The sequence below is a fragment of the Delphinus delphis genome, chromosome 5 (genome assembly GCF_949987515.2).
Source record: "Delphinus delphis chromosome 5, mDelDel1.2, whole genome shotgun sequence".
NCBI classification, from domain to species: Eukaryota; Metazoa; Chordata; class Mammalia; order Artiodactyla; family Delphinidae; genus Delphinus; species Delphinus delphis.
The window spans coordinates 103,511,989-103,572,893 of record NC_082687.1 but is presented as its reverse complement, the minus strand read 5'-3'; the positions used below and the strand labels follow the sequence as shown (position 1 = coordinate 103,572,893).

Genomic DNA, 60,905 nt, shown 5'->3' with positions numbered 1-60,905 from the left:
TCTTCTCTAGGCCAGGCTCATCAGCTTATTGGTCATTGGGAGTAAAATAAATGTCTTAAAAAATATATAGAGAGAGTGACAAGAAAAAAGGGCAGAAGGCAGAATCCCAAGGAACCTCAACATTTAAGGGACAGATAAAGGAAAAGAAGCTTGTAAAGAAGGCCAAGGATAGACAGCTAGAGAGGGAGAAGGAAGGTAGAGCAAGTGACAGAATGATGTGAGAATTCAAAAGGGAAGATGACTTCCAGTTTTGGGTATACCTTGCAGGAAGCTTTTCCTGGAATACCCTTAAGCAACAGCTATAATTTGCAAAGAAGAGATGCAGTGGGAAGGTATTCCAAGCAAATAAGAGAAAACAAATAATGCATAGGAGAGCAGTTAACAGTTTAATTTGACTGAAATACAGGGTCAAGAGAGATACAGAGGAAGCTGACAAGATGGTTTGATGCCATGTTGTGGAAAACCTTGGATTCTGGACAAGTTGTTAGTAACTATTCTATGGGTGAGAAAAGCCATTGTGTTTGGTACTAAGAAAAAGACAAGAATATAAAACATGCTCTGAATCGTGGAATACCTTACCATTTTATTGTGGAAACAAAATCTAGGCACCTGAAAAGAATAAAAATTCAATTTTTATTAATGAGATTAATGAGAACAAATACTAAATACTATAATAATTTTAATAGTGGCAGAGTCCATTTGAATTGGAGTAGTAGTGTCCAGATTTGTATTGTCCTAATTAAATAGTAATGTCAGCTAGTCATTGTCTTAAAAAAAAAAAAATGGGGCTTCCCTGGTGGCGCAGTGGTTGAGAGTTCGCCTGCCGAGGCAGGGGACACGGGTTCGTGCCCCGGTCCGGGAAGATCCCACATGCCGCGGAGCGGCTGGGCCCGTGAGCCGTGGCTGCTGAGCCTGCGCGTCCGGAGCCTGTGCTCCGCAACGGGAGAGGCCACAACAGTGAAAGGCCCGCGTACCGCAAAAAAAAAAAAAAAAAAAAAGTACAGTATCTGAAATAAAACATTCACTGGATGGACTCAATAGCAGAATGGAAATGAACTAGGAAAGAATCAATGAACTTGATGATAGGTAAATAGAAATCATTCTCACTGAAAAACAGAGTGAAAAAAAGACTGAAAACTAAAATGCACAGAGCCTCAAGGACCTGTGGGACACTATTATGGAGTCTACAGCCTAATGAGACAAACACAGTGAACAGTCACTCTAATCAATACATGACTACAAACTGAGATAACTTCTCTGAAAAAAGTGATCAACATTCTATAAGAACATAAAAAACTGGACCTTAGTCTATGGGCAGTGGTGGTGTCATAAATATTTCTCTGAGGTCCTTGAGCTGAGGGATTAAAAAGGAGTTAGCCAAATGAAGGGGAGGTTGGTGGAGAGTATTTCAGTTGGAGGGAAAAGCAAGTATTAAGGCTCTGCAGAAGGAATCTAGCAATTTCAAGGACCTGTAAGAACATCAGAGTGGCTAGGAATGGAAAAAATGAATGGGGAATGGTATGAAATTAGGCTTGAGAGAGACCCATGGACTACATTGTGCAGAATCCTGTAGGATTATCATTGCAATTAACTGGATGTTTATTCATATGTTGATATCTTAATCCCCAAAATGATGGTATTAGGAGGTGGGACCTTTGGAAGATAATTAGGTCATGATGGTAGAGTCCTTATAAAAGGGATTAGTACCCTTATAAAAGGGACTCCAGAGAGCTCTCTAGCTGTCTCTTTGTCATATGAGGATACAATGAGAAGTCAGCAGTCTGCAACCCAAAAGAGGGCCTTCACCAACCATGCTGGGATGCTGATCTTGGGACATCCAGTTTCCAGAACTGTGAGGAATAAATTTCTGTTGTTTATAAGCCACCCAGTATTTGGTACTTTGTTGTAGTAGTTTGAACACAGCCATGTTAAATATTTTTGTCTTTATCCTAAAGCCAGTAAGGAGTATTGGGGCACTGAACCAGTGAACTGAAGTGAGGATTGAGGGCAGAACCTTCCTTACCCCCAACTTTTAGCAGTTGATGAGAGAAAATGAGTCTGCAAAGAAGACAGGAAAGGAATAAGAAGAAAGATGGGGGGTGGGGTAAGAGAGTGGTTTAATAAGAGTGAAAAGAATGTTTCATCATGTCATATGTTCACTTGTGGATTATTTATGACCTTAAGTAGAATTACTTTGTGGAGTGAAAGGAGTAGAACCTCAAGTGGTAAATATTGCTGAGTGAGTGGTTTGTGAGGAAAAGAAGACTGTGGTGAGAACCACCAACTCTGCAAAAAGTTTACTAGTAAAGGGAAGGAGCAGCTGAATGGGGATGTGGGTTTCTAGGAAACTTTTATTAAGATGAACTCATTTAAACGTCATTGGGAAGGATCTAGTTGAAAGGAAGTGGGAGAGGAGGAATAGTTGATAACAGGCAGAGAAGGATCATTGATGATATAAAATTCTTGAGAATACAAGAAGGAATATAATCCAAAGTACAAGTGCTCTGCTTGCCTTAGGAGGAAGGACACTTCCTTTAATGTAAGAGGGAGAGAAAGATTTGTAATGGAAGTTGGAGGTAAGGTTATCTACTGAGAATGAGGGGTTATATGTGGAGCCACGGTAGTAAATGCATTACCCAAGTGTATGTTTAAGACTCAGAAGGATTACAAACTTGGGAGTCAACTGTTCATGTCTTTGGTGAATAATGGAAAGGAACCGAGATAAGGTCAGTAAATAACAGTGACTGGAAGAGGGAGAAAGCGGTATTGCCAAACTATACAAGCTTCAAAGAGGCAAGGTTTTTAAAAAGTAATGTATATAAATAGCAGTTGTCAGAAGGAAGTAAGCAAATAAACAGCTATTATGAAAGAGGACTGTAGGGGAAGTAGTATGCTTAAGGGAAGGGCTTGGTAAACAGCTATTATGAAAGAGGACTGTAGGGGAAGTAGTATGCTTAAGGGAAGGGCTTGGTTTCAGATAAGACACAGAATTTGAGAGAATGCTCTGAAGAGGTTGAGAGTTTGATAATTCTAGCAGAAGTTCCAGAGTGCTCAGTGAAAGGGGTTGGAGGGTAAGAGGCCCGTAGAGGGATCTTAACACCTTTATAATTGATTTCCAATGAGCTATTTCTAAATAATCGTAGCCTTCTCTGACTTATTCATTATTTACACCCTATTTTCAAGTTTTTCCTAAGGCCCTTATTTTTAATACTTTCTTTTCTAAAATAGACAAACCAAAAAGTTAGATAGATACTTGATAGATTTTCTCTTCTTTTTTTTAAAACAGATTTAAGTTATAATGGCCATTTTCTAAACGTTAGCATCTAAACCCTGTGAGAGCTTTGTCTATGTCTGACATAGTGTCTGATATATTATAAGCACTTTAGTTTTAAGAGTGTGGGCTCTGGAGCCAAACTGCCTGATTTGGGCCCCAGCTCCTTTATTTATACCTTTGTGACCTCGGAAAAAGCACAGACAGTGGGAGTGAACCAAGGGGAAATAATGTATCTCTGACCTGGGAAAAATGAGTGAGGTTATCGTAATTTGTCGGGGGCATCATCTAAGGCAAAATTCCTAGAGAACTATTCCCTAGGAACCAGAACAAATTGAGATAAAACTGAGTGTTACAAATCTACCTCAACTGAGCTCAGTCTCTGATTTCCTTAAAGTGATTAGCACTCCCCCCCACCACACATTTCTTTCTGGAAGAAGATAACATTTGGAGACTGTATCATTTCTTATACATGTCAAGTTTTCAATAAAATTATTAGCCATGCTAGCTTTTAGACAATACTTTATGACCACACACCAAGACAGAAAATTGAAAATAGAAACATGTTCAAAGATGACCCAGATTTTTGAGTTAGGAGACGAAGATGTTAAGATGACTATGATTGTAAGACCTCAAACTATAAAAGTCTTTGAAGAAAAAATAGGGGGAAAGCTTCATGACTTTGGATTTGGCAATGATTTCTTGAATGTTACACCCAAAGTACAGGCAAAAAGAAAAACTAGATGAATTGGACAACATCAAAATTAAAAACTTTTGCACATGGAAGGACACTATCAACAGAGTGGAAAGGCAGCCCACAGAATGAAAGAAAGTATTTGCAAACAGATAAGTGATTAATAGCCCTAGTATTTAAAGAACCCCTACAACTCAACAACAAAAAACAATCTAGTTTTTAAATGGGCAAAGGACTTGAATTGGCATTTCTCCAAAGGAGATATATGAATGGCCAATAAACACATGAAAAGATTCTCAACATCACTAATCATTAGGGAAATGCAAATCAAAACACCACATTGAGATACCGTTTCATACCCATTAAGATGACTATTAACAAAAAACCAAAATAACAGGTGTCAACAAGTGTGTGGGGAAATTGGAACCCTTGCGCATGGCTGGTGTGAATATAAAATGGTATAGTCACTGTGGAAAACAGTATGGCAGGTCCTCAAAAAATTAAACGTAGAATTACCGTATGATCTAGCAGTTCTCCTTTGTACATATGCATGAGAATTGAAAGCAGACTTTGAACAGTTATTTGTACATCCATGTTTACAGCAGCATTATTCACAATAGCCCCAAAGGTGAAAACAACCCAAATGTCCATCAACAAACAAAGGGATTAAATTCATAGCTTTTGCCCAGTCCTAAGGTAGAATTCCATGATTCCATTGCATTCTGGTACTTGGATGTGACCAGTGGCTTCAAACTCATCATCTTCCCCTGCCACTGAGCAGTCCTGGCTTCATCTCTCTCTAGTTGTATGACCCTGGGAAAGCCACTGACCCTCCAGTCCTCAGAGTCCTCATCTGTTCAATGGGGGGAGGTGGGTGGTGATATGAGGAAAGCAGACACATACCACGTATGTAGTACCTATCTTGGGGTCTGGTACATTGTAAGCACTAAATATATGATTGTACTTATTCATTCAGCATCTGTTCATTCATCAGCACTGGTTTTAATTAATTCCACAATAGGAAGCATGGATGTAGTCCTAACCCACTACTTGCAGGAGAATTTTCCAGGAAAACGATCATCTCCCACTAAATCGAGTAAATAAGATGCTACAGTATGGCGGTTTCCTTTGCATTTTATGTTGGTGTATTGCCATCTAGTGGACAATGCACAAGTTACAAGCAAAAGAGGAAAAGGGCGCACAGAGAAAGGCGATAATCCTAAAAGAAATGTTTACCGTGCAGATCGCTCCAGAGCATTGTTGGATTTCAACAACTATCTGAAAAACATAAATAACAAGATGTGTTCTGAATAGAAAATAAATTGTAAATGAACACTATAGTATGTTACCAGCTTATAATCTTACAATCTCTAACTTGTTCTAAGCAAAATAAAAAATAAAAGAATCAGCATTCTTTCCTGCAACTGACCACTTTTCTCCATTTGAATTCTCCATGCCACATATTGGATGGGAATCTAAATCATAAGGAAGCCACTCAACCAGGGGTTAGACCTCCTGACTTCTCTACCTTTAACTAGCTAAGCAACTCTGTTTTCCTTTCTGAGTATGTTACCATTATGGAGTGCTTACCATATGCTTGGGACTATGCTGAATATTTTATTTGGATTATCTCACTTAATCATTAAATTATTAATAGTGAACCACTAAAAAAAAGAGACAGATGAAGGGGGTAAACAAAATATGGTATATACATCAATGGAATATTATTCAGCCTTAAAAAGGAAGGAAATTCTGATACATGTTACAAAATGGATGAATTTTGGAGACATTATACTAAGTGAAATAGGCCAGATGCAAAAGGACAAATATTGTATGATTCCATTTATATGAGGTACCTGGGGTAGTCAAATCATAGAGACAGAAGGTAGAATGGTGGTTACCAGGGGGTTTCAGGAGGGGAGAATAGAGAGTTATTGTTTAATGGATACAGAGTTTCAGTTTGGGATGATGAAAAAGTTCTGGAGATGGGCGGTGGTGATGGTAGCTTAACAATGTGAATGCACTTAATACCACTGAAATGCACACTTTAAAGTGGTGAATTTTATGTCATGCATATTTTATCAAAAGAAAATTTTTTTAGTAACTATAATATCAGTCAAAGAGAGGGAAAATATATTATCTTCGAAGGAGTCATGGTAAGAATGATAATTAAATTCTTAACAGAAATTATGGGAGCCAGAATGCAATGGAACATTTTTTAAATGCTTACAGAAAATAACTTCTAGACTAGAATTCTGTATCCAGTGAGAATACCCTTCAAAAGTGAAGGTGAAATTAGCACATTTCAGACAAATAAATAATGAAAGGGTTTATTGTCAACAGATCTATAGTAAAAGAAATACTGAAAATGGACAATACCGAGGTCATCAAGGATATTGAGCAACTATAAAGACAGGTTACAACCAGTGCAGTAAAGAAAGAAAAGGAGATTAAATGCATAAATAAAACTTGTATACTTACTTGTATACTTAGAAAATCCAAAAGAATCTACAGACTATTAGAATAAAGTGAACTTATTAAGGCCTGCATATAAAATAAATAAACAAAAATTACTTGTATTTCTGTATATCAGCAAAAACAAATAATGAATTTTTTAAATGATACTATTTTGGTAACATCCAGAAAAGCATCAATGCCTAGAAATAAGCCTACCTAGAAATAAGCCTAATGAAAGATGTGCAATACCTCTAAATTCAGTTTAGAGTTTTACAAAACGTTATTAAAATAAAGAAAATCTAAATAAGTGGAAGGATATACAGTGTTCAAGGACTGACATACTATTAAGATATCACGTTCTCCCCAAACTGATCTGTAGATTCAGTACAATTTCAGACAAAATTCCAGCAGGTTTTATGTGTGTGTGTGTATGTGTGTGTGTGTGTGTGTGTGTGTGTGTGTATATTTGTGAATTGACAACTTGATTCTAAAATTCACATGGAAATACAAAAAGCCAAAGAGTCAGTCCAACTCTATCAACACCTATTATATAAGCACTAATGTAGTGTTGGCATAAGGATAGAAAAATAGGCCAGTGAACCAGAACAGAATCCAAAAATAAATTCACATATATATGGTCACCTTATTTACAACAAAGGTGACCCTGAAGTGCAATGGGTAAAGGATGGTCTTTTTAAATTAATGGTGCTGAGTCAATTAGATATCATATGGGAAAAAAATCAATTTTTATCTTTTTCTCACACTATACATAAAAATCAATTCCAGATGGATCATAGACTTAAATGTAAAAGGCAAAACACTAATGCTTCCAGAAGAATATGTAAAGAGATATCTTTATGATCTCAAGGTTGGCAAAGATTTCTAAAACAATAAAAACTCCAGCCATAAAGGAAGAAGAGAACAAATTGGACTAAATTAAAGTAAAACCTTCTGTTCATTCAAAGACATCATCAGAGTGAAAATGCAAGCCACAGAGTAGGAGATGATATTGGCTATTTATATATTCAAGAAAAGATCCATTCTAGAATAGATAAAGAACTCCCAACCAATCAATTAGAACAATACAGGCAATACATTTTTTTAATGGGCAAGAGAGTTAAACAGATACTTTACTAAAAAAGCTATTTAAATGGCCAATAAATATATGAAATATATTAGTCATCAAGAAAATGCAACTTAAATCCATAATGCAGTATCGCCAGAATAACTAAAAGGAAAAAGACAGATGATGCCAAGGTTAATAAGAATTTGAATAATACTAAAGAGTATTTGGTTCAAATTCCAACTATGCTACTTGCCAGCTGTGTGACTTTGGGAAAATTACTTAAAATTCCTGGGTCTCAGCTTCAACATCTGTAAAATAAGGATAATAATAGTAAATAATTCGTAGAGTTGTGAGAATCGAATGAGATAATTCCTGTTAAGTGTTTAACAGTCCAAGTTGTGTCAGCTGTTATTATATCATTTAATCCTCACAATAACCAATAAATTAAGCAATATTATATCATTATTTTACAGATAAGGAAATCGAGGCCTAGGGAAATAAATCACTTCTATCTCGGCTTCAAAGTTCTTGCTTTTAGTTACTATGCTAATTGGTAGTTACCACCTACCAATTCCACTTTTGGAAAATATGTAAAGAGAGTTTTGAGTAATTGCCAGGCACAAATATTGCTTGACACAGTATCAAGCTTCTCTTATAGCTCCTAACCTATTAAATTTATTATTCAGACCCCTTATCTAGGTTTTCAAGCTCTAATGCACTGTTTGCTCCCCTGTATCCCAAGTCCTGCCATCCTAATCATGACATAGTTGCAGATCTTAAAATAAGCTGCCTGGTTTCTTGATATCTCTCCTTGTATGATTCTTTTTTTTTTTTTTGCGGTACACGGGCCCCTCACTGTTGTGGCCTCTCCCGTTGCGAAGCACAAGCTCCGGACGCGCAGGCTCAGCGGCCATGGCTCACGGGCCCAGCCGCTCCGCGGCATGTGGGATCTTCCCGGACCGGGGCACGAACCCGTGTCCCCTGCATCGGCAGGCGGACTCCCAACCACTGTGCCACCAGGGAAGCCCCTTGTATGATTCTTGATGTTATGTTTGCATGCCCCTAGTCTATCTGCCTAGTTATGACTCACAATTTGTCCTCATTCAAGTCACAGTTGAAATGTCCCCTTGACCACTGTGACATGCTGGTTTATTTTCTTCAGTATTTAATTGCAGTCTGAAAATATTGTTTATTGTCTTTCCCTTCCCCCCTACAAGAATATAAGCTCCATGAGAGTAGAAACCTATATTCCCATTTTGTTTTGCTGCTTTTATCTTCAGAGTCCAGAAGAGTAGGCATTCAGAACTTACTGAGTGGGTGAACTTTGTGCCCTGACTCTTGTGTACTGGAGTTCAGATTTTTTAATGGTGCTAACCCTCAGCCTGTCCCTTGAGAACCTGAAACAACTTACGTGATTCACCCACATTCCTCGTTCATAGGGCTTACTAACACTTAGCTACTGGTCTAACAGCTAACAGGTAGTCATTCTAATAATTCTGATATTCCCTTTAACTAACATGGAGTTTTACTTTAAAAGGACTTAGAGATCTCATTTTTTCATCAAATTTTAAAAAACAACTGTTATTTTCTGTTTTAATATCATAAATTCAGTTATGATTCCTTATAGGATTTTACACAGTAATATTTTACTTCGTAAAGTGAGACAATATATGTAAGCACCCAGCATATGGTAGGTACTCAGATGTTAATGTACCTTTTCATTAAAAACTTTCATTATTAAAATTGCTTGCCTTTAAAATATATATATAGATACTTGAAGCACATTATTATCAAGTACTTAAAAATTAAAACTTGAAATCTTTTTGTCTTCAAGAGTAACTCAAGAATTGAAAGATATTTTTAAGGCAAAGATACTCTCCCTCTACTCAAAGGCAGCAAAGATCACAGAGAAGGTAGAAACAACAGATATTTTAAAATAAATGTTTCCAGAACTAATTCTCCTCTTGATATGGTTCTAGTTCACTGTTTTTTCCTAGTTCATTCTTATTCAAAATAAAACCTATTTTATTTTGCTTAATGTTGAACCCACAGACCTTTCTAATGGACCATGTATAAAGACAGCATGCTTATAAGATGTAGGTTTTAATGTAGTTGATCACATTTCATTTAAAATTTTTTTGGAGTCTCTTATTCAGGAGTTGACTGACTAGAGTAAATCAATGATGGAAATTAGCTCAAACATATTATTTCAGTGCATGAAATAAAGAACTAAGTTTTCTGATATATGCTTTTAATATACGGCCCAGGATTATGAACTACTGAGAAGTATTAAATTGTTTTGTGATAATGATTTTTAAAATTTATGCACATGACTTTGGTTAATAACTTTAAAATGAATATTTGGACTATTTTTACTATAAAGATATCTGACTTGACTGTGGTGAAACTTTATGCTAAAAAATTATTTAAAAATTAATCCCACTTAACCGTGTTTGTTTTCAGATGGATTTATAGTCCTTCTTTCTTTTTTTCTTTCAAATTACTTTTAAACATTAGCATGTACTCCACAGATCCAAAAAATGAACATTTGGAGGATAAAAACATCCAATCATCTACAACTCCTCAGGTAAAAAATTAAAACTATATTGTAACATATGACATGAAAACAATCTGATGTTAAAATTTATTTTTGAAGTTTACTTAATAGGTTTTTATATATGTTTGGTTTAAAAGTGAGAAGTGGTCATTTTATACTATGAAACCATAGAAAATGAATTCATAGCCCTATACTTATTGAATGTGAAAGATATCCATGACATATTGTTAAGTAAAAAAGCAGATTATGGAACACTAGTATATTTACATTTTTATTAATAAATAACACACATACTCTCTCTCCCTTTCTCAGTCTCCCTCTCTCTTTTACATACATGCACACATTTCTAGATAAATATATATCAATATGTTAGCAATGGTTAACTCTGAATAGTGGGATTTGGAATGACTTTATTTTTTTCTGCTTATCTATATTTTTTGTTTTTCTAGCATGATCATGTGTTACCTGGGTATTTAAAAAATAAATGATTCAGGCTAAAAAAAAAAAAAAAAGTGGTCATTTTAAAATAGCTAATTTTAATATGTCCCAAGAATGGGCAAAAGGAATGAAAACATGGAAGGGGTGACTATAGATTATTTTGGAACCAAAGAGGCAGATTTTAGGAATAATGAAAATTTGGCTTACTATTTCTTGCCATGTCCAGAATAAAGTTAGTAGTTTAGAGTAAAAGAGGTAAAGAAAAATCTAAATTAATTAAAATGTGCTGTACATTCGAAGGAGACCCAGGTTTTTATTTTTGCAAGTATGTAGAGTAAGTCATTAGACCTTTTGTTGACCTAGTTTTACTAAATATTAATTGCTCATAATTAGAATTATAAATTGTTTATTTTTATTATTTTTTCTCTTTTTCTTTGCGGTACACGGGCCTCCCAATGCCGTGGCCTCTCCCGCTGCGGAGCACAGGCTCTGGACAAGCAGGCCCAGCGGCCACGGCTCACGGGCCCAGCCGCTCTGCGGCATGCGGGATCCTCCCGGACCCGGGTACGAACCCGCACCTCCTGCATCGGTAGACGGACTCCCAACCACTGTGCCACCAGGGAGGCCCCTAAATTGTTTATTTTTTAAATAGAGGTTTCTACAGTTCTTAAGGGCCAAAAAAGTCCTTCTTAAAAAATGTTTAAAATATTCACCATTGATCCTAATTACTTTATCTGTAAAGACTTCATCTTACTCTATGTAAATTTATTATAAATTCTGAAATAATAAAACTTAAAATAATATGGTTTTATTGTATATGACCTTTCACCCACCCTAATCAAAACTCACCTTTGTGTCTTTACCCTGAACCTTTTGTATAGTGACAGACTTTCCAGAAAAAGGTCTCTATATCAGAACTCCAACAGATTAATCATGATCCGGTTTAAAGAACTTTGATTTTAAAGAGCTACATAATTTGTTTACACCAGCTTCTATGGTGCCTCTGTCTCCCTAGTCATTAAATACTTCCTCTTCCTTTCCTTATTCTGTCCAAGCTCTCTAGCCTTTGTTACCATTTCTTGTGACAATGTGATGTTCTCTCTCCACTGCACTCAAAAATATTATCAATACACTCAAAGCATTGGCCTGCATGTCCACACACGTACATGCATACGCACACACACATGCATCATGATAACAGCAAGGATGTTTGAATATCGCTATTCCATGGTTAACTATTCTGTTCTGTTTCTTTTTAATCTTTTGTTTTGGTTTGGTTTTTACCTTGGGAGAAGCCTTTCAATATTCTCACAAACTAAAGGTGTCTTTTTCCCTCCTAAATCAGCAGTTTCATTATTCGACTAATTACCATTAAATACTGGAAGATTGAGGTATACCCATAAACCATCTAAATATGTTATCTATAAATAGTAGTGGAAAAAGCATGAACATTGAATTTCTGAAAGCTTGATCTGTTTTCTTTTCATTTTTCTTTGTTATATAATTTTTCAAATGAAATGAATCCAAGTTAAATTATATTTCACCTCCTTTCCAATTCAGTTGCATTTTAATTCTACAAAAGTTTTGCTGAATGATGTTTGGGAGTTAGACTAAGTAGGGACAGTTTTAATTATTCTGCCTGCACTATAGGCGTATTTATTCAGTATACATAAATCACAAATGAATATGGCAGGGAGGCAGGTCTACAAAAGGCTAAATCAAGGTGCCCTACAAAATACACTGTTGTTACCTCCCCAAATACCTATTGATATAGAGCATGAATATTATTTTGTATGTATAATTCTCCATGTTCACAGTAATAATATGAATTTAATTATGAAATTTGGTTGTCTCTTACATTCATAAAATTGTACAAGTATATTTCTTAAAAGACTTTCTTGTTTTTACTTCAGATCCTCAAAGCTAGTGATACTAATGAACATGAAGAAACTAAGGAAACTGTCTTGTCAAAAACAGAGGAAACAAAACCACGGATGGAAAAGAAGTGTTCTTGTCCTCCACAAGGAACACTGAATGAAACTATTACAAATGGTATGTGAAATAAGATATGTAAATGGATAGAAAATGAGAAATATATTTGATAAGTATTAAAATACAAGCCAACAAAGACACTGCTTAATCTATACACTCCAGATCAGATGAGCAGCCCTGTTTACAAGCAATATGTGGACAAAGAAGAAATAGTTCCTTAAATCTGTCAAAAATAATAATTGCTTAACAGATTTATATTTTAATGTTTTTCATGACTTTTTATGTTAAATTTTGGAAATTAGAAACAGAAGTGATAGAAAGATTTTTATTTAAAACCTACTTTTGACATTTAGTTTTAAGTAGCTAGAAGGAACATTATATTTCTGCCAATATTAAGGTTCTTATTTAAATTAAGCCCCAAATTTTATGCTGTCTTAAAGAGTTGTGTAGAACTTGCTTTCCCACTAAAATTTTAAAGCATCTCATTGTCACCAAATATTTATAGAAGGTTTTTTTCCCTAGATTTCTATATGATTAAACTTGAGAGAGAGCGAGAGAGCGTTTGACCTCTAGAAGTACAGATCTCACAGAAAACAAAAATTAGATTAAAATATGATGAAGGATTAGTATTTGAAGTTTACATGTTTTTCTTTGCTGCTTGCTAACTTTAAACTGAAAATTTTATTAATTGATGTAGTAAATTCATTTAGGAAAAGTTGCTTTTTAATTAAAATCAGTATTCTTAAGGCCCTGAATCTAAAGTAAACTTGAACATCTGCCAATGTAAGTGACTGGACTCCTTTCTGCACATAGGTCTCACATACACATCCCCATGACTTTATTTAGGGGGCAGTTTCTATACAGCAGTTGTTAGAAGTAGGGCCGGTGCATGTGGAAGAGAGGGAAATGTATTGGTCACCAAAGATTATCCATTGAGGTTGAGGACTGTGGTTTGCTCAGGAACTAGTTGAGGAGTTTTATAACAACAAACTTTGATACTTATAACTGGTTTCCCCCTTTGTTTTCCTTCATTTTTGATTTTGCAAATTTAGAGAAATTCATAGGAAAAAGGAGCTTCATGTTTCTATCTTTGGGGTCTATATTCTTGTACTCTCTTTTTCAATCTGTCTCTCTCTCTCCCTCTCACATACACACCCTATTTTCAAACTAAACAAACTCTTAAAAGAGTGTATACTCTGGATAATAGAAAGAAATAGAGCTGCGGTTTGTCAACAAGTCATGTTTAATTCAGCAATCCTGCAGTGCACACAGGTTAAATTAAATAAGAAATCTAAACTTTCAACCACATGTAGAAATCAGTCTCATCACTTTTAATCACACTGTTTATATCTTACTTGGAGGTTGGCTTCCCTAATCACAAAGAAATGGATACTCTAGGGCAATAAGTTTAGGTTTTAGGCTATTGCTCCTTTTTGTTTCTTTTTAGTTTACTTTGAATAAAGGTACTAACTTATTTCCATTATTTTTCCTTTAAATAAATGAAAGGGTAGCTTTATTATACATCCAACTATGATTTTCAAATAATCTTCGAACCAAATTTCTCCATTAAAATCTTACCACTAGTTTCATAAAGTAAGCAGTCTTGGTAGTTTAGAGCTCAAAAATAATATCCCAGACAATTCCAGTTTCTGATCCAGCATCATCACTCCATCCTTGCAACAAATAAAGAGCTGAACAAACTGAAAAATCATCAACTCTTCTTAGTTCCGTCAAAGAAGTGAGGTCACAGGGCAAATTACTGCCCCCCAAATTAGAGACAGGTTGATACAGAGAATCATAAGTTAGAGCAGAAACCTCTGCGGGAACCAATAGTGAGGGTAGGAAATTTGTCAATTAGCTGGAAGCTCAGTGTGGGCAAGTCTGAGAGTTAAAAACTATAGTAGGAGCCCAGTCATGGTGTTGGGGGACATCCTTTTGTGAATTGTACCTCCAAGAGCCATCTGTCAGGGAGAGAGAAACGGTAACCACTGTGAAATACAACAGAGATCCTGTTCTTAATAAAACCTGCCTTTAAGAGAAACTGTAATATCAGAGTATAACCTGTGGGGACTTTATTAGCCTAACCAACTAAGGAGAAGAGAAATACCCAACTCCAGCCCTCTCTAGCCATACCATACAACCTAAGGGGGTGAAAAAAGAAAAAAAACCCTGAAAAGAACTTGTGAAATTTACATACAGGCTCACTAAAAGACTGAGGCCTAATCATAGGACTATAGAACTCTTCTTCTTCCCCTACAACTTACCTTCACATTACCATAGGTCCTTTTACCAGCACATCATGTTCCCCTTTAAACAAAAATATATAAAATGTATTAAAAGGCACAAAACACGTTTTGAAGAGACAGAGAAAGCATCAGAACCAGACCCAGATATGGCAAGGGAGTTGGAATTATGAGACCATGAATTTAAAACAGCTCTAATATACTAAAGACTCCAGTGGAAAGGTAGACAACATGTAAGAACAGATGGGTAATGTAAACAGAGAGATGGAAATTCTAGAAATCAAAAACACTGTAACAGAAATGAATGCCTTCAATGGGTTCATTAGGAGACTATGCACTGAGGAAAGAATCTGAGCTTGGGGATTTGTCAACATAAACTTTCAGACCACAATGGACTTAAAAGTATGATTTATTAACAGAAAGGCAGCTAGAAAATCCCAGAATACTTGGAGATTAAACAATATACTTGTAAATACACATGGGTCAAAAAAGAAACCTCAAGAGACATTTTTAAATATTTTGAATCAAATGAAAATACAAGCTATCAAAGTTTGTGAGATGCACTGAAAGCAGCACTTAGAGGGAAAATTATAGCATTGAATGCATATATTAGAAAAGAAGAAAGGTATAAAGTCAGTTATCCAAGCTTCCACCTTAGGAAACTAGAAAAAGAAGCAAAATAAATTCAAAGTAAGCAAAGGAAAAGAAATAATAAAAATTAGAGCAGATATCAATAAAATTGAAAACAAGAAATAGAGAAAATCAATGAAACCAAAGGCTTGTTCTTTGAAAAGGTCAGTAAAATTGATTGCCTCCAGCTAGGCTAACTAAGAAAAAAGAAAACATAAATCACATATCAGAAATGAGAGCGGGAACATCACTACAGATTCCATGGGCATTAAAATGATAATAAAGGAACATCATAAACAACTCTATGTCCACAAATCTGATAGTTTAGAAGAAGTGGACCAATTCCTTGAAAGACCCAATCTACCAAAATGCACACAAGAAGAAATAGATAACCTGAATAAGACTATACCAGTAAAAGAAATTGAATCAACCATTAATAACCTCCCAAAACAGAAAGTATCAGACTCAGATGATTTGTGAATTCTTGTGACTATTCTTGTGAATTCTTGTGACTATTCTTGTGAATTCTACTAACTATTTAAGAAAGAAATTATACCAATTTTCTACAATCTCTTCCAGAAGATAGAAGCAGAGAGAAGCCTGCCAACTCATTTTATGAGTCTAGTATTACTTTCATACCAAAACTAAAGACATTAGAAGGGGAAAACGAACCAATATCTCTGATGAACATAGATGCAGAAATTCTCAATTTGTTGTAATTCTCTATATTAGCAAATAGAACTCAACAACATATAAAAAGAAGTATACTTTACAACCTTGTGGGATTTATCCTTGATATGCAAGGTTGGCTCACATTTGAAAATGAATTAATGTATTCCATCACATCAACAAACTAAAGAAGAAAAATCACATGATTATATCAACAGATGCAGGAAAACCATTTGACAAAATCCAATACTCATTCATGATAAAAACTTCAGCAAATTACAAGTTCTTTGTCAACTTGACAAAGAACATCAATTAAAAATCTATAGCTGCCATCATACTTAATTGTGAGGGAATAGCTTTCCCAGTAAGATCAGGGACAAGAACATGATGCCCTCTCTCGCCGCTCCTTTTCAATATTGTACTGGAAGTCCTAGCTAATATAGTAAGACAAGAAAAGGGTATAAAAGGCATACAGACCGGGAAAGAAGATATAAAACTGCCTTTATTCACACATGACATGATTGTCTATGTAGAAAATCTAAAGAATCTAGGGGAAAAAATCTCCTGCAACAACTAAAAAGTGAGTATAATAAGGTTGCAGGATACAAGGTTAGTATACAAAAGTCAGGGTTTTTTCTCCTATTTACCAACAATGAACAAATGGAATTTGAAATGAAAAACGTATCACCATTTACACTAGTACTCCCCAAATGAAATACCTTCATATAAATCTAACAAAATATGTACAATATCTACATGAGGAAAACTGCAAAATTCTGAAGAAAGAAATTTAAAAACTAAATAAGTGTATAGATTTTACACATTCATGGAAGACTCAATATTGTCAAGAAATTAGTTCATCTCAACTCGATCTATAGATTCAATGCAACTCCAATTAAAATCCCCACATGTTGTTTCATGGTGTCGACAAATTCATTCTAAAGTTTATATAGATATTGCAAAGACCAAGAATAACTAACACAATATTGAAGGAGAAAAATTCAAAATTGAAGAACTGACACTACTCCCGTACAAGACTTACTATAAACCTACAATAATCAAGAGAGTATAATTTGGTGAACAGGATGTAAATATATTAATGGAACAGAATAGAGAGCTCAGAAATAGATAAACATAGTCAGCTGAGCTTTGACAAAGGAGCAAAGGCAACCCAATGGAAGAAAGGTAGTCTGGTGCTAGATCTACTGGATATACACATGCAAAACAAATTAATCTAGATCAGACCTTATGCCCTTCATAAAAATTAACTCAAAGTGGAACATAGACCTAAGTGTAAAATGCAAAACTGTGAAACTCATAGAAGTTAACATAGGAGAAAATCTAGATGACCTTAGTTATGGTGATTACTTAAAAACAAAACAAAACAGGGAAGGCACAATCCATGAAAGAAATAATTGATTAGCTGAACTTATTTAACATTAAAAACTTCCACTCTGTGAAAGACAATGTCAAGAGAATGAGCACACAAGCCACAAACTGGGAGAAACTTTTACAAAACACACAACTGATAAAGAACTATCCAAAATATACCAAGAACTTTTAGAACTCAACAATAAGAAAACAGACAACCTGATTAAAAATGGGCAAAAGACCTTAAAAGGCACTTCACTGAAGAAAATATACAGATGGCAAATAAGCATATAAAAATGTTCTCAACATCATATGTCATTAGGGAATTGCAAATTAAAACAACAAAGTACCACTGCATATCCATTAGAATGGCCAGAAGTCCCAAACACTGACACCAGATGCTGGTGAAGATTTGGAGCAACAGGAACTCTCATTCATTGCTGCTAAGAATACAAAATAGTACAGCCAATTTGGAAGACAGTTTGGCAGTTTCTTACAAAACTAAATATACTCTAACCATATGATTCAGTAGTCACTCTCCTTGATATTATTTACACAAATGGGCTAAAAATTTATGCCCACAAAAACCTGCACACAAATGTTTATAGCAGCTTTGTCCATAACTGCCAAAATTGGGGGGCGGGGGGTGCTTACAATGTTGGTTGTATCATACTCCTGTTTTTTTCCCAAACTCTCCATCATCTCCTAAAATTTTTGTTGTTAATAGTACTTTATTGAATTATAGTCAACATACCACAAAGTACAAAGATCTTAAGTGTACACAGCTCAATGAATGTAGACAAATGTATACATTTGTCGAAAACCATTGCTCACATCAAGATAACATAGAAAGGTCTTGCAACAGTATGACTTTCTTTATCCCTCTTCTGCCCTTGTGCTAGATTTATCATATATTTTACTTCTACATTCTTATTATTTTTGCTTTAAAAAAACAAAAGTCTTTGTTTTAAGTTTTAAAAAAATTCCCTTATATTTGTTCACATGTTTACATTCTCTAGTTCTCTACATTTCTTTCTGGCAATCTGGGCTTCCATGTGGGATTCTTTCCCTTCAGCCTAAAAAACTTCCTTTAATGTTTCTTGTTGTGTAATTGTGCTAGTAATTAATTCTCTCAGCTTTTATTTGTCTGAAAATGTCTAATTTGGCCTTTTTAAAAATTGAAGTACATTTGACATATAACAGTTTCAGGTGCATAACATAATGATTCGATATTTGTAAATATTGCAAAATGATCACCACAATAAGTCAATCATTCATGGTTAAAAATTTTTTGTGTGATGAGAGCTTTTAAGATCTACTCTTAGCAACTTTCAAATATACAATACAGTGTTCCTAACTATAGTCACCATGCTGTACATTACTTCCTCATGACTTATTTTGTAACTGCAAGTTTGAACCTTTTGACCCCTTCACCCATTTACCCACCCTCTTACCCTCTGCCTCTGGCAACCGTCAGTCTGTTCTGTACATCCATGAACTTGATTTTTTTTTTAATTCCACATATAAGAGAGATTATATGGTATTTGTCTTTCTCTGTCTGACTTATTTCTCTTAGCATAGTGCCCTCAAGGTCAGTCCATCTATGTTGTAGCAAATGTCAAGATTTTCCTCCTTTTTTGTGGCTGAATAGTATTTCATTATATATACATATATATATATATATAGTACTATATATATATGTATATGTATCTACCATTTTTAATCCATTTATTCATTGATGAACATTTAAGGTGTTTCCATATCTTGGCTGTTGTAAATAATGTTGCTATGGACAGGGAGATGCTTACATCTTTTTGAATTAGTGTTTTCTTTGGAAAAATACCCAGAAGTAGAATTACTGGATCATATGGTAGTTCTAGTTTTAATTTTCAAGGAACCTCCATTCTGTTTTCCATAGTGGCTACATCAATATACATTCCCACTGACAGTGCATGAGGGTTCCTTTTTCTCCACATCCTTGCTAACATTTATTACTTGTGGTCTTTTTGACTATAGCCTTTCTAACAGGTGTGAGGTGTTATCTCATTGGGTTTTTTTTTTTTTTTTTTTTTTTTTTTTTTTTTTTTGCGGTCCGTGGGCCTCTCACTCTTGTGGCCTCTCCCGTTGAGGAGCACAGGCTCCGGACGCGCAGGCTCAGCGGCCATGGCTCACGAGCCTAGCCGCTTCGCGGCATGTGGGATCTTCCCGGACCGGGGCACAAACCCATGTCCCCTGCATTGGCAGGCGGACTCTCAACCACTGAACCACCAGGGAAGCCCCTCATTGGGGTTTTGATTTGCATTTCCCTGATGATTAGTGATGCTGAGCATCTTTTCGTGTACCTGTTTGCCATCTGTATGTCTTCTTTGGAAAAATGCCTATTCGGATCCTCTGCCCAATTTTTAATCGAATTGTTTGGGGTTTTTTTGCTATTGAGTTGTATGAGTTCATTGTATATTATGAACACTAACCACTTATCATATATATGGTATGCAAATATTTTCCATTTGGTAGGTCGCCTTTTCACTTTGTTGATGGTTTCCTTTGGTGTGCAGAAGCTTTTTAGTTTCATGTAGTCCACTCCCCACCACCTGCCCTTTTTTTTTTTACTTTTGCTGCCTTTGCTTTTGGTGTCAAATCCAAAAATTCATCACCAATATCAACACTTAATACCTATGTTTTCTTCCAAAAGTTTTATGATTTCAGTTCTTATCTTCAAGTCTTTAATCCATTTTGAGTTAATTTTTATGTATAGTGTAGATAGAGGTCCAGCTTCCTTCTTTTGCATGTGGCTGTTCAATTTTCCAAATACCATTTATTGAAAAGATTGTCCTTTCCCCATTGTATATTCTTGGCTCCTTTGTCATAAATTAGTTGACCATATATCAGTTTATTTCTGGACTCCAGAATAACAAATGACCCAGTGATCTATGTGTCTGTTTTTATGCTAATACCATACTATTTGATTACAATAACTTTGTAATATAGTTTGAAATCAGCACACATGATACCTCCTTTGTTCTTCTTTCTGACCTTTATTTTTGAAGTATATTTTTTGTTGGGTATAGACTTCAAGTTCACAGGCCCTATTTCCTTTAAGCCCTTTAAAGCTGTTCTTTCATTCTCTTTTGGCTTCCTTTATTTCCAATGACAAGCCAGCATAATTCTTATTGTTGTCCCTCTAAATGTAATTTGACTATATTTTCTGGATGATTTAAACTTTGTCTTTTCATCTTTGATTTCTACAGTTTAATTATAATGTGACTAGGCATACTGTTCCTTGTATTTATCCTGCTTAGGCTTCACTAGACTTTTTGGACCTGTGTATTGTCTTTCATCAATTTTGAAAAGTCATCTTCTCTTCAAATATTTATACTGCTCCATTCTCTCTCTCCTCTTCTTCTGGGACTTCAATTATACATATGTCACACCATTTCATATTGTTTCATAGGTTTTTTCTTTTTAAATTAATAGCATTTTAAAGCAATTTTTTTAGATTTACCTAAAATATGAGTGGTAAGTACAGAGAGTTTCCATTTAACCCTTTACCCCCTCATACACACATACAGTCTCCCCTATCACTAACACCTTACATTAGTGTGGTATATTTGTTACAATTGATAAACCAATATTATACATTATTATTAAAGTCCATAAATTACATTAGCGTTCACTCTTTGTGTTCTGCGGGTTTTGACATATTTATAATGATATGCATCCACCATTACAGTATCATACAGAATAGTTTCAGTGCCCTAAAAATTTCCTGTGCTCTAGCTATTCATTCCTCCCTCCTCCTGGAATCCCCTGGCAATCACTGATTTTTTTTTTTTTTTTTTTTTTTACTGTCTTCATAGTTTTATAAACTTTAAGAAGTCCTCTTTATTCCTGGAGACTTTCCTCCCAGAGACATCCTTTTCTGCTTCCACCTATGTGGCTGTTTTCTAGGTCTGTGGAAGACTGTCATCCTAGAGCTTCCTTTCAATGCCCTCTTGGTTTGGATCTACTGTTTCCAAGATTAAAATCCTTCATCTTTCCTGGTTTCCTCCTGGTTTTGCTAGCATACATCCTCAAGTAAGTGCCAAAAAAAAAAGATACATGACAGCTAAACTTTCAGAGACCTCACATATATGAAAATGTTTTTATTTTGCTCTCACATTTGATTAGTTGGGTATATAATTCTAGATTAGAAATAATTTTTCATAGAATTTTGAAAGGGTTTATCTGCTGTCTTCTAGTATCTAGAGTTGCTGCTAAGAAATAGTATATAAATCTGTTTATGATTCATTTGGAAATGGCTTTTTTCAAGGTATCTAGAAGATTTTAGCATCTTCTCTATGTCTTTGCTTTTGCAACATTTTACAGTGATAAGTGTAGGTATGGATCTTTTTTCATGCTTTGTATTGAGCATTTAGTTGACCTTTTCAACCTGAACACTAAGAAAGTTGCATATTATTTCCTTGATAATTTCCCCCCTCCCCTCCTTTTTTTTTCTTTATTCTCTTTTCTGGTCAGATATTGGATGACCTGGATTGGTTTTTATCTCATATTTACCACCACTTTATGCTGCTTTCTGTTCTAGGAGATTTCTTTACTTCATTTTCAGTTTTTCATTTTTCCAGTTTTTCATTTCAGCAATCATATTTATTTTATCTCCAAGAACGCTTTTTTGTTCTCTAATTGTTCCTTTCATATGGTATTCTATTCTTATTTTATGTAAATTCTCAGATCTCTGAGAATATAATTTAGAATTTTTGTTTTATTTCATTCTGGTCCCTAAATTATCGGTTTCTTCTGAGGAAAGTTTTTCAGTTTGTTTTGCTTGACTTTTCCTTTTCTTGCTGCTGGGTTTTGTTTTATGTTAATGATCCTCAGTTGTCTGATACTTAAGAAGGAAGGTCTCAATAGCTTATGCAGATATACTATGCTGTTGTGATGGTAGGACCTGTTGTCAGGTCCCCCCTCTGAGACCATCTTCTGCCTGGGACAGGGCAGGACAAAGCTTTATTGACTGATGGGCTTTAGTTTGTGGTGAATGGACATAGAGCTGACTATGAAGTTGTGGGCTTTTCACATGCCAGAATGAGTTGTTTTCACTCTGGAACTCCAACAATCACTCTTAAAGCTTTAGCTGTCCCTTAGGTAATCCATTCAATGACTAAAAGTATGATAAATGTTAGCAGTTTCTAAGCACAGGAATGGAGAGAGGAGTAGAGCTGCTGACTGATGCTGTTGTACCACATACAAACCCTTGATTAATTTCCCTTTTTTAGGCCCCTTTTCTCACTCCTTCCTTTAGCTGTATACTATTTCTAAGCTCAGATTTTCCTCCAGTTTCTATTGTCAAATGGATTTCTTTTGTAGGTACCTCGCATATTTAAGGCTGCAGCTTTCTCTACCTGTTTCCATCCTTCAACCTGGTCCTATCTGCTTTCACCTCCCGGAAGTGTGTGACAACAACTATCTCTTCTCCCCTAATTCTCTTCATGGTGATATGTTTTTTCCTTTTTATATTTCTATACTTTTATTTCAGTTAAGCTTTATATGCCCTGTCTGCCATCTTGAACTAGCTTGGTTTTGTTCTTATGTCCTTTTCTTCCTTCACTTAATCAAAACTCTCATTCATTTAGTTTATCAGCTCTCAGGTTGGTGTTGGGCAAGACAGCAAAAAGATTAATTTCAAACAATGTGCTTATTTATGCTAATAAATATCTGGTTAGTAAAATTTCATGAAATATTACTAACTTTAGGAAAAAATATATGAGGCAGAGAAAAATTTTGTAGCATTGCTGGAAGAAAGATGTTAGGAAGAATAGAACCCAAGAAATCATCATAGGTCCCTTACAGTAATTTTCTGCCTGAAGTAGTCTCCTCTTCACTTACATCCAGGTATAATTTTTTATTTCAGCTGTTAAAATGGGAGCTGGGAAACTACAGCCCATAGACCAAATCCAGTCCCCTACTTGTTTTATAAAGTTCTATTGTGCTAAAATGGCAAAGTTGGGTATTTGTAACAGAGGCCATATGACTCACAATGCCGAAAATATTTACTGTCTGATCCTTTACTGAAAAAAAATTTTGATCCATCTCCTAGAAGATCATTCCTGTACTATACCCCCTTTATTTCCTCTTTCAGGAATTGAGCTGCAATTTCATGAGTAACCTTACAGCCCAAATTTCTCTATCACCTCAGATATAATCTGGGTGGACACCATAAAATCAAAGAATCTTTGTATCTTAAATCAACTGAATTCCATCTTATTTTACTCCCTCTTCCCAGTAACATAGTAACTAAACTTGTTCTGTATACAGCACTCTTATTTTTTAAATAGCAAACATTTGATATTGGTCTATTTGGATTTTTCCTTCCTTCTTGAATCAGGTTTGGTAATTTATGTCTTTCTAGGAGTTTGTTTATTTCATCTAAGTTGTCTAATTTTTTAGCTTGAAGTTGTTTATAATATTTCCTTAACATTCTTTTAATTTCTGTAGGGTCTATAGTGATGTTTCCTCTTTCATTTCTGATTTTGGTGGTTTGTGTCTTCTCTCACTTTTCTTGGCCACTCTAGCTAAAAATTTATCCATTTTGTTGACTTTCTCAAATAATCAATTTTTTGTTTCATTGATTTTCTTTAGTGTTTTACTATTTTCTATTTTATTATTTTCTACTCCAATCTTTTTAATTTCATACATCCTGCTTACTTTTGATTTGGCTTTCTTATCTTTTTCTAACTTTCTAAGATAGATGTTGTGATTGTCAATTTTAGATTATTTATTTCCTTCTAATATATTTTTAAACCTATAAATTTCCCTCTACACACATCGCATTCCTTTAACATTGATATATTCTGTTTTCATTTTTATTCACTTTAAGACATGTTGTAATCCCCTTGTGTTTACCTCTTTGATTCATGATTACCATTTACATGATATATATTTTTTATCCTTTTATTTTTAGCCTGTTCATTTCACCTGAAGTGTGTTTCTTATAGACGCCATATCGTTGGATATTTTTTAAATCCACTATGACAATCTTTGCCTTTTGATTTTAGTCCATTCACATTTAACATAATTACTGATATGGTTAGACTTATGTCTACCATTGCATTATTTCTTATTTGTCATATCTTTTTATTTTTCTCTTCTTATTCTACTGCTTCTTTTGTTTTAACCAAGTATTTTTAGTGTATTATTTTAATTTCTCTGTTAATATTTTAGCTGTATTTTAGAGGCTTTAGTGTGAATGGTTTCTCTAGGAATTACCATAATCACCTTCAACTTTTTACAGCCTACTTCAGTTTAATATTGACATAATTTGGTATTATATAGCAGCTTTGAGCCAATATACCTCTATATACTATAAACTCAACAATATTTTGTTATTCTTATTGCTTTTAAAAATCTTAAGCTTTTTTAAAAAAAATTGAGATGAAATGAGAAAAACGTATACACAATCTTTTATACTTAGACATTTATTTATCATTTTCAGTGCCCTTTATTCTTTCTTATTGGTTCAAATTACCTTGTGTCATTTCCTTTCAACTTAAAGATTTTCTTTAGTATTTCTTCAGCAAAGATGAATTTTCTTTCTTTCTTTATTTATTTGTCTGAGAATGTCTTTATTTAAGCTTCATTTTGAAGGATGGTTTTACTGGGTATAGGATTCTTGATTGACAGTTTTTTTTTTTTTCTGTACTTCTGAAATGCCACTTTACTGCCTTCTGGCCTCCGTTTTTCCTGATGAAAATGTTGCTATTAATTGTATTATTGTCCCCATATGTAATAAGTCATTTCTCTTGCCACTCGCAAGATTTTTGCTTTGTCTTTGGCTGTCTCTGGTTTCATTAAATTTGGAAACTTGGACATTATATTTTCAAATATTTTCTCCCCCTTTATCTCTCTTCTCCTCCTGGGACTCCCCTTATGCATATGTTAATACTCTTGATGGTATTCCATTGCTATCTGAGGCTCTGTTTATGTTTTTCTTCATTCCTTTTTTCTTGTTGTTCTTCAGATTGATTAATCTCTCTTGATCTATTTTCAAGTTTGTTGATATTTTCTTTCACAAGCTCAAATATGCTGTTGAGACTCTCCAGTGAATTTTTCATTTCAGTTGTTGTATGTTTCAATTCTAGATTTTCTTTTATTAAAAAAATGGAAGTTGGCCTGCCTAAAGTTATGGAGCTGCATTAGATAATCTCTTATAATTTTTTAAATTCAATTTATTTAAACTAAAAACAAAAACAGTTCACCCATTTCTCCCATGCCCATTTTCATTTTAAAGTAAATTTTATCTCTTTATTGATATTCTCTATTAAATGGCACCTTTTTATCATATTTTAATTGTTTATACATATTTATAATAGCTGTTTTGAACACTTTGTAAATCCAACACCTGGACTCACTCAATATCTCTTGATTGCTTTTTTCCTGAGTATATATCATACTTTCATGTTTCTTTGCACATCTAGTAAATTTGGTTGAAAATTAAACATTTTAATTACACATTATTGCAACTTTGAATTCAGTTTTACTTTTTAGGGTTTTTGTTGTTATTATTATTGTTGTTTTGGTAATTCACATGTACTTAAACTGTGGATTTTAACCTGCCCCATGGTTTGCAGCAGCCAATGGTTCTTATCAGTTTTTTGTTTGTTTATTTTTTTGTTGTTAGCCTACCTTCCTAGCGGTTTCCCTTTTGTCTGCATAGCTTAGTAGTCACCTAATGATTTTCGAGTGACATAGTGTTCAGGCCAATAAGTCTTCCACCCTCTGCCAGGTGATCTGTAGGTGGGTTGAAGAATGCATTTAAAGTTCCTGCTAGTACTCAGATCTCACATCATTTTTCTCTTTTTGCCATACTCCTTGAGTCTTCCCTGCATTTGCATACTTGCCCAACTAGCCATGGATATGTAGAGAACTTATTTCAACCATTCAATACCTCTTTCATATCCAATATCTCCCAGTCACATTTTTGGCTGGTCTGCCACTTGCCTCAACTTGGACTGCAACCTCAAACTAGCAAAACTGCATGTTTTCTCTGTCCATTCCCAAACCAGTCTGCCACTTTTAGCCAGCAAGGTCATGGGTTTTCTGCCTCCACTCCATATCAAATCCACTCCACCTCCTCTGGCAGGAAAGCTGCTGGTTTTTACTTCCAACTCCATGCTGGTATAACTAGTTTTTCCCAGCTGAGCTGAAGTGGGGGAGAAGGGGGAGAAGAATGGTAGCAATCCCAAGCAGGAAGGCCTCAGACTTTCAGTGATCCTACCCAAAACTCTAGCATTTTTTTCAAGAATAACTGCTTCTCAATTTGATAACTGCCTTTGGTCAGTTTTCAAGGTCCTGAAATGGTTGCTTTTATTATTTTATACAGTTTTATATGTAGACTTTTTTATTGAAATAAACTGTCAACTTCTTCATGTTATCATTGTTGGAAATCCCATATCCAAGTTATTTTTATATCCCCTGATTTAGCAATTTTGATTGGGTATTTGTTATACAATCAAACACTTGTTTAGACCAACCTACATGTTTACAATTCTTTTTGTTCATTTTTCCTTCCTTTATAGTCCTATGTCCTTATTCCTAAAGCATATCTTCTAATAATTTTTCTGCCAGTAAAAATGGAATATATTCTTAGATATATTTGCTTGACAATATCTTTCATTTGTCCTTTTCTTGAATGATAGTTTAACTTGCTGCAGAATTCAACATTGGATATTTTATCTCTGTACTTTGAAGGCCTTATTTCATTATCTTCCAGCTTATGTTGTTGCTGTTGAGAATTGAGAATCTGCTCTAATGTTTATTTCTTTATGACTAATCTATATTTTTCCCTCTAGATTCTTTAAGGCATTATTTTTGTTTTTGCTGATCTGTAGTTTCTCAACATTGTGTCTAAGTATCTATTTATTTTTATTTAATCCTGGTGAGAATTTATTTTACTTCCTGTGTCCAAATCAATACAGAATTGATTATGATTTTAATCAATTCTATAAATTTGTTAAGCCAATTTTCTTCTCAAATATTGTCTCTTTTTCACTCTTTCTATTCTGTTTCTGAAATTACTATTAGATATATTTTACATCTTTTCCAAAATCTAAATATCTCATATTTTCCATCTCATTTTTCTTGTTATGCTACATTCTAGGTAATTTCCTCATATCTACCAGTTTACCATATTTCTCTTTTCAGTTGTATCTAGCCTGCTGTTTAAGGTATCTAGTGATTTTTTAAATTTCAGTAATTATTTATGGTTTCTTTCTAAATGTTGTATTTGAGTCTTTTACAATGCTTCCAGGTATTTCTTTTCTTATGTCTTAAGTATTTTTTTAATTGTGTTGAGTTTCTTTGAAAATACATATTTTATATTGTCTATCTACTGGTTCTGTTAGCTGAAGTTTTTGGATATCTAAGCCCATTCTTTGTTGTATCTATCAACTTTTGTTCATGGGGATTACTTCTTATTTTGTAAGTTTTTATTATAAATTCAGATTCAGTGGGGTTTTGTCTTTGAGACTTTATGCAGTCTGGAATCAAGAGTGTCTATTAGGGATATTTTGAACTAGCATCTACCAAGTGCCCTAGGGATAAGTTCCATGCGAAGGTACACTTTATGCCAAATTCAGGGTTTGGGGGTTCCTAAACCATACAAATCATGTAAATTTGAGCCCCAAACATAAGTTAGTTGAGGCCTGTATGAATTCTCAGAAGTGATTTTGCCACCCAGAGACCAGCTAAGACAAACAATCTGCTTTGTCTTCTCCCTTTGTCAGTAGAATGATAATTTCTGGTTCATTCTTTTAGTAAGAGTTCAGTCCTTTAAGTATTCCAATTTTGTGGAGTGGTTACAGTCAGAGAGGAGGGGACAAGAATCTTATTTCTAACTTCCTGCCTTGAGTTTGTCAAAATTCTCCTCTTTTACCCTTGACAGATTGGTGCCACCAAAAAGGAGTCACAGCTAAAGAATACACTTAAGCTGTTTCAAGGACCTGAAAAAAACATTACAAATTATGATTCATAGTAAATGAAGGTAGCTATTTAATTTGCAGATGGCAGTTTGCAGTATCACCTTCTGTCCTTTATAGAAATCTATGAATTCCCTCTGTGAGTCGGGACTTTCCTTAGTACCTAGTTGACAGAAATAATATGTCTACTACCTTATCATTACTCATCCTGTCCACCTCTACTTCCTATACATAATCTAAGATACTTTTCATTCTCTCAAAGACCAGGTTTACTTTTTTCTCAGCCTTTGTCCCCTTTAATAATTTACACCCAAACATCAACTGAGTTATCCTTTCAATACAAATACTTAGTCTGCTGCCATTAAAAAATGTGGCACACTGTTTGTGACCACCTAGAGGGGTGGGATAGGGAGGGTAGGAGGGAGGGAGACGCAAGTGGGAAGAGATATGGGGACATATGTATATGTATAACCGATTCACTTTGTTATAAAGCAGAAACTAACACACCATTGTAAAGCAATTATACTCCAATAAAGATGTTAAAAAAAAATGTGGCACACTTCCACTATGATCTTCAATAAATTTGAGAACTCATCACAACAAATCATATTCCTGGTGAAAAATCTACTTTAAAATATAAAATGAAGTAAATCTCTTCATATTGCCATGACATTTAAAAAATGTCATATATTATGAGAAAGCTTAGCACTTTAAAGGATTCACATATAGTTTAAAACTATTTTTTAATAAAAATACTTTTTTTTAGATTGACAAGGACTTTGGAATATATGTTAAACAGACATTTCTTTAACCACACTAGCAAGCAACATTAGTGTACATTATGTATCATTATATAGGATTGGCTATTAATATATTCGATGAAATCAAATTCCTCTCACATGTATATATCTATGTCTAGGTAGATATATAGACATGCACTTTTTTATATTTCAGGAGCTATACTTTTTATGGTATGGTGTGTAACCTGGTCATTCTCAGGCCCTGAAGTTCTTCCTGGTGGAAGTTTATTTGGACTGTTAATTATCTTTTATGGTGCTGTTATTGGTGGGAAACTTTTGGAAAACATTAGAATACCTTCAGTGCCTCAACTTCCCCCTGTTCTTGGTAAGTGAATAATTAGCTCTCCTTTTTTTGTCATTGACCACATGTAAATTATGACTATGTTCTAGTCAGAGTAGATATAATTTAGAACTATTTCAATGTAATATGATCTATATAGCTTTTTTATATGTGTACTTATTATATATGTGTAAATATAGCTTGTTTATAGAAGTATTTATTCTCTATACACACACAGATTTTTCCTGAAATATATTTTAAAATACTTTAAATATACTCAGTATATGATTCTTGGTGCTTTATCATTTAATAGGACATTTTTTACTTAACTTTACATATATTGTAGAAAAGGAAAAATTTGAAAAAAACTGAATTTTTCTGTAGATAACCTAATTCAAATACAATTACAAGGTTCAAATGTTATAGTGACTAGGGCACCAAAAGGTTTATAGTTTTGGGGTGAGCTGTTTGAGCATCTCCACTATGTATATTCATCAGTGCATCATCTGCCTAAACAATGGTACCCCCTATTTCTTCATCACCATTATTATAATTCTCCAGGTAGAGGAAAATTAGTGGAAGAACTTCTATCAGAGGTGTATTATATCTTCTAAGTATTCAATACATTCAAATATTTAGTTACTGTCAATAGAGGTAATCACTCTCGCTTATCTCTAACACCCTTTCTGTGTTCATAACACCCATTCAGCACCTGCCAAGTATTTACTGAATCTTTTCTCCTCCTCTCCAAAACTTCCACTTTTGTCCTAGCTCAGCCTCTTTGTTTCTAACCATTCCATGCACTATGGCAGAGCCTTCTATCTGGTCTCTCCTTCAGTTTTATGTCTATCTAATTTGCCAAGACCATCACATAGAAAATACAAGACTCATTATCTCACTTCCTGCCTAAAACTTTCCCATGGTGCCTTACTCTGCCAAAACAGGGGAGGGTAGAGGGTAGGGGTAGCTTTCCATGATCTGGCCCCTCCAGCCCATTCCCCACTCCCATCCTAGTCCTTTATGTTCCAGCAATACGGAATTACTTGTTGCACCCCATTGCCATATATCATTTCTTATATCCATTCCTTCATTTATGCTGTTTCCTCTACTTGCATGTAACCTGCCCTTCACCAAAGTAGCGAGAGACATAGTGTGTTTGAAGAAGGGAAATTAAACATTTCTGTTTTCTCTCTTGGGAAAATGAACTGAATCAGACATGGTTTATTTTCTTTCTTCTAAGGGATGTTACTGGCTGGTTTTACCGTTAGGAATGTTCCATTCCTCAGTGATCACGTCTGTATTAGTAGCACAATGTCTTCAACTTTAAGAAACACTGCCCTTACCATTATTCTATTGCAAGCTGGGCTTGGACTCGATCCACAGGTAGATTTCCAATTATACCTTGAGTATAGTTATTTTCTATATTAGAGGCTGGTGGAAAAGAAAAAGAGGCAGAATTTTTCTTACAGCTGTTCCAGGTAGAGCAAAGCTAAGACAAAGAACAAAGATTTTGCAGAAACATTGACACCTTAATTTCTACTGCTGGATATATTACTGATATGAAGATAAATCTCTGTGATATAAGATCTCTATTGGAGATAATCTTTAATTATTTACATAGAGATAAATGTCCCGTATGCAACATTTGTATCATTTGAGAGTTGTGGCTCGTCTGTGGAGAACTGTTTATTTTTCTGTTAACAAAGGATAAGGTCATCCTGTAAAAGGTTATTGCTTTTGTTTTGTTTTCTCAGAATGATTAAGAATTTCAATAATATTATTGTTTCATGAATTTTTCCCACAGAACTTGTTCCTGATTATCTTTACATTTTTGTAAAAGCTAATCTTTTCAAATATTTCTTTAAATATTACTGTCTAGGGATCATAAATCTATTGGGGTTTTTAAAGATGGATATTCATGAATATACCAGCTATTCAGGATATAACAAATGTGGCAAATATATAAGACTGGTGGAAGTATCTTAAGAGCATAAATAATTATAGACAGTGATAATTTATTGTATTATCCGGTAGAAAATTTGAACCAATAAGAAAATTTAAAAGTTTTCCCTTTCAGTTAATTATGCAGTTTTTAAGTGATTTTCTCTTTTGGCATAATTATTACCGCTAATCAAACAGTTCATCCCTACAAGTTAACTGATGGAGATCCCTAAGATTCTACAGGATACTTTCATTATACTATTTACTAGGAAGATTAAGGGAGGTAGAAATAGTTATTTAATCACAGAGAAATGGGTCTTTTTTAATAATTAAAATACAAGTGTTTTATAAACTATGAAATAGTTTATAATCCAATATATGATGACATATAAAATGAGCTGCATTAGCATTTAAAGCCCAATGTGATATCTGGAATGTATTTCAATATTTGCTTAAAATAATTTTCTTATTGGCCAGTATACATTTGTCTAAATGTGACTATGTTTATATTTCAGGCTTTGAAGCATTTGAAAGGAGTTTGTTTAAGATTGTCTATGGGTCCATGCCTCATAGAGGCATGTTCAACTGCTGTTGTTTCCCACTTCCTTATGAATTTTCCCTGGCAATGGGGATTTCTATTAGGGTAACTTTTTCTCATTTTTCTCTATGAAAATATTCAGTTAAAATTCTTGGTTTTAAATTATTGAAATATTCAGAATATTGTATAGACAAGCTTATCATTAAAATTATTTTCACAATGGTAGAAAATCTTGGAAATCAGTTGGTCAGAAACAGAGCCATGTCCTATATCTACTATATCCTTAACAAATATTCATAGTCTCTAAATGCTTAATGCCAAGATAGTTCACGTTATCAGTTTATTTTTTCCTCCTATACTGTAATCTATCTCTATTTTTAACCTATCTAATGACTTCTTCCTTATATACCATATGTACATAGATATAAAATCTGTATCTATAGTATGTAATATATGTATTATATATGAAAGATATTTTGTATAGATATAGATATTATAACAAAAAACAGCAAACACTATTTTCCTAGATCCAATGTCCCAACTATTATTATCCACCATCCATTTCCCTTCATGTCCAAATTCCTCAGAATAATAGTCTATAATCATTATCTCTATATCCTGAGCTTCTTTTCATTTTTCAATCCATTTAACTTTTGCCTCCACTTATCCATTCCAGTGGATGCCATGTGCATTTCTAAAAGATAAGGGCATTCTCTAACTAAATTAACAACAATTTCTTATTATCCTTAGGTGATTTTTAAAAAAATTTTGATCTACTCAATATTTGGTGGAATCTTTGAATCAGTCAAAGGATTGTGTATCCATTTTTTGTCCAGGTCTTGAATATATCTTTTATCTATCCTCAGTTTTCTTTTATTATGTCCTTTTGTAACTCCCCCCTCCATATCTATTAAGTTTTTCTTTATACTTCTCATCTGCTTGCCTTTGCAGTACACACTGGAAAATTTTCTCTGCTCAGTTCTCTAGCTTATTAACTCACTCTACAGTTATGTCCCTATCACCTATTTATTTATTTAACTTTGGCAATTAATTGTTTATTTCTAAGGACAATAGTTAAATGTTATGAACAGATAGAGTATACTTTCATGATTCTGAGGATATTTAGTTATTCTGAAGTCATGTTCTTGTTGTTCTCTTTTTAATATATCTCTTTCCTTGGGTATAAATTATTCCATTTGATGAACATGGTGCCTCAATTCAAAGTGTTGGCTTTCCCCAAATATTTGGTGATACTTTAATGGGTACTCATTTTTTTAATTGAAACTTCCTATTAACCTGTGCTTTGTTTTATCTGTTTGCTATTGCCTTCTTGCAGGAAATAGGCCAGTCATGCTACCAAGCAAGTTTCCTTAGAAGCTGAGGCTGAGATTAAGATTTTTCTTTGGCCACACCTCGTGGCTTGTGGGATCTTAGTTCCCCACCCAGAAATTGCCACAGCAGTGAAAGTGCCAAGTCCTAACCACTGGACTCCCAGGGAATTCCCTAAGATTCTTATGCAAATGATTTATTAAGGGAGCTCTCAGTAGAAACCTCTGAGTGAAGAAAGACAGATAGGAGTGTGGGAAAAGTCAGTGGTTCCAAAACTTTGCTACCCATTAAAATCACCTGGGGAGTTTTTGAAAATCCCAGAAATTAGAGGAGTGATGTCAGCAAGATGGCAGAATAGGAAACTCCAGGCTCACTTTCCCACATGGAGACACTCTCATAACAATATGAGGACCAGATTACCTTTATGGTAACTCCAGAACCACTTTAGAGCTTATATGTAGCATTCCATGCAAGCACAGTGCCAAGAAGAGGCACAATGGAGCAATTAGAACATTCCATTGCACTTACCCCCCATACCCCATGTCCCTCCTACAGAGCAAGGGCAATCAGGAGGAAACTCCCAACTTTTGAGTTCTCCCTCAGGAGGAAAAGAAAAAGCTGGAACATGCGTCTTATATTCTGGCTTTTAAAGAGGCTGCCCAAGGCACTGGTTTCTGTCTCATCTGACTTGGAACATTGACAGAAAAGAGAGTGGCACATTTTAGATGCCCGAGGTCCACTGAGAACAAAGGTGAGTCTTGTGCATTGCTTTACTCCAGAGATATTGATTGCAGTACTGCTGATAGATACCTGGGGTTACTCTGGAGTAGGAAAAAGCCAAAGTCCAGCTGGAGATAAATGCACCAAAGCCTGGAGAAGACACATTCCAGAAAGGTTTGAGAGACTCCCAGAATCGTTAGCTGGGATGATTGGTCTTTCCCTAGTGAAGAATTTCATAAAGACCAGGCGAGGTGGCTGTTTTTTCAAATATCCAATTTCCAACAAAAGATAACAAGGCATACAAAGAAACAGGGACTCAGGGCTCAATCAAAGGAACAAAATAAAATTCCAGAAACCAACCCTAAACAAATGGAAACGTATTACTCAACAAAGAATTCAAAATAACCATCATAAAGATGCTCAGTGAGCTCAAAGATGTTGCAGACATCTAAAAGAAACCAGGAAAATGATGCATGAACAAAGTGAGAATACCAACAAGGACATAGAAGCTATGAAAAAAAGAACCAAAAATAAATGCTGGAGCTGTAGAATATGATAACTTGAAAAATTCACTAGAGGGGATCAATAGGAGACTGGATTGGCTGAAAAAAAAGAATCTGAACTTGAAGACAGGTTATTTGAAATTATAGAATCATTGGAGCAAAAAAAAAGCAAGGAAAGTGAAGAGATCCTAAGGGACTTGTGGGATGCCATTTAATGGGCCAACCTATGCATTATGGGAGTTTCAGAAAGAGAAGAGAGAAATAAATGGTCAGAAATCCTATTTGAAGAAATAATGGGCCAAAACCTCCAAATTTGAGGAAGGAAATGGACATACAAATTCAAGATGATCAAAAAACTCCCATTAAGATAAAACCAAAGAAACCTACACTGAAACACATTGTACTCAAGCTGTCAAAAGTCACAGAAAGTGAGAATCTTAAAAACAACAAGAGAAAAGCAAGAGCTCCCTGAAGATAAAAGTTGGATTTTTCAGTGGAAACCTTGCAGGCCAGAAGGGAATGGGATGATACATCCAAAATGCTGAAAGGAAAAAAAATGGCCAACCAAGAATACTGTATCTAGCAAACCACATGTAAAAACTTCATGACGTTGAATTTGACAATGATTTCTTGGATATGACACTAAAAGCATAGGCAACAAAAGCCAAACTAGGTGGGACTGCATAAAACTTAAAAACTTCTGCACAGCAAAGGAAACAATTAACAAAGTGAAAAGGCAACACACAGAATGGGAGAAAATAATTGCAAACCATATATCTGAAAAGAGATCAATATTCAGAGTATGTAAAGAACTCCTACAACTCAACAAATTTTAAAAAATAACTAAATATTGGGCAAGGGATTTGAATAGACATTTCTATAAAGGACATATACAAATGGCCAAAAAGCATCTGAAAGTACTCAACATTTATAATCATTAGAAAAATGCAAATCAAAACCACAATGAGATAACACCTCATACCCATTAGGATGGTTACCTTTTTTAAAAAGCTAGAAAATAACAAGTGCTGACACAGACGTGGAGAAATTGGAACATTCGTGCACTGCTTTTGGGAACATAAAATGGACAGCTGCTATGGAAAATAGTTTGGAGTTTCCTCAAAAAAACTGAAAGTAAAATTACCATTTAATCCAATAATGCCACTTCTGTGTATATATCCAAAACAACTGAAAGTAGGATCTCAAAGAGATATTTGCACGCCCATGTTCATTGCAACATAATTCACAATAGCCAAGAGGTAGAGGCAGCCCAAATATCCATGGACAGATGAATGGATAAAGAAAATGTGGGATACACACACACACACACACACACACACACACACACACACACACAGAGAGAGAGAGGAATATTATTCAGCTGTAAAAAAGAAGGAAATCCTGTCTCATTCTACAGCATGAATAAACCTTGAGGACATTATGTTGAGTGAAATAAGCCAGGACAAATACTGTATGATTCCACTGATATGTCTAGAGTAGTCAAAATCATGTTAACAGAAAGTAGAATGGTGGTTGTCAGGGACTTGGGTGAGGGGGAAAAGGGTGTTGCTCAATGAGTATAGAGTTTCGGTTTTGCAAGATGAAAAAGTTCTAAGTATATGTTACACAACAATGTGAATATCATTTGCACTACTGAACTGTACACTTAAAAATAATTTTATATTATGTATTTTTTACAACAATTAAAAAACTTTACAATATCCCAGTATTCATGTCAAACTTCATTCTAGATCAGATCAGAATGTCTTGGAATGTGAATCCAGGCATCCATATTTTTTAAAGATCCCAAGTACATGGTAAGATCACTGTCAGTGATCCCTGCTTTCTGATATTTAAACTTCTGTTTAAATGTGGGCTGGACTTACTGACTTGCTTCCAATGGACAGAATACCGCAGAAGTGATAGGATATTTCTTCTAAGAAGATTAGGTCATAAGAAGACAATGACTTCTGTCTTCCTTGTTCTCTCTTGCACTCTCTTTAATTGCTTGTCTTGGGGGAAGACAGCTGCCATGTTGCGAGCAGCCTTGCAGAGAAGCCCTCATGGCAAGAGGCTGAACCTATCAATGGCCATGTGAGTAAACTTGAAAGCAGATCTTCTCCCATCCACCTCATGAGAGACCTTGGGTAGGAAGAGGCATACAGCTAAGCCATACCCAGACTCCTGACCCACAGAAGTTGTGAGATAATAAATGTGTGTTGTTTTAAGCTTCTAAGTTTGGGCATGATTTGTTAAGCAGCAACAGATAAATAGGTGGTTCCAATGTGCAGTAAAGTTCAGGAACCACTGAACTGGGCAAATATGTGTTTTCAGAGAATTCTAGGTTCTTCTTGAGTCCCTAGGGAAATCTTGATTATAAACTGCACCAGAGAGGTTGTACAGCCAGAGGCATAGAAGCTAAACTGTTAGACCCTCACATCAGTCAGTCATTGGCAGGAGCTGTCTGGAAGGGGGAAGTGGTGAACTTCCTTAGCATCCACAGGTAAGCTCTTGTTATCAGGGCAAGGCTCCCAGAAAGCTGCAGTTGTCAGTGGTTAGCAGGCAACAAGCAGCAGCTGGGGCACAGGTACACTGGCCCGGCAAATGGGTTCTGGTGGGGACCACGCGCATCACTACTGCAGCATTTAGAAGGTGAATGTGGAAGAGACAAGGCAACGTTCTGGATGGGATATACGAACAGAAGGTATTCTGAGCAGGAATTTCCCCATTCCTCAGGGGTGTCATCAACCACCCCAGAAATTTTCTCATTTGCCTTTGTGACTTAGGTGCCCACACTCATTTTTCCTTCTTTTGGGCAGATGTCTTCCTTACTGACTTGTTCAAGAGGTAGGAATGGTGTGGAGACTACATCTGACGGGCCATTCTTATGGTGGTACTCTAAGTAATTACCATTTGATTTCCTCAGAGGTGCCTCCTACTCCCAGGATCTGCCTTCTGGGCTTGGGACATTTTTAGGAGTACACCATATCTTCTGTAGCAATCTTATACGCTTTTTGGCTTATGATTTCCTTTCTCAATCCTAAACTGTCTGTCTCTAATCTTCCTGTATACACTTAGTTTCTTGTCCATTGAGGATTCCTCTTTTGTCTTCTAGCTAGGTTATGGATTTTCCTATTATTTTCTTTTCTTTTTTAAAAATAATATATATTTAATAAAATTAGGGTTGTATCATACATGCTGGGGTTTTTTGTTTGAATTTCAAAATTGTATTAAATATCACAATTCTAATAATTAAATATTAAAATGACAAAATTAAATAGGAAATAATTTTGAATCTTAAATAGTAGTCCACGTTTACTTAGAGGAGGATGAGGAGGTAGTTTGAATTTTTTTTCCCACCCCCCCACGGCTTTCCCCCCTTGGTGTCCATACGTTTGTTCTCTACATCTGTGTCTCAACTTCTGCCCTGCAAACCGGTTCATCTGTGCCATTTTTCTAGGTTCTACATACATACGTTAATATACGATATTTGGTTTTTTCTTTATGACTTACTTCATTCTGTTTGAGTCTCTAGATCCATCCATGTCTCAAAAATGATCCAATTTCATTCCTTTTTATAGCTGAGTAATATTTCATTGTATATATGTACCACATCTTCTTTATTCATTCATCTGTCGATGGGCATTTAGGTTGCTTCCATGACCTGGCTATTATAAATAGTGCTGCAATGAACAATGGGGTGCATGTGTCTTTTTGAATTATGGTTTTCTCTGGGTATATGCCCAGTAGTGGGATTGCTGGATCATATGGTAATTCAATTTTTAGCTTTTTAAGGAACCTCCATACTGTTCTCCATAGTGGCTGTATCAATTTACATTCTCACCAACAGTGCAAGAGGGTTCCCTTTTCTCCACACCCTCTCCAGCATTTGTTGTTTGTAGATTTTCTGATGATGCCTATTCTAACTGGTGTGAGGTGATACCTCATTGTAGTTTTGATTTGCATTTCTCTAATAATTAGTGATGTTGAGCAGCTTTTCATGTGCTTCTTGGCCATCTGTATGTCTTCTTTGGAGAAATGTCTATTTAAGTCTTCTGCCCATTTTTGGATTGGGTTGTTTGTTTCTTTAATATTGAGCTGCATGAGCTGTTTATATATCTTGGAGATTAATCCTTTGTCCGTTGATTTGTTTGCAAATATTTTCTCCCATTCTGAGGGTTGTCTTTTTTTTTTTTAACATCTTTATTGGAGTATAATTGCTTTACAATGGCGTGTTAGTTTCTGCTTTATAACAAAGTGAATCAGTTATACATATACATATGTTCCCATACCTCTTCCCTCTTGCGTCTCCCTCCCTCCCACCCCTCTAGGTGGTCACAAACCACCTAGCTGATCTCCATGTGCTATGTGGCTACTTCCCACTAGCTACCTATTTTACGTTTGGTAGTGCATATATGTCCATGCCACTCTCTCACTTTGTCACAGCTTACCCTTCCCCCTCCCCATATCCTCAAGTCCATGCTCTAGTAGGCCTGTGTCTTTATTCCTTCTTACCCCTAGGTTCTTCATGGCCTTTTTTTTTTTCTTAGATTCCATACATATGTGTTAGCATATGGTATTTGGTTTTCTCTTTCTGACCTACTTCACTCTGTATGACAGACTCTAGGTCCATCCACTCCACTACAAATAACTCAATTTCGTTTCTTTTTATGGCTGAGTAATATTCCATTGTATATATGTGCCACATCTTCTTTATCCATTCATCTGTTGATGGACAGTTAGGTTGCTTCCATATCCTGACTGTTGTAAGTAGAGCTGCAGTGAACATTTTGGTACATGACTCTTTTTCAATTATGGTTTTCTCAGGGTATATGCCCAGTAGTGGGATTGCTGGGTCGTATGATAGTTCTATTTGTAGTTTTTTAAGGAACCTCCATACTGTTCTCCATAGTGGCTGTATCAATTTACATTCCCACCGATAGTGCAAGAGTGTTCCCTTTTCTCCACACCCTCTCTAGCATTTATTGTTTATAGATTTTTTGATGATGGCCATTCTGACCGGTGTGAGATGATATCTCATTGTAGTTTTGATTTGCATTTCTCTAATGATTAATGATGTTGAGCATTCTTTCATGTGTTTGTTGGCAATCTGTATATCTTCTTCAGAGAAATGTCTATTTAGGTCTTCTGCCCATTTTTGGATTGGGTTGTTTGTTTTTTTGTTATTGAGCTGCATGAGCTGCTTGTAAATTTTGTAGATTAATCCTTTGTCAGTTGCTTCATTTGCAAATATTTTCTCCCATTCTGAGGGTTGTCTTTTAGTCTTGTTTATTTTTGTTTTTATTTCCATTTCTCTAGGAAGTGGGTCAAAAAGGATCTTGCTGTGATTTATGTCATAGAGTGTTCTGCCTATGTTTTCCTCTAAGAGCTTGATAGTGTCTGACCTTACATTTAGGTCTTTAATCCATTTTGAGTTTATTTTTATATATGGTGTTAGGGAGTGTTCTAATTTCAGCCTTTTACATGTAGCTGTCCAGTTTTCCCAGCACCACTTATTGAAGAGACTGTCTTTTCTCCATTGTATATCCTTGCCTCCTTTGTCATAGATTAGTTGACCATAGGTGTGTGGGTTTCTCTGGGCTTTCTATCTTATTCCATTGATCTCTGTTTCTGTTTTTGTGCCAGTACCATATTGTCTTGATTACTGTAGCTTTGTAGTATAGTCTGAAGTCAGGGAGTCTGATTCCTCCAGCTCCGTTTTTTCCCCTCAAGACTGCTTTGGCTATTCGGGGTATTTTGTGTCTCCATACAAATTTTAAGATTTTTTGCTCTAGTTCCATAAAAACTGCTATTGGTAATTTGATAGGGATTGCATTGAATCCGTAGATTGCTTTGGGTAGTATAGTCATTTTCACAATATTGATTCTTCCAATCCAAGAACATGGTATATCTCTCCATCTGTTGGTATCATCTTTACTTTCTTTCATCAGTGTCTTAAAGTTTTCTGCATACAGGTCTTTTGTCTCCCTAGATAGGTTTACTCCTAGGTATTTTATTCTTTTTGTTGCAGTGGTAAATGGGAGTGTTTCCTTAATTTCTCTTTCAGATTTTTCATCATTACTGTATAGGAATGCAAGAGATTTCTGTGGATTAATTTGCATTCTGCAACTTTACCAGATTCATTGATTAGCTCTAGTAGTTTTCTGGTGGCATCTTTAGGATTCTCTATGTATATTATCATGTCATCTGCAAACAGTGACAGTTTTACTTCTTCTTTTCCAACTTGTATTCCTTTTATTTCTTTTTCTTCTCTGATTGCCGTGGCTAGGACTTCCAAAACTATGTTGAATAATAGTGGTGAGAGTGGACATCCTTGTCTTGTTCCTGATCTTAGAGGAAATGCTTTCAGTTTTTCACCATTGAGAATGATGTTTGCTAAGGGTTTGTCTTATATGGCCTTTATTATGTTGAGGTAGGTTCCCTCTATGCCCACTTTCTGGAGAGTTTTTATCATAAATGGGTGTTGAATTTTCTCAAAAGCTTTTTCTGCATCTATTGAGATGATCATATGGTTTTTATTCTTCAATTTGTTAATATGGTGTATCACACTGATTGATTTACGTATATTGAAGAATCCTTGCATCCCTGGAATAAATCCCACTTGATCATGGTGTATGATCCTTTTAATGTGTTGTTGGATTCTGTTTGCTAGTATTCTGTTGAGGATTTTTGCATCTGTATTCATCAGTGATATTGGTCTGTAATTTTCTTTTTTTGTAGTATCTTTGTCTGGTTTTGGTATCAGGGTGATGGTGGCCTCATAGAATGAGTTTGGGAGTGTTCCTTCCTCTGCAGTGTTTTGAAAGAGTTTGAGAAGGATGGGTGTTAGCTGTTCTCTAAATGTTTGATAGAATTCACCTGTGAAGCCATCTGGTCCTGGACTTCTGTTTGTTGGAAGATTTTTAATCACAGTTTCAATTTCATTACTTGTGATTGGTTTGTTTACATTTTCTATTTCTTTCTGTTTCTTTCTTGGAAGGTTATACCTTTCTAAGAATTTGTCCATTTCTTCCAGGTTGTCTACTTTATTGGCATAGAGTTGCTTGTAGTAGTCTCTTAGGATGCTTTGTATTTCTGCAGTGTCTGTTGTAACGTCTCCTTTTTTATTTCTAATTTTATTGATTTGGGTCCTCTCCCTCTTTTTCTTGATGAGTCTGGCTAATGATTTATCAATTTTGTTTATCTTCTTAAAGAACCAGCTTTTAGTTTTATTGATCTTTGCTATTGTTTTCTTTGTTTCTATTTCATTTGTTTCTGCTCTGATCTTTATGATTTCTTTCCTTCTGCTAACTTTGGGTTTTGTTTGTTCTTCTTTCTCTAGTTCCTTTAGGTGTAAATTTAGATTGTTTATATGAGATTTTTCTTGTTTCTTGAGGTAGGCTTTCATAGCTATAAACTTCCCTCTTAGAACTGCTTTTGGTGCATCGCATAGGTTTTGGATCATCGTGTTTTCATTGTCATTTGTCTCTAGGCATTTTTTGATTTCCTCTTTGATTTCTTCAGTGATCTCTTGGTTATTTAGTAACGTATTGTTTAGCCTCCATGTGTTTGTGTTTTTCTACATTTTTTTCCCTGTAATCTATTTCTAATATCATAGCGTTGTGGTCAGAAAAGATACTTGATATGATTTCAATTTTCTTAAATTTACTGAGGCTTGATTTGTGACCCAAGATGTGATCTATCCTGGAGAATGTTTCGTGCGCACTTGAGAAGAAAGTGTAATCTGCTGTTTTTGGATGGAATGTCCTATAAATATCAATTAAATCTGTCTGGTCTATTGTGTCATTTAAAGCTTCTGTTTCCTTATTTGATTTCATTTTGGATGATCTGTCCATTGGTGTAAGTGAGGTGTTAAAGTCCCCCACTATTATTGTGTTACTGTCGATTTCCTCTTTTATAGCTGTTAGCAGTTGCCTTATGTACTGAGGTGCTCCTATGTTGGGTGCATATATATTTATAATTGTTATATTTTCTTCTTGGATTGATCCCTTGATCATTATGTAGTGTCCTTCCTTGTCTCTTATAACATTCTTTATTGTAAAGTCTATTTTATCTGATATGAGTATTGCTACTCCAGCTTTCTTTTGATTTCCATTTGCATGGAATATCTTTTTCCATCCCCTCACTTTCAGTCTGTATGTATCCCTAGGTCTGAAGTGGGTCTCTTGTAGACAGCATATATATGGGTCTTGTTTTTGTATCCATTCAGCAGGCCTGTGTCTTTTGGTTGGAGCATTTAATCCATTCACGTTTAAGGTAATTATCGATATGTATGTTCCTATGACCATTTTCTTAATTGTTTTGGGTTTGTTTTTGTAGGTCCTTTTCTTTTCTTGTTTCCTACTTAGAGAAGTTCCTTATCATTTGTTATAGAGCTGGTTTGGTGGTGCTGAATTCTCTTAGCTTTTGCTTGTCTGTAAAGCTTTTGATTTCTCCATTGAATCTGAATGAGTTCCTTGCCGGGTAGAGTAATCTTGGTTGTAGGTTCTTCCCTTTCATCACTTTAAGTATATCATGCCACTCCCTTCTGACTTGTAGAGTTTCTGCTGAGAAATCAGCTGTTAACCTAATGAGAGTTCCCTTGTATGTGATTTGTCATTTTTCCCTTGCTGCTTTCAATAATTTTTCTTTGTCTTTAATTTTTGCCTATTTGATTACTATGTGTCTCAGCGTGTTTCTCCTTGGGTTTATCCTGTATGGGACTCACTGTGCTTCCTGGACTTGGGTGGCTATTTCCTTTCCCATGTTAGGGAAGTTTTCTACTATAATCTCTTCAAATATTTTCTCTGGTCCTTTCTCTCTCTCTTCTCCTTCTGGGACACCTATAATGTGAATGTTGTTGCGTTTAAAGTTGTCCCAGAGGTCTCTTAGGCTGTCTTCATTTATTTTCATTCTGTTTTCTTGATTCTGTTCTGCAGCAGTGAATTCCACCATTCTGTCTTCTAGGTCACTTATCCATTCTTCTGCCTCAGTTATTCTGCTATTGATTCCTTCTAATGTAGTTTTCATTTCAGTTATTGTATTGTTCATCTCTGTTTGTTTGTTGTTTAATTATTCTAGGTCTTTGTTAAGCATTTCTTTCATCTTCTGGATCTTTGCCTCCATTCTTTTTCCGAGGTCCTGGATCATCTTCACTATCATTATTCTGAATTCTTTTTCTGTTAAGGTTGCCTATCTCCACTTCATTTAGTTGTTTTTCCAGGGTTTTATCTTGTTCCTTCATCTGGTACATAGCCCTCTGCCTTTTCATCTTGTCTATCTTTCTTTGAATGTGGTTTTTGTTCCACAGGCTGCAGGAATGTAGTTCTTCTTGCTTCTGTTCTCTGCCCTCTGGTGGATGAGGCTATCTAAGAGGCTTGTATAAGTTTCCTGATGGGAGGGACTGGTGGTGGGTAGAGCTGACTGTTACTCTGGTGGGCAGAGCTCAGTAAAACTTTAATCCACTTGACTATTGATGGGTGGGGCTGGGTTCCCTCCCTGTTGGTTGTTTGGCCTGAGGCAACCCAACACTGGAGCCTACCTGGGCTCTTTGCTGGTGCTAATGACAGAGTCTGGGAGGGCTCACACCAAGGAGTACTTCCCAGAACTTCTGCTGCCAGTGTCCTTGTCCCCACGGTGAGCCACAGCCACCGGCCGCCTCCGCAGGAGACCCTCCAACACTAGCAGGTAGATCTGGTTCAGTCTCCCCTGAGGTCACTGCTCCTTCCCCTGGGTCCCGATGCACACACTACTTTCTGTGTGCCCTCCAAGAATGGAGTCTCTGTTTCCCCCAGTCCTGTTGAAGTCCTGCAATCAAATCCCACTAGGCTTCAAAGTCTGATTCTCTAGGAATTCCTCCTCCCATTGCCAGACCCCCAGGTTGGGAAGCCTGACGTGGGGCTCAGAACCTTCACTCCAGTGGGTGGACTTCTGTGGTATCCTTATACCTGTGAGTATAAGGATATATACTTATATATATCCTTATATATATATAAGCAGTTATGGGATTTGATTTTACTGTGATTGCGCCCCTCCTACCGTCTCATTGTGGCTTCTCCTTTGTATTTGGATGTGGGGTACCTTTTTTGGTGAGTTCCAGTGTCTTCCTGTCAATGTTGTCCCAGCTAGTTGTGATTCTGGTGTTCTCACAAGAGGGAGTGAGAGCATGTCCTTCTACTCCGTCATCTTGGTTCCTCCCTCTCCTATTATTTTCATGTCTTCATTTCAAATGGTTTTGAGATGGAGGTAAAGGCTGCAATTTGTGCTTGACCCAACATCTTGAATGAAATTTCTCTAGAGTTTTAACCAGCACTAAAGAATGTGTGAACATTTTTACCACCATTAAATGACATTCACTCAAGAGCAGAATTTTTGCATTCAAAGTCATTGTAAAGAGAAGATGTGGTACATATATATAATGGAATATTACTCAGCCATAAAAAGGAATGAAACTGGGTCATTTGTAGAGATGTGGATGGACCTAGAGTCTGTCATACAGAGTGAAGTAAGTCAGAAAGAGAAAAACAAATATCGTATATTAACACACATATGTGGGATCTAGAAAAATGGTACAGATGAACCTATTTCCAGGGTAGGAATAGAGACACAGATATAGAGAACAGACATGTGGACACAGATGGGGAAAGGGAGGGTGGGACAAACTGGGAGATTAGGGTTGACATATATACACTATCATGTGTAAAATAGATAGCTAGTGGGAACCTGCTGTGTTGCACAGGGAGCTCAGCTCAGTGCTCCGTGATGACCTAGATGGGTGGGAAGGGGGGTGAGGGAGGTCCAAGAGGGAGGGAATATATGTATACATATAGCTGATTCACTTCGCTGTACAGCAGAAACTAACACAACATTGTAAAGCAATTATACTCCAATAAAAAAGTCATTGTAAAGGTTAATACATTTGTTGTACAATTTACTATAAAACACTTTTGTTAAAAGGATGTTTTTAAGTTGGTTTTCAAAGATTTTTCTCTCAGTTTTGTAGTCAGTGCAGTCTCTCCTGCTGTTGTTGTCCCTTCCATGCTACGTTTGCAAGAAAAGGGATATGGTTTTGAGAAAGGCATTCCAACCTTATTAATAGCTGCCAGCAGTTTGGATGACATCGTGGCTATCAGTGGATTCAATACATGCTTGAGCATAGTCTTCTCCTCAGGTAAACAAAAAAATACAACAGCTACCGTATAATTCATTGCTTTTTTTGTTCTTTAAACAAGGTTTGTGTCTTTGCCTCTGCATTTATTAATGAAGACTTTTCTATGTAACATCTTTTTATTCTTCATAGACAGCTCATTCTAGACCAGAGAAGGAATTTCAATGGGTTAAGATACCACTACTTAACACAAATGATTTCCTTTTAATAACTAAATATTCCAATTAATTTGATAACCCATATTATTACCATTTATCTGCTCTTGTTGCTTTGGAATTTTGTCACAGTTTTCAATAGAAAAATTTAGGCAGCAATATTATTAGTACTACTAATATATTGAATAGATATTTTGGAGATGTACCTTTCTGGCCATCATTATAAATAACTGGTTGCTCTGTTACTAAGCCAACTTAAATATATAGAGTGTGGACAAGTGTGTGTCTTTTTGGTAGTGATGGGACAAGATCCTGCAACAATTCTAAATCCCAAGGTGATATTTGGTCTTGAATGTCACTTGGCAGAAATTGTGAAAGTAAACACTCCACATTTAATAATGCATTAATTATCTGCCAGTGTTCGAAGTTCAAAAATTCTGTATTATTAAAGCACCAAAACATTTTAAAGCTGAGAAGTTATATATATATAGTTTCTCTTAAAATCATAAGATATAAATGAATAAGAAGGAAAAAAGGGAAAATATAGAAATAAAGTATGTAATAGTTATACCCCCAGGAATAATAATTGTGAATCTTTTGATGTAAATTCACCCAGACTTCTCCTTTTCTCCCCCATCCCCATCTATCTCTAGCTCTTTCTCTCCCTCCCAATATTCTTATAAAATTATTGAATAGTAACCATACTTTCTTATAACCTGAGTTGTTTTGCATTTACCTGTGTATTGCAAACATGGTCCTTTTCAGTAAATATTTCTATGACATTTGAAATGGTTGCATAGTATTCGATTGGCTGCATCATGGTTACTTAACATGTTGAAAATTGAAATTGACACCAGTATTTACTATTAAAATAATGCTTGGTTGAACAGCTAAACAGTTGTACTTAATCTTAATATTTTCTTAATCTTTTTTAATACTTTTTAAAAAAGTTTTATTTTTTGCTGTGTTGGGTCATTTTTGTGCGCAAACTTTTCTCTAGTTGTGGCGAGTGGGGGCTACTCTTCATTGCGGTGCATGGGCTTCTCATTGAGGTGCTTTCTCTTGTTGCAGAGCATGGGCTCTAGGCACCTGCGCTTCAGTAGCTGTGGCTCAAAGGCTCAGTAGTTGTGGCACACGGGCTTAGTTGCTCTGCAGCATGTGGGATCTTCCTGGACCAGGGACTGAACGCGTGTCCCCTGCTTTGGCAGGCAGATTCTTAACCACTGCGCCACGAGGGAAGTCCCAATATTTTCTTAGTCTTAAAAGAGAAATTATTGAGTTAAAAAGTATATAACATTCTAAGATTTTTGAAATATATTGCCACAATATCTTGCCCTACCAGGGTGCACAAGCATGCCACCTTCATGCTCTTCACCTTCTTCAAAATTAGGTATTTACTAGTCCTTTTTAGCTTAGCTAATTTGACAGGTGAAGAGTGAGGTCTCTTTAAATGAATTACTTTGAATACTAGTGATGTTAAACAAATGTTCGTGTTTATTGGCCATTAGCATTTTGGAATGTTTAATAGATTGCTTTTCTTGAAATATTTTGCCTATATCCTATAGGTGTGTTCATCATTTGTTCTTTTGATTTGTTAAGATTCTGCACAAAATTAAGAATGATAACCATTTGTTTTATATGCTATGGTTTTTGTAATTTGACTTTTAACTTTATCTCTTTTCTGCCATTCAGAAGTCCTAAATTTTTTATTGTCAGATCTGGCCACCTTTTCCTTCATGACTGGTATCAGTCATTCTTTCAAAAAATATTTTTTGTGCTCCTCTTCCATTGTACCAGCTACTGTATTAAACACTGAGGATCAACAGTGAACAACAATATTAGTTTTTATTGAGTAATTGCTTTGTACTTGCTGTAAGTTCTGTAGATGTTTTGACTCAACAGTCACAATAGTGCTATGCTCATTTTGCAGATAAGGAAACTAAGGAACAGAGGTTAAGTAATGTGCTCAAAGTCACAGATCTAATAAGTAGGGGAACCAAGATGCAAACCTAGCAGCCTGACCCCAGGCCCACACTTTTAACTACTATTCTATCCTGCCTCCCGACACAGCAGACAGAGAAGACCACGTGGTCAATGGTCTCAAGGGGTTTATATTAAACAAATAATTACAGATGTAATAAATATTACATAGCATAAGATGCTAGGGGAACATTCTACAGGAGACCAAACCTAATTTGAAGAGGACTGAAAAAGTGGAAACCAAGCAGGTACATGCTTAAAAATCCTCTTCCACCACAAAACTATGTAAACTGTCTCTTAAAAGTTTAAGGACTTTTAAAGTTTTATTTTACACATTAGATCTTCAAAGCATCTATATTTTGGAATATAGTAGATATTGAGATCTAACCTTACCTTCCAGGTCAATTGGCCCTTTTACCATTATGTAATGTCCTTCTTTACGTCTTGTGACAGTATTTGACCTAAAGTCTATTTGTCTGAGATAAGTATGACCACCCCTGCTCTCTTTGGGGTACCATTTGCATGGACTATCTTTTTCCGTCCTTAAAGTTTATAGCAATCTGTTTTAAAATGACAACAACTTCAATTGCATTCAAAAGCTCTACTCCTCTACTCCTTTACCTCTCAGCCTCCTCACTTTATGTTATCATTGTCACAAATTACATTTTTTATATTATGTATCCATTAACATAGTTTTACAGTTATCTTTTGTGCTTTTTTTTTTTTTTTTTTTTGGCGGTACGTGGTTGCTTTTTTTTTTTTTTTTTTTTTTGCGGTACGCGGGCCTCTCACTGTTGTGGCCTCTCCCGTTGCGGAGCACAGGCTCCGGGCGCGCAGGCTCAGCGGCCATGGCTCACAGGCCCAGCCGCTCTGCGGCATGTGGGATCCTCCCGTACCGGGGCACGAACCCGTGTCCCCTGCATCGGCAGGTGGACTCTCAACCATTGCACCACCAGGGAAGCCCTGTGCTTTTATCTTAAATTCCAAAATAGAATTAAAAGTGATTTCCTTACCACCATTAAGGTATTACAGGATTCTGAATTCATCTATTTACCTTTACTGGAGGTTTATATTTAATGCTTTTGTGTTGCTGTCTAACATCCTTTTATTTCCACTTTAAGGATTCCCTTTAACATTTCTTGTTAGGCAGGTCTAGCGGTGATGAACTCCATCAGCCTTTGTTTACCTGAGGAAGTCTTAATTTTGCCTTCACTTTGAAGGACAATTTTGTGGGATAGTATTCTTGGGTGGCATTTTTTTTTCAACATTTTGAATATATCATCCTACCTTCTTATAAGGTTCCTGCTGTGTAAGCCTCTGATAATTTTATGGGCGCTCTCTTATATATGATGTGTTGCTTTTCTCTTGCTGTAATATTTTAAATGAGCAGAAAGCCTTTTGGACTGTATATTGTTGTTAAATGGGTGTCTCTGTAGGGGATCAAGGTTCCGGGCTTCCCATTCTACCTTCTTACTGTTGTCACGCTCCACTTCTATTATTTTTAATGGGAAAATAGTTCTAAAATATGTATATTTACATACCTTATTGAGTTGAATACACAGAGCATAGCTGAACCTTTTTGTGTGACTCTGGACATTTTTTAAAACGTATTACAACAAACTACATGTATCCATGAGACATTATATTGAAAAATCAGTTGATCCTTGAATATTCCTAGGATTGACCCTGGGTTAAATCTTTTTTTTATGCTGTTGTTGTTGTTATTAAATTGTCCTTTTTATGTTTAAATCATTTGTTTATCATAATAGAATATCAGAGGAAAACATTACCAACCTTGTGCTAGGTGCCAGAGGTTCTCCTTTGCCAGTCTCTGTGCGTTCTTCTACCTCACCTGGTCTTTTAGGTTGGGTGTGTAAAAGGAGCACATTGTGGCTTATTACTGCTTTGTTTTCTGGCCTATTTATTCAATGAACATTTCTGAGTTATATGTATTAAATCATTGGAGAGTACATATTCAATTTATCAAGTAGATGTGTATATGTTTTCATGTGTTGGAACATTAAAGGTCCATTTTGGTATATTTATTCTATGATACATACCTTTCTTTATGAATCACCTACATTTGATTTTCCGATGTGCTGGGTATGTGAAAATACTTCTCTATGGAATGTTTTTCTTATTATGTGCCCTTACAGGTGGTGTACTTAGCAACCTCCTGTCTGCTTTTCGGGATGTACTTGTTGGTGTGCTGGTAGGAATTGTTTTGGGAATGTTTACTCGATATTTTCCAAGTAGAGATCAGGTAAATAAAAAATAATCTATTTGGAAGTACAGTATTTCTTTCAAAAGACATTTCTTTCAAAAATTTGAACTTTTAGAAGATCCATGAAATAATAAATTTAATATTTAGTTCTCTTTCTCCAAAAGAGGCCTCCAGTGCCTACTCTGCTTAAAACTGAGCACAGTTGTGATTGATCCAGGTCAGTGGCCCTAACCGAAGTCCCTGCTTCCTGATTAGGCAAATAAGGAATATCAGAAAAATGTACTTAATCCAGAGCACCTTCTCCATTCCATCCCACTCCTTTCTTCATTAAATTGCCTGTTGACTCCTGACATTTAAAAAAAAGTCTTTTTCCCTCAAACTTTACGTTGAACATTTTTGGAGAAATATATTCCCATTTATCTCTGCATATTTTCTGACTTAAATTCACTCCCTCTCCCTTTGACCAAGGACACACTATCAAACTCAACCCTTTCCTGCCCTAAAGGATATGCCATTACTCTTAGACTTCTGTAACTTCCATCTTAATTTCCCTGCAGTTATTGTCTTAGCTAAAAAGATATTCAGACATTTATCTTTAAGAATTCTTTGGATATGTTATATGGGACTACAGGTTATATGGGTCTCTTTTCTTTCCTTCTTCTCTTACAGTTAAAGTATTATAACCATTTTACTGATGTTAGTATCAGAGATATGGCAGAAGATGAAACTCAGTAATTGCAAGTTTTGTCACTTGATACCAAGTTTGCTAAAATATGTGGTGAGAAAGTCAAAATTTTAGACATTATTCTATACAACATATGAAGACATGGTATCAAAGGGTCAATAATAAATGATAGATGATATGATAATTGTATTATATATTTAACATAAATTAATTTCCAAATATCTATCAAATTCTAGGGAGAGCTTGCAGTGAAGAGAGCGTTTCTTATCTTGAGTATGTGCGTTTCTGCTGTCTTAGGCAGCCATCGCATTGGTTTGCATACAGCTGGAGGATTATGCACACTAGTATTGAGTTTCATTGCAGGGACAAGTTGGTCCAAAGAAAAGGTGAATATTTTTAATACACCATTTTTTAAAAGATAAAATAACTGCATTTTTCTTACATCTATAATGGACATTTTAGGAAATCGCACTCTAGTTGGAAAATGTTCCATAAGTTTGTATCTTCAAGGAAGTGAATGAATCAGTCAAGGAAATAAAATATTTAGAAGAAGGACTACAACGCAATCAGAAGTTGAGTTATCACATCAGGCCTTTCTCTTTTTCCCAAGTTTAATGCAATAGGATTATATAACTTTTATTGATTTAATTATTTTATTTATTAAAACTTTAGTTATACAATTAATACATGCAAATATGCTCATAAAATATTAAAACAGTAAGAAGGGGACTTCCCTGGTGGCGCAGTGGTTAAGAATCCGTCTACTAATGCAGCGGACATGGATTCGAGCCCCGATCCGGGAAGATCCCACATGCTGCAGAGCAACAAAGCCCATGCGCCACAACTGCTGAGCCTGCGCTCTAGAGCCTGCGAGCCACAACTACTGAAGCCCGCGCACCTAGAGCCTGTGCTCCGCAACAGGAGAAGCCACCGCAATGAGAAGCCTGCTCACCGCAATGAAGAGTAGCACCCGCTCACCTCAACTAAAAGAAAGCCTGCACGCAGCAAGGAAGACCCAATGCAACCAAATATAAATAAATAAATAAATAAATTTATTTTAAAAATAATAATTAAAAAAAATAAATAAAACAGTAAGAAGGCCCACATATGGAATACAATGTAAAAGACTCCCTTTCCCCCACCATTGCCAAATATCAAATCCCCTTCCCAGATCATTTCCTCTAATCACTCCTCTATCTGTAGACAGATCACTTCCATGTTTTGTTATTACAAACAGTACTTCCATGAACAATCCAATTCATGTGTGGTTTTGCAAATGTATAAGTACTTCTGAAGGAATAGATTTCTAGAAGTGGAATGGCTGGATTTAGAAATTGTACATTTCTATTTTGATGGGTACTGCCAAATTATCCCTAAAGAGGTTTTATTTACACTGTTTACTACCAGCGGTGTAGGAGAGTCTCTAATACCTAAACCCATCAACAATCTTGGGTATTATCAATTGTTTTTTTTTTTTAACAATCTGATGGGTAAGAAACTATATTACATTGTTATTCTTTATTTATATTTCTCTGATTAGTAGTGGAGTAAGCTTCTATCCATATATTCTTTTATAACTACTTATTCATATTCTTTGCCCATTTTTAAATTGGTTTATTAGCCTTTTTGTTCCTAATTTATAGAGTTTCTTTATATGTTAGGGCTACTAATTCTTTGTTGTCTATATGTTGCGTGTAATTTTTGCTTATCTTCAACTTTTTTTTTGATGTCTTTTGTATGGCAGTAAAATTTCCTATAGTCAAATCTGTCAGTTTTTCCTTTTTGGTTTGGGTTCTGCATCTTGTTTAAGAAAAATTTTTTCATCCAAGATTATGAGATTATAAACATTATAACATCTTATATATTATCATCTAATACTTTGGTTGTTTGTTTTGTTTTTCATTTAGTTCTTTAATCCCTCTGGAATCTATTTTTGTGAATGATGTGAGGTAAGGATGTACATGTGTGTGTTTATATATATGTATTCATAGACATACATATATATATACACATACATATATATGCATATGAATTGTGTCGTCTATTTTTGCCAAAGTATTTATTGATTAATCCATCAATTATTCAATGACTTTTTAAGTGTCTCTTTTAACATGTGCTAAACTCCTATATATATATATGTATATATAAATTTACTTCTGGAATCTATTTAAACTTATCTATTTCTATGCCAATACCACTCTATTATTTTTTTTTTTTTTTGGCGGTACGTGGGCCTCTCACTGTTGTGGCCTCTCCCGTTGCGGAGCACAGGCTCCGGGCGCGCAGGCTCAGCGGCCATGGCTCACGGGCCCAGCCGCTCCGTGGCATGTGGGATCTTCCCGGACCAGGGCACGAACCCGCGTCCCCTGCATCGGCAGGCGGACTCTCAACCACTGTGCCACCAGGGAAGCCCAATACCACTCTATTTTAAATCACTGTAGTTTTATGTCTCAAAATCTATATAGGAGATTCCCTCTTATTATACCTATTTTTAAATTATTTCTTGGCTGTTCCTGCCCATATTCTTTCTTAGATAAATTTTAGAATCAGCTTGAGAACTTCCCTATCCAAAAATCATATGGGCATTTTGTTTAGCATTCTGATAAATTCATAATTATAAGAGAAATTAAATCACTAATAATAAATTACAAATAAATGAAAACTACTGGTTTGTTTACATGATAAAGGAAATCAAATAGTAAAGAATAAATAGATTTTAAAGATTAAAAGTAACAACTAGGATAATGTGCTACAAAGAAGAAAGAGTAATATTGATTTTCTTTTGTTACTTCCTTTTTTAAACTTACTTTTATAAATGGCAACCAGAAAACCTAGTCATAAGGGGAGTAGTTATGAAGATAGTTTATGCCTCAAACAAAGGATATTAAAGTTTTATGTATCTCCACCTGTAAAAAAAGATAAACCCAGACTGAGACTAAAATCTCTTCATCCAAATTCCTGGAAAAGAGCCAGAGTACTGTTATGTCACTAAGGGCATTTCCTATAACCATGTAATTGTGGAAGCAGCACTGGGGGGATTCATTCCCAGAAAGGGAAGCCAGGCAGGCAATCAAGTTAGAATCTATTAAATGTTTTGGTTTGGTTTCAAGGAGAAAGTAACTTTGATGTTTTCAATATGGCTCCTTTGGAAGCAGGCCTAACAGATTACCAGAATTTTTTTCCTAGTTGTTGAGGACCTATCAGGATTCACTTTCATGGGATTTGGTCCCAGGATAATTTTTAGTGGAGGTCTTCCCAACTCATTTTTGAGAGCTGAAATGTCTGAATGATCTTGAGTATGTTCTCATCAGGCATGATGTAGTTCTATCTCTGTTCAGTTGCCTTACAAACCAAAGATAGAACTCTTACTGTACCATCAGAACATGTGTGGAACTTCAAAGACCTTACTTGTTCCATGACAGAATTAACTAAATAATATTTTTATTTTATTGCTTTGTAGATTTCTTTTAATCAAATTCTACCTAGGTGTTTGTATAAAAGAATTAACCTACTCATTTAATTTTTATTGTTTTAACATTTCTTCTACAAATAAAATATCTTAAGTTTATTAAATGTTAAGAGAGACTTTAAACTTCTGAAATGCAAATAATTATATGTGTCACAATAACTGAAAATTTATTACCCTTTTCTACAGATTAGAGTCCAAAAAATTATTCAAACTGCATGGAATATTTTTCAACCTCTTCTTTTCGGTTTGGTTGGAGCGGAAGTATCTGTCACATCTCTTAAATCAAATGCTATTGGTAAGAATGATTAGAGGCACAAAAATATAAGATTTGAAAATATTTAAGAAAACTTTGAATAATTTTTATTTACAACATGTCTTTGAATGCTACAAGGACCTTCTTCAGAAGTACATGTGTAACATACATTTGTTCTTCCTTTATCCTGTACGCTCTTTGTAACCAAAGACAACCCTGAATATCTTCCCTGAGTGATCTGAGGAAATGGAGATTAGAAATTTTTCTGAGGGGAAATATTGGATACCATTAGCATCTTTTGAATACTTTCATTTATAGTAAAAGTTCAACATCTGTTAGCTCAGAATTAAATAAATGTAATTTATCTTATTTTTCACCATACCTCCACCATCATATTATCTCTTGCACTTTACATAGAAGCCTCAATCATATTTGTATTTTTATGATTATTGTTTTTACTTTAAAAAATAAAGATATACAGAGACACTAGCCCAAAAATGCTTTCAACCCATTTACAAATCATATCTCTAGGCATAAAGAACCACTATTTCCCAAATATTGTGTTATTCATGTTTGTTTTTATCTGTTGTAGGCATTTGTGTTGTTATACTGAGTTTGGCATTATTGGTTCGAATTTCTTTTACATTTGTATTGATGTCTTTTGCTGGTTTTAATTTTAAGGAGAAAATATTTATTGCTTTATCGTGGATGCCCAAAGCTACAGTCCAAGTAAGAACATATTAAGTCATTCTAATTATTTTAATGTTGATTTTTTTAAAAAAATTCTAAATGAAAAAAACATCCAGTCACAAAATATGGGCCATTAATCTTACTTTTAAAATGTTTGATTGATCGTAACTACTCATTAAAATTAATGTAATCTTTAAGAAACTCACTTTTAAAAGCAATTTTTCTGAAATTGAAAACTGTGCTTTTAATGACAAATACTTCCTAAACTTACAAAAACATTTTTCTATTTTCCCAAGATATAAAATAAGAGTATATCTGAATGCGCTGAAAAGGGCACATCATTACTTCTGGGCGTTCCTGCCAAATACACATAACGTCAATCTTATCATGAGAAAACATTAGACAAAAGCAAAGTGAGAGACAGTGTGCAAAATTGACCAGTACTCTTCAAAAGTGTCAAGGTCATGTAAGACAAAGACAGACTAAGTATCTGTCTCCCATAAAAGGAGACCAAGGAAACACTTACTAAATGCAGTGGATTTAGTTCAGGCGTGGTCCAAAAAAAAGGACATTAGTTGGACAGTTGTTGAAATTTGAATGAGGTCTCTAGATTAGTGTATGTGTGTGTGTATATATATAATATATATTATATCAGTGTTAATTTTCTGATTTTTGGTTATTGTACTGTGGTCATACAAGAGTTAACATTTGGGAAATCTGGATGAAGGGTATATAGAAAGTCTTTGTATTACTTTTACAACTTATTTGTGAGTCCAAAATCACATAAGAAGCCCCAGAAAGTGAATGAACTTGGGAGTGGGGGGTAGGGAGCAGCAACTCTATGCATGGGGAGGAGCTGGTTGTGGGGCTGTAGGATGCTCTGAGGAGTGCTTTTCCTTTAGGTATCAGAGTGTGAGGTGTCAGATTTGTATTATATTTAAATCATTGTTTAAATCTTAAAAAAAAACACCTTTTTTTGATTATTAAAAAAAAGAGTATATCTGAAAATTGGAATTTTTGCATTTTGCTGAATATTGTAGAGCTAAGTGTTACGATTTTAAACTAGAGACATGTTGATTCTTTTTAAAATATATCTTTCCTATGCCTGCCACCCACTCTACCATACATGAATGCACATATATTATTTTTAATTATATATTTAATTTGTATGACTATTTGATTGATGACTGAATCTCCCCACTAGATTATATAGGAAGGATAGGAACAGTGCTTGTGTTTTCTGTTATTCTTTTTCCCTAGCACTTAACACAGTGCCTAACATGCAGGAGGTACACAATAAATAAGCATTGCATGCCTACAAGAATGAATGATGAATGAATGAAAGAGAGAGAAAAGCCAGACCTTGTAGTTTTGCTCTCGGATTCAGTGATAAGGTATTGCTACTTGTTGTCAGACTGTTTAACCTGGCAATATAACGTCTTGATTTCCTGAGATTTTCTCCATTGTTATTCCAAAACAGAAGCTTGTGAGTTTCCATGCAACAAAACTCTCTATATGTCATGGTTAGAAAAGCAGGTCCTTGGGACCAGGCTGCCTATTTTGAATACCATGTTACTTGCCTATAACCTTAGGCAGGTTACTTTGTAACGTCTCAGTGCCCAGTGTATAGATTCCAAACCTCTTGTCAGTTTTACTGTATCACACTGCCTCCCAGTAGTAAGAACAAGAAGACAGACAACAAAATCCTAAAGAACCGTAAGAAACCTTAGCATTTTGTGTTGTCTCATTGTAGCCAGGAACCTAGTGGTACACGGTAAAGGCAAATATGCAAAGCTCTGGTTTAGGTGAAACTCCTAAGGTTCTGAAAATAATGTGAGCACTCAAAAAATATATTTAAACAGGGGAAAGCTGAGATGACAAGAAAACAAAAACAGCCCCCAAATGTCTGCACGCTGGTTTGTCACTTTTTCACTCTCCTTCCAGATATATTTGCTAGGAAGAACACAGGATTGATGAGTAATTTATGAAAATTCTTCAACACTTTGTCTTGTTTCTTTTCTAGTAGCCTAGTGCTAGGTGTTATTTGTTTTAACAGGGCTATTTACTTTTATTATATGTTAACTCCATTTAACATTTTTCTTTATGCCTCATCTTTTTCTCCTCTAAATGTAGGCTGTTTTAGGTCCTCTGGCTCTAGAAAGAGCAAGAATCAGTGCACCCCATTTGGAACCATATTCGAAGGATGTGATGACAATAGCTTTTCTAGCCATCTTGATCGCAGCTCCAAATGGAGCTCTAATTATTGGCATTCTGGGACCTAAAGTACTTACTCGCCATGATCCAAACAAAATGAAAGTGGAATTAGCAGGATTAGAACTTCATTAAAAAGTTGATTTGCCACCACCTGCCTGCTTCTCTTAATGAATTCTCTTACATGAGAGAAAAATTAAAAAGTACAAATATGTGGAGACTACACAGAACCAAGGAGTTACTAAATATATGATTTCACTACAGGTGTTTCCTATGACTTTTTATTCCAAAGTTAATTTAATAAAAATAATATAAAATAGAATGCCTTGTTAGTATTTATGTATTTCAAGAACAAAGTAAATTTATAAATACCCTAGGAAAGTTGAAAGGACTCTATCAGGTTGGATTTACTGTCACAATATGAACTAAGCATAATAAAAAATTAAATGAACCTAATGACAGAAAGATAAGATAGTATAAGTCTCTAAATAGGAGTAGAACTCTCCATCAGGTTAGTAATTCAGTTAAAAAGATTACCAGAAAAAAGAAATAAAAATGACAAGAATAAAACACACCAAATTTAAGTGGGTCAACTGAATGCATTTTAAATTCTGGTTTCACTACAGTTTATACAGTGCTTTTCACCTGCATCCCATCACTTGGCTACATAATTTGTGGGGCCCAGTGAAAAATAAAAAATGTGGGACCCCTTGTTTCAAAAACAGGGAAACAGTGCAGTTAAAAGAATTAAAGTGTTTCCCTTTAGACTATTTTATTATGCACACAATATCATAAGAACAATAGTGACACATGACATGACAACATACACTTACAAATTGTAAAAATAAACTTTTGGTGTCATAATGTATATAATACAACAAATAATAGCTTATTAACATGATAGCTTGGTGCTAAGATTTTCCTGGCTGCTTCTGTGCAAATTTGTGTATTAGGTTCATCAAAATTTATACTTTTAGCCACTCATTTTCAATCGATATGATGGAAAGTGACATCAGTTGCTCTTGACAAAGGCACGATCACAAAACATTTTTGATAATTTTTCATTTTGAGAAGGAACTTTCTGCCGATACAACCATGATTGGAGCTGTTAAGAGTATTTTACAAGCTGTGATCACATCGGGATACATTTCTGATAAATTATTTTGAAATACAAATTCTAGTACATCTACAGCTGATGATTCTTGCAGAACGCTTTTTTCTAAAAAGATTTAACTCTTCATACAAATCAGTTTCATGTAAGCCTGAATTTAGTTTTAAATGTAAATGTATACACTGATACATTGTAAATGTATCAGTGTATACAATGATATTTTAATGTTTACTGTCGGACATTTCCTGTAACTTCTGGAGGTTATACCAGAAACCAAAAGTGGCTTCATGACTTGTATATAGTTCAATCACCTATTTATGCATTCTTTCGCTATACCTTGAATTACAAGGGAAATTTATTTTTAAATTGTCTTCCTCTTTAATCATTGGTTCATCAAAGCTTGATATGGATATAGTGTTTTTTACCATCAAATGTGACAACGTTTACATTTAATTTCTATTTATAAGCCTTTGGATATTCGTAGCATTACAATAGCTTTCAAAACCAGAGATTCTAAGTTCACTGACGAGTTCTAATAACTCCTGGCATGCTGTATTGCAATGTCCATGTGTTTACTTCAATTCTGTAATAATTTACTGACAAAGTTTACTGCCTGAGCCCCTGCAGTTCCTACCTTGGCCCTCAGGCCAGAGAGTTAATGTTTATGTAGGTCCCCCCCAGGACAGGCTCCAGGGATAGAGTTCCTCATCTCTCCTAGTGTCTCTCACTGATGCCACCATCACCACCAGCAACCCAGGCCCAGGTCCCAGCCCCGGTCACCCCCTATCCAGGACCCCACAGTGCCCCAGGCCACCCCAGGCATATGTGTATGTGTGTAGCCCAGCAACCAAGCTAACTGCTTGGAGCACTGCCCACTGTGCCTGTGTGCACTGCAACCTGGCACATCCCATGTGCATACTGTGTTGTCCTGCCAGACGTCAATTACAAAGCACAAGTTCAAAGAAAAAATTACTGACTTTCAAGATGGCAACAGCAGAGCATTAAACGAAGTCCTTCTGAGAGTGGGACTCTGAGACTTCAGAGGTTGCACACCTGTGAAGCCAGCCATGATGACCATCCTGGCTAATATTTACTGAACTCCCCACATGCCAGACCTGGTGTAGGAGTCCATGTAATCCTCACAACGATCCGATGAGGTCCTGCTATCACCCCCATTTTACAGATGGGGAAACAGCGTCCTGAAGGTAAAGTGACTTACCCAGGGTCACACAGCTAGCAAGTGGCAGTGTCTGCACACCCAGTCTGGCTCCAGAGCCAGTGCTCCTAACAGCTCAGCTGTACTTCGTTCTACAGCGGGAGGATTATCAACCACCTCTACTCTCAGAGTTCTCAGTGTCTCATCCACCACAGCCCATCCCTGCAGGCAGGCAGAGCTAGATGCCCAGCCCAGGTTTCTTGCCTCCCAGAGTGAACAGAGGAAAGAGTTCAGGCCAGGACTCCAACCTGCTCAGTCATAGATTACGGTAATTGTACCTAAGGGGCCTGCAGTGAGGATGCCCAAGAAAGATTTATTTCACTGTAGCCATGACCTATTAGGAAGTCCTGAAATCAATTTGGTGGGCTGTGCCCAACAGTTTTAAAATATGAAATAGAAAAGAAGACAAAGTGTCAGAGTGTACCCCTGAAGTAGCGTGACTATTGTTTTGCATGGGTTCAGTGTTAACTCTATTTGTGTGTGCTGGGTCACACATCAATTCTATTTCTTTCTGTGCCTCCTTGAACACAAGTCCAGCTCAGATAATTACGTTTCAGCTCTGCTGGCCAGGGGGCATACCCAGTACAGTTGTCACTCCTGCAGTCTGAGGGCACCGTGGTCTCGTTGTGAGCCCCATCACCCCCAGTGATTTGGTTTCCCTGGGGTACTTCATGCAGAGGCTGGGCCCGGGCCTGTGGAAGCACCCCTCCTGGAGGGCCTCAGTGACTGGATCTGGAGGAAGTCAGATTTCTGGGCCAAGACTTGGGTTGAGGAGGGCGGGGCACCTAGAAGGAGGCTCCACTGAGCTCCTGCATCTGGACCTCTCTGCATCTGGACTACCCCAATAGCATCATCCCCCACCCAGCCCCGCATCCCATCTAGGACAGTGGCATGGGGTCCTGCACTGCCAGCGCCCTGGAGGGGCGTGAGAAACATAAACCCAAGCCAGACCCCATGGTGCCTGGTGAATGGAGTCACTTCAGCAAAGAGGCTCGGCCGTGGGGACGAGCACGAGACCGGCGACACACTCAGCACCTGTCAGGTGGTCGATCAAGGTCTTATTGTCACCATGAGTCCCAGAACGGATCCTGGCAGAGCGGTTGTCAGGGACAACAGGCACATCCACGTCCAGAGCCCCTGCAGCTTGCAGGCCCTGTGCAGGGTGCCTTATTAGGCATAGCTCCTTGGTGCTGGCATTGACCCCACCAGGTGTTGACATTCCCGTTTTACAGAGCAGAAAACTGAGGCTCAAGGAGGAAACGCCTTGCTCAGAAT

General features: G+C 35.8%; 1 protein-coding gene across 1 annotated transcript; it reads left to right on the top strand.

Moving 5' to 3' along the window:
• Positions 1-10,006: 10,006 nt before the first annotated feature.
• SLC9B1 (solute carrier family 9 member B1) lies at positions 10,007-57,514 on the top strand. Its single transcript, XM_060011812.2, has 11 exons — positions 10,007-10,075; positions 12,397-12,535; positions 29,313-29,483; positions 30,679-30,821; positions 31,895-32,022; positions 45,464-45,639; positions 49,928-50,034; positions 50,917-51,066; positions 54,336-54,444; positions 54,995-55,131; positions 57,226-57,514. The coding sequence occupies exons 1-11, from the start codon at positions 10,007-10,009 to the stop codon at positions 57,436-57,438; spliced, it is 1,542 nt and encodes a 513-aa protein (XP_059867795.1). The 3' UTR covers positions 57,439-57,514.
• Positions 57,515-60,905: the final 3,391 nt, after the last annotated feature.

What these genes read in the sequence shown, in the direction of transcription:
- SLC9B1 (XM_060011812.2), top strand. Translation starts at nt 10,007, where the DNA reads ATGTACTCCACAGATCCAAAAAATGAACATTTGGAGGATAAAAACATC. An exon ending in GGCTTGGACTCGATCCACAG is followed by an intron (nt 30,822 to 31,894) that starts GTAGATTTCCAA and finishes TTTATATTTCAG; the next exon opens with GCTTTGAAGCATTTGAAAGG. An exon ending in ATTTTCCAAGTAGAGATCAG is followed by an intron (nt 50,035 to 50,916) that starts GTAAATAAAAAA and finishes ATCAAATTCTAG; the next exon opens with GGAGAGCTTGCAGTGAAGAG.